At 35.7% G+C, this 71,250-nt stretch overlaps 4 protein-coding genes and 1 long non-coding RNA gene across 7 annotated transcripts; 3 read left to right on the forward strand and 2 right to left on the reverse strand.

The window, feature by feature from the left end:
• The first annotated feature begins 688 nt into the window (after positions 1–688).
• On the forward strand, positions 689–4,026 carry LOC146572112 (uncharacterized). Of its 3 annotated transcripts, XR_014892902.1 has the most exons (4): positions 689–857; positions 2,303–2,450; positions 2,535–3,689; positions 3,920–4,026. XR_014892902.1 is itself a non-coding variant. In XM_085278595.1 (2 exons), exons 1-2 carry the CDS (start codon positions 806–808, stop codon positions 3,415–3,417), a joined length of 1,167 nt encoding a protein of 388 aa, XP_085134721.1. In that variant the 5' UTR covers positions 689–805; the 3' UTR covers positions 3,418–3,859. The 3 variants fall into 3 exon arrangements, 1 of the variants encoding a protein (XP_085134721.1); XR_014892901.1 differs by having other exon boundaries at positions 2,303–3,689; XM_085278595.1 differs by lacking the exon at positions 3,920–4,026 and having other exon boundaries at positions 2,303–3,859.
• Positions 4,027–10,988: 6,962 nt separating this feature from the next.
• On the reverse strand, positions 10,989–19,457 carry LOC146572113 (uncharacterized). Its single transcript, XM_085276109.1, has 11 exons — positions 19,428–19,457; positions 18,471–18,542; positions 18,201–18,302; positions 17,257–17,328; positions 16,987–17,088; positions 16,662–16,767; positions 14,902–14,972; positions 12,836–14,801; positions 12,379–12,537; positions 12,244–12,297; positions 10,989–11,819 (listed from the first exon to the last, which is right to left on the reverse strand). The coding sequence occupies exons 2-11, from the start codon at positions 18,525–18,527 to the stop codon at positions 11,572–11,574; spliced, it is 2,937 nt and encodes a 978-aa protein (XP_085132235.1). The 5' UTR covers positions 18,528–18,542; positions 19,428–19,457; the 3' UTR covers positions 10,989–11,571.
• LOC146572114 (histone-lysine N-methyltransferase set-1-like) lies at positions 19,401–22,761 on the reverse strand. Its single transcript, XM_085278464.1, has 5 exons — positions 22,224–22,761; positions 21,410–21,530; positions 21,164–21,326; positions 20,851–21,043; positions 19,401–19,529 (listed from the first exon to the last, which is right to left on the reverse strand). Exons 1-5 carry the CDS (start codon positions 22,260–22,262, stop codon positions 19,401–19,403), a joined length of 645 nt encoding a protein of 214 aa, XP_085134590.1. The 5' UTR covers positions 22,263–22,761.
• Positions 22,762–26,803: 4,042 nt separating this feature from the next.
• On the forward strand, positions 26,804–29,279 carry LOC146572115 (uncharacterized). Its single transcript, XR_014892658.1, has 3 exons — positions 26,804–27,491; positions 27,979–28,093; positions 28,287–29,279. It is a non-coding gene; the product is annotated as an uncharacterized LOC146572115 (long non-coding RNA).
• An 85-nt stretch (positions 29,280–29,364) lies between these two features.
• Positions 29,365–32,035, forward strand: LOC146572116 (ras-related C3 botulinum toxin substrate 2-like). Its single transcript, XM_085278466.1, has 5 exons — positions 29,365–29,370; positions 29,428–29,490; positions 29,889–30,048; positions 30,355–30,488; positions 31,685–32,035. The coding sequence occupies exons 1-4, from the start codon at positions 29,365–29,367 to the stop codon at positions 30,483–30,485; spliced, it is 360 nt and encodes a 119-aa protein (XP_085134592.1). The 3' UTR covers positions 30,486–30,488; positions 31,685–32,035.
• The last annotated feature ends 39,215 nt before the right edge of the window (positions 32,036–71,250 follow it).

Here is a 71,250-nt window from a genome sequence, read left to right on the forward strand (position 1 = left end):
ATTGTGGATGGATTATCTCAGCATCCTGCCATGCGATTACATTTGTTCCTGATCACCGAGAACACTCACATTAACGTTTATGGAGTGGAAAAAAGTTAGCTTGTTTATATTATGCTAACATAGCTGTGTCGCTAGCGGTCACGTAGCACATCATTATATACCAGCTAGCCAAACTTCAGTAACCCTACAAACGTCACTGCTGTTTAGTTTTCTGTCTTCATTTATGCTGGAAGTGATAGCAGAGCTGTACGTTTGAATTTGTTTCCAAAACCCTGCAGTCAGGACATGGTATATTGTATTTAGATAGAAGCTAGCGAGCTAACGCCCTGCTAACTTCTAACTCTGTTAAATGTCATAAATTCCGTTTTCATGGATGCCTGGATGTTAAACTCAATTGTTACACCTGGTAGAGCAGAACGCTGATCATTTTATTAAAAATGAAAGACTTTAGACAGTTTTTCAACTCTCAGTAATGCCATAGTGATCGTTTGATATATGGACCTGCAGCGGAGTTTAGACCCAGACACAGCTAGTGAGGTCAGACTGAACAACTGGATAGTTCTATCACGTGCACGTGTACACGTTGACAACCGTAACCATGGCCGCCGAGGGTATATAAATGCTTCACAAGGTTCCAAACGTCTGTTTACACTTGCTCGTGGACTTGTTTCGACCTGCTCCAACCTCAGCCTGTGGAAAGCTAAGTTTTGCAAAACATTTTACTGGAAGCTGATATAACTTGAACGCATAACAAGTACTTCATCTGTGGATCGTTTGTACTTGTTTTTGTTTTTCAAGTTTGAAGATGGCTCGCCGTGGACCCGGACTCCCCGACTGTCACCTGGACTTCGCTGCAGGTACGTTTGAAAATTTCTTTAAATGTAAATTACTGTAATAATTTAACAAGTTCCAGTGTGAATATCAAGTTTTAACGTGATCAAATATGTGTATTCAAGATTGTTTCCCGTAAATTGTTTGTATGTTTTAAATTTTCCGGGAGAGGTGTAGAAATTATTAACGACTGGTGTATGAATATGAAAAAAGGTGTTACTTTGACTTGAAGGCTTCAAATTTGACACTTTTCTTTAAAATGAAATGGTTAAAAATAGCTTAATGGACTAAAATTTGTAAAATGCCCAAAAATCAGTTTCTGTGGTAACGGCATCTTCAAGATGTCATGGCCTCAGAACACGCAGGCGTAAACACACAGATCCAGGTCCCCTCCTGACATCCTTTTCTTCTCCGGATCAAAGGCTTTATTGACATAAACTATATTTTTTCTCTGCTGCAAAACACAAAGATAAAAAAATACAAATAAAATAATATCAAAAGAATATGAAAACAGTAGTAATAATGGCATTAAGACCCATCTTCTGTTACGGTAATGCTTTTAACCTTATTAGATAGCAGAGAGAGATATTGTACACGGGGATATTTACACAGGGATAGCATGTTTACCACAGATTAGATGTATCTGTCCTTATGGCAGATACAGTCCTTGTGCACATTTCTAAAAATGTGGATTCTGAGTTAAGAGTTTCTGTTTGTTTGTTTGTTTGTTTGTTTGCTTGTTTGTTTGTTTGTTTTTCACTTGACCATCATTTTCAGACATACCTGCAGAGCTTTGTGTGTGCAATTCTTGCCAACTCTTGCCAAGAAGGTTGTGTTTTTATTTTAAAAAAATAAAATAAATATATATATATATATATATATATATATATATATATATATATATATATATACATATATATATATATACATATATATATTTAGGACATGCAATTGGTACATGTGGTCTAAATGTTACATTATGGTTTGCATCCACATATTTAACCTATGAGCTTTTTTCAAAATGTGTGACATCGTGAATTGTAACTAAAACAGGAGAATGAGCTGCATGGTTAGTTATAAATGTACTGTAGTATATTTATATAATAAGTTACTCATGTCCGGCTATTTACAAATCAATACCTATTATCCATTACCTATTCCAACATAGTGTTTGCATAAAGGCTTACAAGGAACAAATAAAACAAATTGAATGTACACAAAATACAGTGTCATATATAGTGTCAATATAGTGTCACCTTAAAAGTACACAGAGTGAGCTGCCTTGGTGGAGGTTTGGTGGTCTTCTATTAAAAAACTTCACTTAAAGATTGAACAAGTAGAAGTGTCATTCAGTCTGACATAAAATGCTTTTCTCTCATCCTCTGCTCAAACTAACAGATGTAGGTCTGTTGCTTTAACACTGGGTGTCTATTACATTCCTAATGTTATTTTAAAAATTGTTTCCTCACAGGGCGTCTTGACTATGTGGTTGAACGCCCTGCAGAAGAAGGCCTTCCTGAAGTCATCAGGATCCTGGATGACAGTCTCCAGAGCACCACCTCTTCTGGTGAAGCTCAGGACACTGATACCCAGCGTATCAGCGAAGGTGAGTATGGTGAGTATTTTATCCCTCTCTCACCCTCACCCTCTTCTGATGAAGCACCAGATGCTGATGACGGTGAACAGCAAGGTGAGTATGGTAGGTATTTTATCCCTCTCTCACCCTCACCCTCTTCTGATGAAGCACCAGATGCTGATGTCGGTGAACAGCAAGGTGAGTATGGTGAGTACCCCCCCTACCTACCTATAGACGATGAAGAGGTGAGTGAACAGACTGACAATTCATCTGACTGGAACGACTCAGAAGAGTGGGGGGATTGGCTTAGCGATGACTCTGGGTATGACACCATGGATGAGAGAGATGATTCCCCTCTCATCCGGGAGCACCCTCCAGAGCCGTTTTGGCACGATTGGCAACGTCCTATTGCTCCAGGTGCTGCCCCCATCGCCATGCCGCCTTTCGGCCAGGCCAATGCCCCACTCTTCCCTCGAGTTGTTGCCCCAGTTGGTGATCCGCCAGCTGCTCCTCCCCCAGCTGCTCCTCCCCCAGCTGCTCCCTCTGCTGCTCCTTCCTCTTCTGCTCCCTCTGCTGCTTCTTCCTCAGCTGCTCCTTCCTCAGTTGCTCTCTCTGCTGCTCCTTCCTCAGCTTCTCCCTCTGCTGCTCCTTCTTCAGCTGCTCCCTCTGCTGCTCCTTCCTCAGCTGCTCCCTCTGCTGCTCCTTCTTCAGCTGCTCCCTCTGCTGCTTCTTCCTCAGCTGCTCCCTCTGCTGCTTCTTCCTCAGCTGCTCTCTCTGCTGCTTCTTCCTCAGCTGCTCCCTCTGCTGCTTCTTCCTCAGCTGATCTCTCTGCTGCTCCTTCCTCAGAAAAGAGAAGCAGAGAAGACATCTGCACCGAAGAGGTAAGTGCAAAGAGGTGCAAGGTGAGTGACCAGTTTGATGCCCCTTCAACATCCTCAGGTAGTTTTGGAGTCAGACGTTTCTGGGAGAGGCCTTTTAACCTTTCCATGGATGACAGTGACTCTGATTAGTTTATGTTAGAATGTGTTTTTAAACTTTGTTTTTACAGATATAAGAACATGTGACTCGCACATGTGAAATGTATTGCTTTTTTTGTTGATATGTGACATTAATATTAATATTACATTGTGAATTAAAGGTAGTTTTTTAGTTGTTATTACTTCCAGTTACGTCCAAGATGGAGCAAACACCCCACCCAGAAGACAGCCTTACCCCAACCAACCCGATGAGAAGGATGGATGACCAAGTGAAAAACGGGAGAGTGGTGCTGTGTTCCAACTATGTAAGTTATCACCTCACATTGACAACAAACTGTATTGAAGACAAAATTCTTCCAATAGTTGGTATAAATCATCATCCTATGTCAGCAGCACTGTAGGTTTAGCTTTATTTATATTTTTCATGTGTATACGTTGGGTTTAAAATTGCTTTTTAACAACATACTGCAGCTACCAACAATGAAAATGCTGTTTTGTGTTAAAATGACGTCTTTCTTGTGTTATTGCTTTGCAGGGCAGCTGAGAGTGGACAGAGCTGCACAGAGGACCAAAGATCCACTCTCAGCACTTCATACCTGACTGGCCACAGCACCAACCCTCCTCACCCTAGGTGAGGAGGGTCCTGACCCCGCCTGCACAGAGGGAGTTGTGAACATGCACTTCTGTGTTGGTGGGTTTAGGATCCTCCTCACACTCACACTGATGAAGACTGTCACTGGAAGATGTCTCCATTGCATCAGCAGGACGTAAGCATTTGTAAAATATTACAGTTTGTGATGTTTTGTACATATTTTTATTGCATCATTTAAAACTATGAGATATAAAATAAACCAATTTTCATAACATTTTCTGTGTATTTAGTTGTTTTCTTAATAGGTTATTTGGAACATCATTGCAACCTGTCAGCTTTTTATTGAGGATTTAGAAAGTTGCTGGTGGCCCGAGTGTGTAGAGTGGGGTGTTGTTTTTGTCACATGGTGAAAGTGACCTCATGGGGAGCAAAGAGAACAACTGAACAATTTGGGGATTCACAGACTTTCGTAATCGCTAAAAACAATTTAATAAAAATTGTTCTGTGTGAACTAAAAGCTCAAATATAAACCATCCTGACACACTGACACAAATGATCTGCTGTTTATAAGCAGGACAGTGTTTTCATGAGCCTGGATGAAGCTAATTTGCATGAGTTTAACCTGCTGGTCAAAAACTTGCATGACTCTGATATCACTCTAACTTTCTTCTGTTTATTTATTCATTTTTGCTAATTGTAGTAGATTAATATGTTCACCAACTGATTGTTGGCCTGAATGTTTGAATGTTTGCAGTTTCAGGTCCTACTGATCAGTTTTAAGTATTGTAGAAAGTGAGCAGCAATTGAATCAAGTCCTGGGATGAAATGGGACAAAAGGGTAATGTGACAGCCACATTAGTTCCCTTCCCTCGTTTAACAATGTGTAAGCAGACTGCTTTAACCTGCAATTTACTGCATGTTGTTAGGCTGCATGGTACAACCACAGTCTGCTAACCACCCGTGGTGATCGAAGGTTTTGAGGTCTTGCTTGAGCTACTGATGAAGTTTTATCAAAGCTTGTTAAGTTTCCCAACCACATTTTATCCTGATGGTCCAAGGCTTACATCTTTATGCTCACAGACGTACTTCTGTAATTAATCAGTGACCGATTTATTACTTTAAGTTACAGTGTGAGGGGCATTAATGAACATAAATCAGATTTAACTGGATTATGTGTTTAGGTCAAGAGACACAGACCTTCATCTTTAAGAGGCTCTTCTTGAATATCTAATCACGATGTTTGCCATGCAAGTACACTGGGCGGTTGTTTTTAACAGAATCATTTGATGATTCTGATGAAATGAAGTATTGTTTCAATGAGTTGTGGCACCATTCTTGCTTTAGCAGTGAAAGGAGTCAGGTAGGGCTCCATCAGGAAGAGGGCCCCAGAGGTCCTATCCCCCCGCCCACTTCCCTGGGGCTTGAACATCAGTGGATTTCCACTTAAGCAAAGCCTCATCAAGTTCCTGCAAACAGCACCATACACACACTATCATGTACAGAGTGTGGATGCTGTGTCTAAGACCACGATCAATGTGTTTCCACCATCTGGTGCAAGCTTCATCTGTCTCACTGTGTTCTCCTAAAGGCCAAGACAGCAGGACAGTGAAATCAATCTCACTTATAGGTGCCAGAAATCAGAGGATGTGAGATGGTGGTAATCAGGTTATGCATTTGTTGTCTTCTCAGCAGGTGGGAAACATCTCTCTTTATTTGTTTATGTACATGTGTATCAGAAATCTATTTTCCTGTACAGCTCAGGATTAAGGAACAATGTTGATCTAATCTAATGAAGATCAGTGCCTTTTTAGAGTCAGTGAAAATACTGACATTAGTGACGTTAACCCTTGACTAAGAGTTTCTTAGTCAATTGTTAATGGGAAACACATTTCCACACCACCATCTTCTAAGCTGTGATGCTACATGTGCAGCAGCAAACGTCCAATTAGTACCGATCAGAAGGTTGGAGGTTCGATCGCAGCCTGATCTGATCTGTATCTCAAAGTATCCTTGGACACGATACTGAACCCCAAACTGCTCTTTCACGTGTCCATCAGAGTATGAATGTTAGATAGAAAGAACTTAGGTACAGAAAAGTGCTTGTATGAATGGGTGAATGAGGTGTATAAAGTACTTTGAGTGCTTGAGTAGAAAAGTGCTATTTAAGAACAAGGATGTGCAAGAATTTGCTAGACACGCTCTTCTTTTTCCAAAACTAAAAATGTTATTTCAAATTTGGCAGCCTGTGTGTCAAAGAGACTGAAGAGTAACTAAAGGGCAAAGTCCAGGAATACAGCCAAACTCAGGAGACCAGTTAGGAGCACAACTGAGCAAAGGTGATTCAAAAAAATGGAGAGAAACTCTGCCATGCAGTGCCATGCTGAGCAGACTGGTTTACAGCCACAAGAGAGAATCAGCGTTCACAGATCATAAAATCTTCAGGGAGCAAAGCTCTCAGAGAAGCTATAATGCAATCCACAGATAGAATACAGTCAATAAGCTCCAAGTGAAATGTTAAACAGTGCATGGATAGCTTTTTGTTCAGCTTTTTCTTCGTATCCTTTTTCCCCCTTTCTAAAGTCTCTTCAGAGGCTTTGCAATTTGTCAAACAGCAGCTGGTAAAAAGGCTTTTGCAGTGAGGCAGGGAGCCTGTTCAAACCAGATTATGCTTGATTTGATGACTGCAGAGAACTTGGGGCTGACAGCTCAGATTAGGATCGGTTCTCCCTTGAAAAGGCATTAGTGTGTTCTGTCATGGCAGGATTTCTGTTCAATGTGCAGGTAGATTGAAATCAAAGGGCACCAAAGACACCCAAACCTGAGGGATCATTACGTGACACCCAAAGCATCTGAGCAGTCTTATTCCTTCATCTGTACCAAATTACTCAGATTCACAGACGTCGTGCACAGCAGACCTGCAATACAACAATGAATAACAGGAGTTACGCCTGCGTTTGACAGGTCAAAATGTCACAGGGAGCAGTTCAGTTAAGTTTCATTCCCCTCCAGAAATCACTTCATGCATGATTATCAGGAACCTTTGAGTAATGACAGCACTTAAGTGAGTGTTTCCTTACCATATTCCACTTTGTCACCAAGTTTTAGGATGAGAATGTTTTTTTTCTACTTTATTTTTTTTTTTATATCGTTGTTATTATTTCTGTTGTAATTTGTGTTTGTTTTTTGTTTGTTTGTTCAGTTTTTCAGCCTTGTTGCATTTTTTTCTATTTCCGTTGTGTTTTATTCAACTTCTGTTACATTTTGCAGGATTTTGCAGCTTTTTCTATTGACGGGTGTTTTCTTCAGGGACACCATATTATCATTATCTTTAAAACTGCATTTGAAACTTAATGCTGAGTTTTTACTTTCTGCAGTTGAAGTTATCTAAAGAAACTGTGTGTGGGTGCAGCTGAAAAAACGTCTTTTGGCAAATAACACAGAAATTCTGAAATCCTCTACTGCTTATATCAAAGAGAATAAAAGAAACCAAAGCTAAACTCTAAAAGATTATTTATTTCAGCTTGTTTACAGTTATCCACACCTCACAGCTTTTTATGGGTTGATAGTTTTCCTGATCCAATCTGCATACTCAGGATCACAGAGGTCCATGAAGGCAGCCGCTGCTCTGCATACAAAGTCCGGATCTCCCACAAAAGAAGAGACCCCATAAATCCTGCCATTATGAACCACTCCTCCACCAGAGTCTCCCTGCAAGACAGAAATACAGTTTCCCAGTTTTATAAAATCTTTCTGTATTTTGAATGTTTAATAAATGCAGCTGTGAGCTGAGGGATCATGCAAACTCACTCGACATATATCTTTCCCAGGACTTTGTCCACAGAACCAGTGCTGATAGCTCTTGACTCGGTGGACCTCGGGGAATTATTTCTGTAAAATATCATTGAGCTCTGTACAGCTGACAACCTCAGTCTCTGCACAGTGAAGAGAGGGTGATTCACCAGGTTCTAGAAAAAAGGGACAATTAGTTCAGCTTAAAGCACTTTTTAAAAAATGATGCAGATTTGTATTTTATGCAGAAATGCAGCAGAAAGAAATAAAATGGTCTGAGCTCACAGGAAAAGCTTGTTTTTGCTTTGAACACATTAGAAATGAAGAAAAATACAATTTCAGTACAAATATCTGCAACATCTCTTTACTAATAAAGTAACAGTTTGGATGGTTTGTTTTCTTTTTTCTTAATACAACAAATTTGTTAAAAATCATCTTCCTTCTTTTCTCATTAGCTAGTCCAGTGGTGGCACCATAACCTGCGACCTCAACTCTGGAATGACACAAGAAGTGTTTGGACACTTTTCTCTCCTTTTTTTGTCAGTTACATACAAATACATATATTGATTGTTTTGCACGTTAACTTTGAAATGTTGCCCTGAGGCCTGTACTATGAAGCAGGATCTCATCTCTCCAGGTAACTTCAGAGTTCTATATGAAGGATTTTGACTTCTTACCAGAGAAAATTGTAAGAGTAACCCTGACCTGCTGTTATATTAGTTATGTCCTTTATAGAGTTTTAGTCACCACTTTATCATCACGCACCACACCTGGCTAGCATGCTTGCACTGTGCTTGCTCAGCGCATTGGGAAACCATTCAAGCTCACTGCAGCACATGCTACTTCCTGTTTTAAAGGGCCTTGTAGCAGCCCTTGTTACATGCGTGGGCACGGAGCGTGAAGCAGAAAGCACAGCTTAAAAGAGAAGTTGATATACCCGGCGGCGTGACACTGACTGGTGTTTTACGTTTTCTCAAGCCAGCTAACGCAAAGTAAGCCAAGCCTTGTTGAATTTTCTTTGTACTATATCCCTCTGGTTAAGTTCAAGTTTAGAGATCATTTGTCCAGAAAAGCAGCATCACCATTCCTGGAAGATCCCTTGAAACTTTCAACTTTAGACCCTCCTACTGTACTACATGGACAGTGGGAGGGGCTAAAATTCTTCAATAGCATTTTTTCGTAGACATTTTTCAGTTTGCAGCCTATGTTTAAATTCTGTTGTTATATTAAGTTTTATTTTCTCTTAAACTAATAAACAGCAGAAAGTTTGCAGCTGACAGAATAAAAGCTGAAACTGTCTTTCAAACATTAATTAAATGAAATACTTAATTATCCATCCATCAGATTCTCCTGTGTAATGATAGGTCGTGATGTCAGTCAGGATTTTTGCTGTCTTTTTTTTTTTTTTTTTTTTTTGCCTGTCCCATTTGGTTCTTTAGCCATCAGAATTGTTGTCTGAAGACCAACAAGGATACCCAATGGATTTACTTTGCCAAATGGATCATCGTGGCATTGCCGTATTGGTCCATTTGGTCGATCTTTGTTTTTATTATTTATTATATTTTATTTTCAGATGTTACAGACGGGACAGACATGAGTGAGGGATAGGAAAGGAAGAAAGAAAGAGGAAGGAAAGGAGAAACAGAAGGGGAGAGGGACAGTGAGAAAGGGGGGGGAGAAAAAAAATCTCCTGGATCACCTGTTGAGAGAAAAATAGAAAACAAGCAAAAAAAACAAAGCAACATACTAAACACAACACCATCGCATTAATCTAGCTAAGTGTAAACAGCAGTAAATACTAAATATTCAATGTTGTTGTGCAGCACGCAGGACAGATGTGCTTCGAAGTAGCGGCCAAGAAAGGTGTAATTTGGGTCTACGAGCAGTGAACACCCGTGTACATACCTGTGTGGATCAGCGCGCTTGTATTCCAAAGGTTTCTCCATGTAACGATCTGCTAGGGAGTGTGGGGGGGCCACAGCCCCGTCCTCCAGGGTGTGAAGCGGGTATGGAGGAGGTCAAAACTCCAGACATCCAGAGGGCCCCAGAACACAAGAGACCATGGAAGACCAACAGAGGGGCAGCCGCGCCACTGTCCCAGTAAGAGCTGAGGAGAGTCCCAGATGAGGGTTCACTCAGCAGCCGCGGAGCAGAAGCCAGGGGGAGTTGCAGTGACGCGCCCATGAGCTCCGCCGGCCCCCAGCTGCGCCTGAGTGACCGAGCCCCAGGCCGAGAGGCCGGGGGCACCCCACCTCCGAAGGGGCCCAAGCGAGCCCCAGGCTCCAGGCCCCGATAAGCGGCCACCAAGGAGTGAGCCGGTGTGTACCTGGACACCCACCCCCAGACACAAAGAACCACCAACGCACCGACACCTGAGGGAGTCCGCCACCGGCAGGGGAAGTGGTGGTGGGTGGAGATAGGCCTCCAAATCTTGGAGGACCTGAGGTGTCCCCAGAGAGGTGGCGTCTGATACCCAACCTGACATATAGACACAGACATACAGGCACACACAGACACAAACATCCATTCCCACCCTCATGCTCTCATGTGCACTTACTCCACACTCAACCAACGTGGAGACAGACATAAAGAGACGCTGTACACACGATCACACTCCCCAAGCGTACTCTACAAACCGGGTCTAGGTACCCTTGCCCCTGGAGGGGGGAATTGCACCCAGACCCAGGTGGTGTTACCCTTTTCCCTGCGGTGGGGAGAGGCAGACCTCCCCGACTCCGTAGCAGCAGGGAGGCCCCACACCCCAGACCGCAGTCGGACGGCCAACTTCTCCTAGCCCTCCCGCTCCAGCAGGCCGCAGAGAACGGGGGTGGGAGAAGACTCCAAACCTCCCTCCACCCGCTCATTGTAGTGTTGATGCATGTGTGTTCTAAGGTGCAATTAAAACCCAGGAGGGCATGGAGCTACCTGCCAAGGAGCAGCAGGTAAGCGCATAGTCCCTCCTGATAGTCTTATTGAACAAAGCATCTGAAGTTCTTGCACATTCATATAGTGCTTTTACTACTAAGCAATTTTCCACACACACACACACACACACACACACACACACACACACACACACACACGTCTATGTGGTATGGCGGGACTATACTACGTCAATCCGCCCGGTGGTGGTTTAAGTGGACTACCCTTTTGAAAGGACTTAGAGCCAAGGGAGCGAGGTTAAAGTGTTCGAAAAAATCTGAAAAAAATTTGGGTCACTTCAGACCTCATACACTCCCTATAGAAGTCTAGATACACTGATACACACCAACCAGACTCTATTGTGTTTTCTGGAGACATTGTCCACTTGACAACAATGTGTTTTATGAGGTCCAAAAAAAACAATATTGGGTCTTTAAAGGGACAATGATGTAATATGTAAATAGCTCATCATTACCATGAATACACATCTGACAGGACACAGGATTACTGGAACATCATTTTATTAGTGTTCTTGGATCTGAACATTAATTTTAACCATAAATAAAAAAAGAAATCTATGGACAAAAATGCCCACGCTTCCCACAGAAATATAAAAATATAGAAAACAGAAAAATTAAAAACATTTAAAATGAATTTTAATAGTTTAAAGGTAAATATTAAGGGGAGAAAATATGCATTTATAATTTTTTATTTTAAATATAACCCGTCAAAAAAAACCCTAAATAAATTAAATGTAAAAATTATGAAATACAAACTACTTCTGTATTTAACAAGAACTTTTTTTTCTTTAAACAGAACATCAGTGTTAACAACAATTGGCAATCTGACCAAGATGTAAAACCACAGCTCTCTAAACAGTTATTTTAGTTCATTTTTTTCTGCCTTTTTGCAGTTAATCCTCTGTTTCTTACAAAATCTCTTATGTTTTGAACTGTTCTTCCTGCCAACACCGGATCTTCTACCAATTTGCAATGACTGCATTCATTTTTGGTGGCTAGTTTCCCTTCGTTTATGTGGTCTTTAAAATGCCTCATCACTGCAGCAACCTCAGCCTTGGACCACATGTTTTTGGGAGCTCTTCGGGAATTGTGGGATTGAGCAGCATTTTTCTCTGGAAGATATATAAAGTAGTAGTAGTTAAACAAAAAACCAAACAAAAAAAACAAAAAACATTTGGTGGTTAAAAGAATGGATGCTACCCTGTACTAACTTCTGAAATGTGTTGCTACCATCAATATCAAAACGAGCTAAAATTCTCTTTGAAAATTTATCAAATTTCTAAAATGAGACATTTAGTGTTCCGCTGTGAATAAAAGACTGAATAAAAAGTTGAATAAAAGTCTCTTGATGCATGCTCAATCATCCAGGTAAGTAAATCCCAAAACGTTGATTCTGTTAATCTGGACGTAGCGTTTTCAGTGGGAGAAACATTTTGTCACTCATCCAAGTGACTTTTTGCCACCACTCTGCAGTTTGCCATATGTTGCAAAGTGATGAAACAATAATAAGCTTAGAGAACCAACTGCACCCCTTACCTTCAGAGGGAGCAGCAGTCTCACTTGCTGCAGGCATTGTGAGTGGTCCTTCATCTGCTGATTACACAATTTGATTAAGTTTTAATATTTGTAACAAACATTTTATCCACAGAAACCAAGCTAGTGGTAACTTACCACAATCTACAGTGTCTTGGAGCTGCGCTGTGTTTGTGGAATCAGCTACTGCATGTACAGGCTCACTGGTGCCACACGCCAACATTGTGAGTGCTGTGTCATCATCATCTGATTCACTCTCACTGTCCTTTGTTTCAGCATCACTTAATGCAATTTCATCTGAGAAATTGTGGGAAAACCCCCCCAAAAAACCAAACACAAACCCCCCAAAAACCTCACATTAACAACGAGATATGACAAAATACAGAACAAATACTGGAAATTATAGTACATAGTTTTACTATTTAAGGCCACCACTCTGCAGTTTGCCAAATGTTGCAAAGTGATGAAACAATAGACTTCAAGAACCTTAAATCATGGACATTTAACAGAATGGTCTGTGCTTTTAGGTTTTAATTCTGTTGATAAAGCATAATATTCAACTACTGCCCTAATATTTGCTCCTTTCAATACAAACCTTCTATTTTGATCTCATCCAGTGATTTCCCCTGGATCTGGGAAAGTTGTCCTTTTTCCAGTGTTAAAAGCAGTTTGGAAATCTTGGCCAGCTGTGTTGTGGGAACTGGTAATCTGTAGAATTCGCGGTGAACGCGGATATCATGACCCAGGAAATCTGCAACCTGATCAAGTTCGTTGTTTTTCAAATTAAGGACTTGTGAGAGTGTGGCAACATGTTTTCTGAGCTGTGTCGATCTTAGATACTCAGGCTGCTTTGCTCCACACTGGTGTGCATGAACACGCAAGGAGTCTATTCCTCTGTAATGACTCATTGATCGGGGTCTTGCAAAGAGGTAGATATTAGTGGCACAAATACCACAGTCAGGCCTCCTACTAACCAGTAGTGACAGAGCATCCAGCATGCTTGGTGTTAGCAGAACTGGAACATTTCTGTCCCTTTTTCCCATTATTTCTATTCTACAGAAATAGTTACAGAGTCTCTGTTCCATTTCTGAGAGCCCCATGGCAACATCTGTGTGGAGTGCTGTTTTGTCTCTTTCAAGAAAACTTTTGAGGCGCATCTTTGAAACCTCTCCAGAACGTCTTCGGTTGAACACAATGATTTGTGAGAGTGTAACTTGTGCAAGTTGGGCATAATTCTGAGCTGTGGCTTCGTTCTCCAAGCTGCAAAAGGCACTTTCTGCAGATTTTTGAAGGTAGTGATGGAGAATCCGAACATCTTCTGTAAAGGGCAATGTTGATGGCTTGTTAAACTTTGCCTCACTCAATGTGTTCAAGGCACGGTGAGACACCATCTCAGACCATTTGGAGACATACAACTTCTTGAACGCATCAGTGGACTTGATTAGGGCTTCATCCTCTGTCATGAGGGCACGACAATGGATAATGTCAGACATTTTATGCAGTGTATGTCCCAGTTTCAGCGCAAGGCTTGGAGTTTTGTATGACAGTGTCTCTTCATCAAAACCTGAAACTTTCTTTACTGCTTGCACAACTCTCTGGAAATTAGCAGGCTTAATAGCTTCTTCCATGTTATGCACTGAGAATTCTGTGCGCAGACACAACAACAAACGTCCCGCTTCACGAAGCTTCTGTCGTATATAATCATACTTTGTAGGGTCTTGTCCATGTTTATTGTAGAGGGACTGGGCAAACTGAATAACAGTAAAGTCATTTCGCACAGCTGAGGCAATCTCATCTTGTTTCATAACAGCAAGAACCTTCCAGACTCCACTTGACACCTGCGGATAACACTGAGACTCCAGAGTTAAAGCCAGGCCGAGTACTTTGGTTCTTCCAGGTTCTTTATCCGTGTCATCTTTTGGTTTGTTAGGACATCTGCGGACATGTCTCCAAAGATCCTTGCGAACATACATCCCTTGACAATAAAAGCAATGAGCAAACTTTCCCTCTACTGCTTTAATCTTGGGTCTTCTCTTCACTTTCAGTGGTCCCACTCCACCATGCAAAACTGCAGCATTATGCTTAAAATTTCCCTTATTTCTCAATTTCTCTAACAGACTTTTACGCTCGTTTGAGTCTCTAGGCAGGGAAAATGCATGCACAACATCAGGAGCCGTTTTGTGCGTTTTCAGGTGGCGGGAAATTTTAGCTTGTGGTTTGCCACAAAAATAGCAGTAATTTCTTTTACTTAAAGTCATTTTTTCTGATTCAGTTTCGCAAAGCTCACTTTTATCTTGTGGCTTGTCCTTTGTCAAGTTGTGGATTAAATTCGTTGAATCTGATTGTTCATGCGCTTTGGAGATGTCATCTTGGCATAGCAGACCTTTTGATGTGCTTGGCAATAATGAGATGTCTTCATCTGAATCTTCATCATATGACTCTGAATCTGGCACATATTCTTCTTCTGATATGCTGTGGTTGCCATCATCATCGCTTGATATTTGATCCAGAACTGAATGTGGCAATCCATCCTCCCCTGAATATTCAGAAATTTCTTCTTTCTGGAATGTAAGAACAAAAGTTTTTTTAATTGATCAATACTTTAGACAGGTAAAAAATAAACTGAAAAAAAGTCAAGCCAAATATGAATGGGATACACACCTGTGTTGACTGGTGGCAATTCTGATTTGCCAATTTTGCAAGGCAAGATTTGTGCCAGACCCCTAAACAAACTGAAACACATTTTGATAGACTTAATTTAGCTTTGCAGTTCTATTTAAGTGAAGTAGTTTTTTGTCAAAGCATTGCAGTAATGTCAAATGCTGAAAAAAAAACAAAAAACAAAACTGTTCACATTAAGGATATTTTAATGACTACACATACACTGCTAATCCCCCTCCCCCCCCCAAAAAAGGACATCCCAGATGTGAATGAAGGAATTATTCTTATTAAATACTTTGTTCTTTAGGTAGTTGAGTGGCATGAAAGTGTGTAGTTGAATGTGTGTGGCCTCCAGATGCCTGTACGACTTCCCTACAATGCCTGGGCATGCTCGGGATGAGGTGGCGGATGGTCTCCTGAAGGATCTCCTCCAAGACCTGGACTAAAGCATCTGCCAACCCCTGGACAGTTTGTGGTGGATGGAGTGAGACATGATGTCCCAGATGTGCTCAATTGGATTCAGGTCTGGGGAACAGGCGGGCCAGTCCATAGCATCAATGCCTTTGTCATGGAGGAACTGCTGACATACTCCAGCCACATGAGGCCCAGTGTCGTCTCGCATTAGGTGGACCCCAGGGCCAAATGCACCAGCATGTGGTCTCACAAAGGGTCCGAGGACCTCATCTTGTTACCCAATGACAGTCAGGCTCTCTGGCAGGCACAGAAATGCCACCCCTCACCATTACTGACCCACTGCCAATATGATCATGCTGGAGGATGTTGCAGGCAGCAGAACATTCCCCACGGCATCTCCAGACTGTCACGTGCTCAGTTTGAACCTCCTTTCAGCTGTGAGGAGCATAGGGTGCCCGTGCTGAAGTTGCCAAACTTTGTGTTTTCTGGCAAATGCCAAACATCCTGCATGGTGTTGGACTGCAAGCTCAATCCCCACCTGTGGATGCTGGACCCTCAAGCCACCCTCATGAAGTCAGTTTCTGACCATTTGAGCAGACAGATGCACATTTGTGGCCTGTTTGAGGTCATTTTGCAGGGCTCCTCTTGTTCCTCCTTGCACAAAGGTGGAGGTAGCGGTCCTGCTGCTGGGTTGTTGCCCTCCTATGGCCTACTCCACATCCAGGTAGCACCTCCATGCTCTGGACACTACACTAACAGACACAGCAAACCTTCTTGCCACAGCTCACATTGATGTGCTACGCTAGATGAGCTGCACTACCTGAGCCCCTTGTGTGGGTTGTAGACTGTCTCATGCTACCACTAAAATGAAATCACCGCCAGCATTCAAAAGTGACCATAACATCAGCCAGAAAGCATAGGTGCTGAGAAGTGGTCTGTGGTCACCACCTGCAGAACCAGTCCTTTATTATGGTGAATTGACTATAATTTCCACTTGTTGTCTACTCTATTTGCAAAACAGCATGTGAAACTGGTTGTCAGTGTTACTTCCTAAGTGAACAGTTTGATTTCACAGAAGTGTGACTGACTTGGAGTAACATCGCATTGTTTAAGTGTTCCCTTTATTATTTTGAGCAGTTTATGTTATGGAATGGGGAATTGAGGACAATCCCAAGTATACCATTTTTACAAGGTCCTGCACCAATGAGGTAATACTGCATTTCTTTAATTAGACGTGACCACCCATTAATTAAAAAGGGAGCAGTGTTCATTTCAGCACGTCTTAACTTGTTGAACTCTATTAATGCTTTTTACTATACACTGTACCTATTCACTAAATGTCTCACCTTTGCACTTAAAGCCAAGCCACTTGAGGGAGGAAACCGGTCCCACACACTGAATGCACTTGTCCAAAGATGATATTGTTGTGCACACCAGACGATGATTGTGACACTGTTAGCAAAATATTGCAACATTTATTTGTTTTGGACAGTTGGAAAGGTGTGTTTTCAATTCAGTTGCAGATATCAACTAATAAACTTCGTCCATGTAAATCACATCACACCCAGGTGACTGCCAAACACACACACACACACACACACACAGCATCCATAAAGAATGATGATAGATTAAATTATTAGTTCATTAAGTGGTACACTGGATTATATTTACCCTTTCAGGCTCTGGATGTTTCAGGTCCAGATCATTGTTTGGAAAGCTGTTTGGTTGCGGCTTTAGGCAGCTCACAGTCTTCTGAATCTGGCTGGTCTCAGTCTTCGTGTGTAACAGATAGAGAATGAAGACAAAAGAACAGTAATCTGACAGTTACTAAAAATGCATCACTCAAGAGGATGAATAGACCATTTCACTATTGGCAAATAGCGTAAGGTACACATCGTGCATGAGAAACATTCATTAAAATCTGTCCTAGGTCAATGTTACCTCTTCAAAATCTTGCACTGAAGAAGAATGCATGGCTTCTGAGCCTTGCTGAGGCATTTCTTCATCAAGATCCTGCAACAAAGAAAAGATGGCACAAAGATTAGACCAAGTGCTCTTCTTGCAACTGTACTGGGCAGTCCTGTGCTTCTGTCTTTAATTTGCATGTGTGTGTGTGTGTGTGTGGGGGGGGGGGGGGGGGGGGGCTTTCCACTCAAGAAATGTTTTCTTCTGAAAAAAATACTGGCTACAATAGTTAACAACTGATTCCTTTGCAATCATCCATCCTCTTCCACTTATCCTTATCAGGATTGTGGGGTAGCAGTTTTGGGGCCTATACCAGCTACCATAGGGCAGTACAACCTGGACAGATCACCAGTCTAACATGGAAGGACAAGCATTTGCATTCACACCAAAGGGCAGTTTTGAATCACCAGTTAACCTAACCCCATAAGCTACATCTTTGGACTGTGGGAAGAAGCCAGAGTACACAGCGAGAGAGCCCATGCACTACCAGCAGTAAAAAGTGCCTAAAACAAGTTAAGTTGTATAGTACTATCTATCTTAATGTTCAAGCCTGAGTTTCAAACCACATAGAAACAAAGCACATGTAGTCAGCTCTGCATGCTGTAGGTCAAACTGTCAAGAAATACGAGAAGACCCCTCCTAAAACCAGAGTGATGTTACCATGAAGCAAACTTTGACGGAGTCTCCCAATAACAGTGTGGTCCTCCTAAGTCACATTTGGGTGGTTAACACACACACACACACTCAGATGTTATCCAGACTTGCACTTTGAAACAATGAAAAGGACCTACAAGCCACAGTCCATGTAAATCACATCACACCCAGGTGACTGCCAAACACAAACACACACACAGCATCCATAAAGAATGATGATAGATTAAATTATTAGTTCATTAAGTGGTACACTGGATTATATTTACCCTTTCAGGCTCTGGATGTTTCAGGTCCAGATCATTGTTTGGAAAGCTGTTTGGTTGCGGCTTTAGGCAGCTCACAGTCTTCTGAATCTGGCTGGTCTCAGTCTTCGTGTGTAACAGATAGAGAATGAAGACAAAAGAACAGTAATCTGACAGTTACTAAAAATGCATCACTCAAGAGGATGAATAAACCATTTCACTATCGGCAAATAGCGTAAGGTACACATCGTGCATGAGAAACATTCATTAAAATCTGTCCTAGGTCAATGTTACCTCTTCAAAATCTTGCACTGAAGAAGAATGCATGGCTTCTGAGCCTTGCTGAGGCATTTCTTCATCAAGATCCTGCAACAAAGAAAAGATGGCACAAAGATTAGACCAAGTGCTCTTCTTGCAACTGTACTGGGCAGTCCTGTGCTTCTGTCTTTAATTTGCATGTGTGTGTGTGTGTGTGTGTGTGGGGGGGGGGGGGGGGGGGGGGGGCTTTCCACTCAAGAAATGTTTTCTTCTGAAAAAAATACTGGCTACAATAATTAACAACTGATTCCTTTGCAATCATCCATCCTCTTCCACTTATCCTTATCAGGATTGTGGGGTAGCAGTTTTGGGGCCTATACCAGCTACCATAGGGCAGTACAACCTGGACAGATCGCCAGTCTAACATGGAAGGACAAGCATTTGCATTCACACCAAAGGGCAGTTTTGAATCACCAGTTAACCTAACCCCATAAGCTACATCTTTGGACTGTGGGAAGAAGCCAGAGTACACAGCCAGAGAGAGCCCATGCATTACAGCAGTAAAAAGTGCCTAAAACAAGTTAAGAAGTTGTATAGTACTATCTATCTTAATGTTCAAGCCTGAGTTTCAAAAAATTTCAACATAGAAACAAAGCACATGCAGTCAGCTCTGCATGCTGTAGGTCAAACTGTCAAGACATACGAGAAGACCCCTCCTAAAACCAGAGTGATGTCACCATGAAGCAAACTTTGACGGAGTCCCCCAATAACAGTGTGGTCCTCCTAAGTCACATTTGGGTGGTTAACACACACACACACACTCAGATGTTATCCAGACTTGCACTTTGAAACAATGAAAAGGACCTACAAGCCACGGTCCATGTAAATCACATCACACCCAGGTGACTGCCAAACACACACACACAGCATCCATAAAGAATGATGATAGATTAAATTATTAGTTCATTAAGTGGTACACTGGATTATATTTACCCTTTCAGGCTCTGGATGTTTCAGGTCCAGATCATTGTTTGGAAAGCTGTTTGGTTGCGGCTTTAGGCAGCTCACAGTCTTCTGAATCTGGCTGGTCTCCGTCTTCGTGTGTAACAGATAGAAAATGAATATACAGTGCATTTTTGAAGAGGCTTTTGAAACATTAAATAAACTGTATGAGAAAGATAAGTTTCAAGCTATTGTCTTTAAAATATTCACTGTCATGTATAGAGAATTTAAGGCCCTATGATTAAGAGACAAATAGTCAGTGTGATTTCTTTATTTTTTAAGCCATTGCTAAAGGAGTAAAACAATCACCTGTAGCAGCAACGAACTGTCACTAGGGCCCATTTATCTTCAAGGGACAAAATTTAAAATGAATCTAACTAAAGAGGCTACACAGCAAAATCTCCAGTGTTAAATTAACACTAGAGAGTGTCTATATGGGTCCACACAACACTGTTGAGTGTTGAATTAACACTTTTGACAGTGTTATATGTTTAAAAGTAACCTAGTCAGTTTTGAAGATTAACAAAGACTAACACTGAGCAGTGCTGATTTTCTAACACTGGAATATTTCTAACATTTTGAGTTATTTTCCAGTGTTAGAAAATCAGCACTGCTCAGTGTTAGCCATTGTTAATCTTCAAAACTGACTAGGTTACTTTTAAACATATAACACTGTCAAAAGTGTTAATTTAACACTCAACAGTGTTGTATTTAACACTCAGAGGTGTGGACCCTTATAGACACTCTCCAGTGTTAATTTAACACTGGAGATTTTGCTGTGTAGAATCACATTAAACATCAATCACTGTTAAAATTTAGAAACCGAAAGCCATTTTTTATTTCTGCATACCTGCTGATATTTTTTTAGTGCTTTTAGAGGGCTTTGATGTGGCAGCCATCACAATTGCCTGTTTTCCATTAGTACCTACCCCTGTTTTTCCAGTAGGTTATAGTACCATGTAGTTTTTCAGTAACTACTGCACCAAGGTTCCAAGTGATCCAAAGTGATCAGAAAATTTGACATAGACTGAATGCCACCAGGTGGCTGGTCAATGGTGTCACTCGATAAGTTATGAGTGCGCCTCCTTCGTGAAAATCCAAGCCATCATTTTTGAAACTCTGAAATGTTTGAAATAGCGACTAAAATTAACAGCGTGATCCCTGAATTGAACACTAAAGTATAGACTGAGCAGCAGGCATTTTGTCACCTTGACGTCCATGCTTGCTGTGGCATTTATATCACTGGATGCTCGGCTGCATTGCTATAGTTACCCCAGGCACAGTAGGTGATACTCAATTTCAGTGAAAAACTAGATGCCCTAAGTCACGTTAAGCCAATTTGAGTAGGTACAAATGTAAAAATGGCTTAGGGTATGCAATTTATCAGTTCCAAAAAGTACAATTGTAGAAATACCTTGCATCTCCAGAGCCAATCCGAGTCACCATAATTATAGTCTATTTCTTCGCCTGGACTTATGTCTCTGCTTGCAAATAAGCATAGATGGGGCTTTCCATTGATATTTAATATTTTCATCTTAGCACTTGGACTGATGTGGTTGTCGTTGACAAGTCTGCCTAATGACCCATCTTCTTGAGATGCATCCACACTGTGGGGTTAGGCAAAAAAGTATTAGCTTAACTAGTTAGTTAGGAAGCTTTTTTTTTTTCATAAATCAAAAGCAATGTGTCATTTAATCTTAATCAAACTACACTGATATAATACGCACCACCAGAGTTTTCCATCAAACTTGAATTCAAACATGAACACCTTCAGGCTGTCATGATAAACTCTGTGTCTCCGCTCACATTCTTCTTTTGTTATGAGTTTACCTCTGTATTCCAAAAGAAAGTCTCCTTTTTGGAATGGAACAGTCGTGAAAATGCCCCGACCTGAATTGCAGAGGCATACCAAGTGAGTGACAAAAGACAAAGTGACAAACTCCAAATCTAATCCAAACTAAAGACCAACTTACCTTTGAAGGCATTTATGTAGTGGATATCAAGTCCCAGTTTGTCCCTTCCAGCAGAAACATGACAGACTGCATCCTCCCGTGGAGGAATGCGTCTCCTTCGCATGTTCTCCTGTACGATTGGCTGTATTACCAAAGCATATAAAGTATTACGATTATCGTCATCATTGTCATCATCATCAGTAGTAGCAGAACTAGCAGTAGTGTAGTTTACAGCATAAACACAGCTGACTTATTCATAGTGCTAATTTATGCCTTCTTTTAAAATGTTAAAGGCCTAGTACTCAAAATGGCGACATGTGACATTTCTGTAATGGCGACTGCAGAGAGTGATACAAGTACTGAGAAAGCTTAGGCATCAAAACTGTAAGAAGTTTTTTCTTCAGGCATATAAATAAATACACGACTAAATACACTTATACCCTTGCTTTTATTTTAGGGCTGTCAGCAGAATGACAGACATTGGACAAACTGCCCGAAATTAGCTAACAGCGACATCAGGGATTTTGACTCAGACTGCGCTGGTTTAATTGTTAATCGCGTTAGTCGCGATGTCGGCATTAACACGTTTAAGCCACAATAATGCTTTAACACCGAGTAAATCCTAACACGGGTTAGCCCGCTTTATCGCGTTGACGCGGTTAGTCGTCAGCCCTATTTTATTTACTCAATGACAAACGCTGGGGCCGTTTTACTTCTTCAAAGACTCACTAACAGTCCATAAAGCATAAATTAAACCAGTTTAATATAGGCCTGTGCACCTATAATTTCATATAGTATTAAAGTCATGGTGCATTTTACATTAAAAAAGGCTTACCTTTGTGTTTTTAATCCGTCTTCGTATTGCCGTCGACATACACTTGTTAAAGGGCACGCGCGCGAAAGTTGTGGCGCCGTTTCCTGTAGGTACCGCCTATATATATAGCCTACCAATCACAATGACTTCCGGCCGTGTGTATTGAAAATGTGTATTAAATTGCAGTACCTACACACATCCACTCTAACTCGAAACGTCGCTGTGCAATACACTGGAATACACAAAAATCAGGTGAGGGGTATAGGTGGACTTTTAAGAAAATCAGAAAATCTTTTAATTATAGTTTAATAAATGAATTTACACTACAGTTTAAGCAAATACAGGTCAAAAGATAAATAATGACCTCATAAGAAGTAGAAAAAATTATTATTTAGACACTTAAAAATGCATTTACAAGTCATGTTTTAGGGGGACACATGAATACACAGCAAAAAGTCGAAATGTCCCCGGAGCCCAGGTACAGCGCAGGTCAAATGTCAATCCATACCACATAGACGCACTCACACACACACACACACACACACACACACACACACACACACACACACACACACACACACACAACACTGGTTTTTCTGCAGCAGCTGTTACTTTCAGTCTGTATTATGCATTTAAACCCTTCATATTTTTCTAATATTACAGTTTTATCTTCCTTTTTAAAACCTGCACTGCCAGTATAGTTTATCCACATCCATTAGGATTGAAAGCCCTGGTTAACTTGATAACCAGGGCTTTCAATTGATAAGCAGCTTCCTGTGAGTACTTATCCTGATTCCCACTGTTGGGATAAGATAAAGGAAATATATTCTACATATGCTGAACTCACTTCACAGCACAGAGCTCAGGTCAAGAAGAAACTTTAAGAAAAAAAACTTCAAAGCAAGAAACTTTGAGCCACAGGAACATAAATGTATCATTTGAATCTAAAACTGAAGTTAGCACGACGTATCAGTATCTGTCAGAACACATGAACCTGAAGCAGAAACATCCACAACTCACAGTCAGGTAGTTTTATAGGATGGACATCAGAGCTGCTAGTAGCTGCAGCAGCATGATGTCATGAACTCTGCCTGTGCTGGTGTCTTTGTCTGTATAGATCTCAGCTTCTGCTGTTATCTGCACTTCTTGTTCCGGACCCCCTTGATGCACACTTAGATTTGCAAACATGGTCCTGCATGTGCACAGCAAACATAAAACATGATTACTGATGGTCACCATATTTTATTTCTCATCTTGTCTGAATGTATTTTACTTTTTACTGAATAGCAAAAACATGGCTACTAGACATTCCTTGGGTTAACAAGTTTTAGTTGCTGCTCTGGTCTCCTCACCCTCCTGGCTTCAGACGGTGAGCTGCAGAATCCAGCGGTCGCTGATCAAAGAGCCTCCACACAAGCTGGAAGGTCCATGTGGATAAACTGCTCTGAGCTGTACATGATACTGTCGCTCACATTCATCACCTCCAATGACTCTCTTTTGCAGAGCGACCTCTGTGTTCGCCGTCACACCTGAAAGAGGAATCCCCCGCCCACCAGGTCACTGCCAGTTTTTCTTTGTACCTGTAAAATATCTGCTCTCAGAAGTAAGGCAGAAACACACAGTGAGGACCAGAGCCATTAAATATAGATACTGTAGCTGAGCACTCGCTGATACAGAGAAAAGAGAAAAGGGCACCACACATAGTGTTGCTGCCATTCACTCTCTAATGACTGCATTTCAGTTTGAATATTGGACACTGCATAGTCACATAGTGTCATTATGAAGCTTTATGAACTGCAAAGCTGCAAAGCTCCACACATTTATGCAAAGTTACTTATCGTCTCTTTTTGCTTTTGGCTTTCATAAAGTTACAGAAGGGAAATGAAGGTAAAATATTTCTATAGAGAAAGTGCTTCACAATAATAATCAATAAAAATAAATACAAACATTAAAAGACAATAATAATATCCACTACCTAAAATTAAGTGTGTACAAATAAGTAGAGCTGCTCTTTCAAATGTTCAGAAGGCAGAGATCAGATGTAATATTAGTGCATTCCATAGATTATCAGCCAACAGCCTTGAAGACACACTTAGTCTCTTTTAGTTTTCAGCCTAGAACGAGGAACCACCAGCAGGTTTCTGTCAGAAGACCTCAGTGACCTGCACCTTATAGATGGAAGCAAATGAAGTTTGATCTCAGCTTCATGCTCTTGTTCTGCTCGTGCTCTGATTTGAATTACATGTTCTACACACTTCACTGTATCTCACTGTCAGTTTGTCAATTTGTGACATTAATTCAGAGGAATGTGGTGTAAACCAATGATTTATAAACCTAAAACAGCTCATGATCACTAACCAATGCTAACTTTGAGAAGCAATGCAGAACATATTGTGCCCTCTGTGTGGCTAATGGAGCTCTTAAGAGTAGAAGAGCAAAACAAAAGAAAAAAAAAACCTCGCTCACGAGTCTGCGACTGCGTGCTGACAGAGAGCGAGTGGGTTACCTCTGTGTGACTTCAAGCAGCAGAGGGTAAGGCTCTGACTGTGGTCTGCATATATGTGCCGAGCAGCAATTCAGAATACCCACCGTGCACAGTTTCTGTGAGGTTTGGCATAACTCGATGCATTGAATCATTTTCATATTATACAGACAGAATTATGCAGTAAGAACCAGCAGTTAAATATAGAAACTGTTGTTGAATACTCACTGATACACAGAGGCAAGAGAAGAGGCAGCAGACACAGTGTTCCTGCCATTCACCCTCTAACAACTGCCTTTCTGTTGAGCAAACACTTTGGCGACAGTGGGAAGGAAAAACTCCCTTTTAACAGGAAGAAACCTCCAGCAGAACCAGGCTCAGGGAGGGGCGGGGCCATCTGCTGGGACCGGTTGGGGTGAGAGAAGGAAGACAGGATAAAGACATGCTGTGGAAGAGAGACAGATTAATAACAAGTATGATTCAGTGCAGAGAGGTCTATTAACACATAGTGAGTGAGAAAGGTGACTGAAGAAGAAATACTCAGTGCATCATGGGAATCCCCCAGCAGCCCACCGCATTGCAGCATAACTAAGGAAGGATTCAGGGTCACCTGGTCCAGCCCTAATTATATATTTTGGAAAGTTTTAAGCTTAATCTTAAAAGTAGAGATAGTGTCTGTCCAAACAGGAAGCTGGTTCCACAGAAGAGGGGCCTGAAAATTGAAGGCTGTCCCTCGTATTCTACTTCTAAATACTCTAGGAACAACAAGTAAGCCTGCAGTGTGAGAGTGACGTGCTCTAATAGGGTGATATGGTACTACAAGGCTTTTCAGGGAGTTTTTAGGACATCCTGATAATAATGAATTACAGTAGTCCAACCTGGAAGTAATAACTGCAGCTTCACTCTGAGACAGGATATTTCTAATTTTAGAGATGTTGCTCAAATCGAGGAAAGCAGTCTTACATAGTTGTTTAATATGTGCATTGAAGGACATGTCCTCGTCAAAATTCACTCCAAGGTTCCTCACAGTGTTACTGGAGGCCAAGGTAACGCCATCCAGAGTAAGAATCTGGTTAGATGCCATATTTCTAAGATTTTAAGGGCCGAGTACAATAACCTCAGTTTTATCTGAATTTAAAAGCAGAAATTAGAGGTCATCCAGGTCTTTATGGCTTTGAGACATTCATGTAGTTTAACTAATTGGTCTGTGTTATTTGGCTTAGCTAAGCTAAGGTAGCGAATTCCTAAAAATACAGGGAGTGAATACAAGAGAGTGTGCTTCGGATGAAGCAAGTGAAGATTAAACTATGAAATAAGAAGTTATCTATAAGTTTTTAGTTATTTCGGCTATCCAGATAAGCTACACAAAAACACAACCATGTGTTGGAACAGGAAGTGATAGGAGGTGAGAAAAATAACCTTAGGACAGGTGAGATTGGTCAATGGTAGAGCTATTTTTCTGAAATTACACACGTTAGTAACGTGTGTAATTTCAGAAAAATAAAATAAAAATAAAAATAAATAAAATAAAAATAAAAAATAAATAAAAATAGGAAGACACAGTGCTGGTTCAACAAGACAAAGTGGACAAGTTTACAACACCATTCAACGCAACACCACACAAAGTTGTAAGCAGAACTGGAAACCAAGTCATTATTGAATCACCAACAGGAGCTCGCTATCACCGGAATACCACACATGTGAAGAAATACGAGACAAATGAGACCAGAGAAGGACACTATGACACAATACCTGAAAGGGAGGAAGGTGAAACACCCACAAAGACTGACACCTTCACTCCAACACCACAAGAGGGCTCCCAGGGGCCAGAGAGACCAAGTAGATCACAGAGGGCTAAAAAGATACCCGAGAGGTTTCGTGATTTTGTGGTGAAATGAACTATAATATGTTAAGGTGAAGAGGTAACTTACATTTGGCAAGTTTCAAGTTCATATGTGTATTTCGACATGTATATATTGAAAAAAGAAAGGTACATGTGTGGTGAGACATTTAGATTATATAATTGTTAGAAAGTAAGACAAGAAGAATGTTCAATGTTGGGGGAAAAAAAGACATCAAAGTTATTACAACTAAAGTTTGAATCTAAGGAAAAGGGGGGTGTCATGTATTGATATGGCTATGTCTTAATGTGATGACCTTTGAACCGGATGTGGTTGTCCGAAGGAAGCCCCGTTAAGTGGCTAGTTGTAAGATGGACAGTGTTCAATAAAGCAACATAAAGACCGTGCTTTATGTCCTGATTCAATTCAGAGTGCTCTGCCTAATTTAGTAATAAGGTGGGCACACAACAAGTGGGCTTGACTTTTGCGCCTATTGGCTGATCGTTTACTATCGACTAGTTTTCCTGGATACCTGCTCCGCGGACGGCTGCCACAGGTAGCAAAAACGTGCTAGGTCAAAGGTCAGGGAGGATGGCGGACTGATGTGAACTTCAGTCAATTCTGCTCATTTTAGCAGATCAGATAGAGAGGGTAGATACATTTACCTGTAGATACTGTTTTGAGTCGTTTAGATGATGTTTCTGAAATGCTTGGGATGATAATTGCTCTTCAAGATGTTAGCATCGATGACAGCATTGTCGAAAGTTTAAGATCAATTCAGCACCGTGTTCGTTTGGAATACGCCGAGGAAGAACAGTCTTCAAATGTTGGTCGTCCACGTCTTGAAATCCCGGCTGCAGCACTCAGGACTTTAGTGCTGTCCTGGATAACCATCGGGGTAATTGCCGATATGTTTTCTGTGTCTCCGAGCACAATTAGGAGGAGAATGACGGAGGAAGGTCTAAGGTAAGTTTATGCTGTAATTTAACACCTGTGTGAGTCTGTACACAGCATTATTTAGATGTTGACCTTAATTATGACGTTTGATATTGAAATATTATCGCTTACTTTTTTATTGTGAATGTCTAAAATAAGCGGGGCAGCTACGGCTAGTATAATAACTATACTAACTATATTATATATGTCAAAAAATACACTCTGTTAATATCACTAATGGCACAGGAGGATGAGTGTACTTAAGTAGTATTTGCACAGACCTAATGGAAAAGCAGAGTGTGCCATGGTTAGCAGGTGTTTCTACATTTTGGGAGAAAAACAGCAATCAGACTGCGTGAATGTTGTTCTTCCAGCAATCTGAACTCTTAACTCTATAAATATGTTTAAACAACAAACAGAATCACACCACCAGCAGGATCTCAGATAGTGTTGACTGTTTGTCATAGTTGTTCTATGTTTGACAGTTAACGTTATTTCAGTGACTTTTCTATTTCAGGAAATCATCCATCTTTTTAACTACTGGGTCATTAAGGAGGCTGAAGCCCATCCCAGCTGTCATTAGGCAAAGGGCGGGGTAGACCTCGGACAGGCCATAAAACAGGATTAATCTGGTACACTAGTCTCTTTCTTTCTGTAAAAAAACATCTGTGTCTGCAAACATTTGTGTTATCAGTTTCATTTGAGCCTGAATACATTTTGGATGAAATTTCTCAAGTTTTTAAAAATGAGAAATTAAACTGTTATTCTACTATGAGACCACACGGGGGCAGCCCTGCCTTATTATGTATTATTCTCTCTTACTAGACATGGTTAGTCTCACTAAAAAAGCCCTTTGCATAGCGGCTGATCCCACACACCCAATGCAAAGCTTCTTCAAGCTGCTGCCGTCGGGGAGGAGACTGCGGAGTCTCCAGGCCAGGACCAGCAGGCTGAAGGACAGCTTCATCCATCAGGCTGTCAGGAAGCTTAACTCCCTCCCGATTCTGCCCCCTCTCCCCTCTCTCCTCCACGGTCTCACTGAACTCTGTCACACACACACAAACACACACACTCTCTGACTCACTCACTGGCCTGCACCAGTTACCAGTCACTTTGTGGAGCATTGGACTGCCATTACCTCATAAGACTTTGTTGTTACACTTTCTCTTACCATACATTACCAAATCTCCATTTGCACTATTTGCCTATTTGCACTACTCTGCCTGGTTTACACTCAATGTCACTTACCCATTATATTGTATATTATATAGCTTTCTTGTTATATGTAAAATTGTATTTATTTAAATTTTTACTTTTTAATTATTTTACTTGCATTTTTTAATCACTTTTATATTTAAATATATTTAAATGTTCATTTGCTATTTATCTAGGGAGTGAAGAGTAACGCAATTTCTATTCTCCGTATGTCCTGTACATGTGGCAGAATCGACAAATAAAGTTGACTTTGACTTTTGACTTTGACTTAGGATGGCTTTTGTGTCAAACTAACCAAAGTAATGTTGTTGGTTAATGTTTTTGTGAACAGTGGTATTTCAAGTATGGTCCTGTTTTTTTCTCCATTACAGGAGTTTCACTGGTTAAACAATCAGTGAATTGAAAGATTGTTGAATGAATGAATAACCAATGAAATGAAAGGTTGCCTATGACTTGTTGGCTGATCGCTGACCTTCTCTACTCTCCCCACAGATTCGACAAATATTCAGCTAATGTGATGGTGGACAGCAAGCCGGTCAACCTGGGCCTCTGGGATACAGCTGGACAGGAAGATTATGACAGGCTCCGCCCACTGTCCTAGCCACAGACGGTACAGAATCACACATACACACACAGGCACACACAGTAACTAATGGACATAAAGTTACACAGACAGAACTTGTATAACATGTCAGCTAATTAAAACTGCAGCAGCTATTCTAATTCTTTGTCTCCTTGTCTCTCCATCCAGGATGTTTTCCTAATCTGCTTCTCCCTGGTTAGCCCGGCATCCTATGAGAACGTCAGAGCTAAGGTGAGTTTTGGCTGTTTTTTATGAGGCCTGTCTCTCAGCTGCCGAGGAACAAAATGTAAAAAAGAACAAACAGAACAAAAGCAGGAATTTATTATAGAGAAAAAAAATAGGTACTTGGATTACAAAATGGAGAAAAAGCCTAAACAGGTCTAATAATTGATGTGGATGAATGATTGATGCTGTGGGTGAAAGTTGGATGATGTATTTCTCTCATCTTTAATAGCTACAGCATATCATTTGTTTTTCATGCCTTCATCCACCTTTCTGTAACACCTGGCATCAGAGCTTCATCTCCCTCCGCCTTTGATTCTGTTTTTTGCCTCTAACACGTTCCTTGATTTTGCGTGTTCCCCTTTCTTGCCTCTTATTTAGTTTTCCTTTACTCTGTATTCTGCCAGTGGTACCCTGAGGTCCGTCACCACTGCCCCTCCACGCCCATCATCCTGGTTGGCACTAAGCTGGATCTGAGGGATGAAAAGGATACCATTGAGAAACTGAAGGACAAGAAGCTGGCGCCTATCACCTATCCACAGGGCCTAGCTCTGGCTAAGGAGATAGGTCAGTCACTCTTACTTTATTTGCTTGAAAAGCACTTTAAGATTTGAAGCTCTCCTCACCAGTGAAGATATGAAACTAGCAGATGAAGATGCTAGAGAACTTTGTAGCCTGACTGCCTCTGCAAATTTTTGTTATTCCCCTCATTTCCTGGCATCACAGTAAAAGTATAGTAGCTGTAGTTGACTATAGTGTTCTTTGAAAGTTGAACTTATTCTTCTCCACTACCAGCAAACCTTTCTTCTCTTACTTTGTCTTTGTAGTTCTTTCTCTTCTTTTATTAACATATATGTGTCTTCGCATGTATAGATGCAGTCAAATACCTGGAGTGCTCAGCCTTGACCCAGCGTGGTCTGAAGACTGTGTTTGATGAGGCCATTCGTGCCGTCCTCTGCCCTCAGCCCGCCAAGGTCAAGAAGAAGCCCTGCTCGCTGCTGTAAACGGTACGACTGAATAAAACACAGAGGAAGAGGAGGAAGAGAGATTAGACGTTTGAGAGAAGAGAGAAACAAAGTTAACTCGCTCATTAAATCAACACATAAAGTAGAGTAGAGGTTTGAGGGCTTCTTTTCTTTTCTTTGAACATAAGTCTGAAGCTATTCAATCAAGCCTTTTATTTGTCACATGCAATGTTTACATCTGCAGTGAAATTGGACCCCCCGAACATACATACGTATCAGCTCCAGCCTTGAGACCACAGCTGACACCGATATGGTAGCTGCATGAAATGATGGTGGTTTTCCTTTAGTGCGAACAACTGCATGTCAATTTCACAGTTGGTCTAACAGTCCGTCACTGGTCTCTCAGTCTCCCGTTGGAGAGCTTCTCTGAGATGTTATCAATCTTGTGCTCAGAGAGCAGAGACTGCCGTGAGCTTCTCCAAGATCTTATCCGTGCTGCGTTCAATGAGCCCATTTTGAGAAGTCACGACCCGTCCCATCATTTCCATCACAGCGGGCAGCCTTGTGGGGTTTTGAAAAGCCAATTCTGCTATCTTTGATAAGCCAGGGCCAAGCCAACTCCGAACAACAAGAACCCTGTTATCGTGGTTCCGAAAAGGTAGATGTCTACAATGTTCTCGATTGACAGTCCCGCCAGGCACACGACCCTCCAGTTCCTCCACCTGTCCATTGTGTATCCGGCAGGAAAGGACACTCGGACTTACTCAAGCCCAGGCTTCTCGTTGAGAAGAGCGTGTCAATTGCATTCAGGGACCAGTTGTTCAAATCCATAATTCCTCTTTTAGGTTGTAACAGACCGTGAGAGTCATCCAGGGCAAAAGTAGAAAAGTAGACGAGACTAGACAAGGACATTGAGAAGCCAAGCAGGAAAGAGAAGGAAGAGGGAGAGGAGAAAAGTGCGACTGCCTTCGTCCAGAGCCAAACGAGAAAGGAAACTGTAGACACTTATCACTAAGAGGTGATTCAGAAGTTTGTTCTTGCACATATAATGGACAGAAACATTAAAGAGAAAAGAAAAGACATAAATGAACACAACACAAGACAGAAAAGTTTCACATGCTTTGTACTCAATTTCATTTTTTTGCAGAGGAAAAATAAATTTGTCCTGAATATTGTTGGAGTAATTTTGTCCCACAGGCATCAATTTAACCCCATGATTTATGTGACCTTTGTTTTAGATTCTCACAGGAGCACAGAAGAAGAGAAAAGGACTGCAGACCCTGAAGAATATATGCAAATCTGCCATGTCTCTAATGTATATCTACAACTTTAAACAAAACAAAAAACCAAACAATGTATGGTGTGCAGGTTTGCTATTGTTTTAGAAATGCCAACGAGCTCTTAAGTCCAAATCCAGACGCTGCCCAGACAGGATTTCTTTGTAAAATATATCAGTTTAGAGATTATAGACCCTTTGAGTTTAAGTGTAAGTCTGAGAGCAGCATGCTGCCTTCATCTAAAGTACTGCCAACAATATATATGTGTTTCATGAAACCTAAAATAAAAATAACTTTTGTAACTGAAATAAACACAGTGTTTCAGTATGATTTGTTCACTGTGCTGTTTTCAGGGTGATGAATGTAAGGAGCAGAAATGGTCGTTTGTGAGGAAGCAAGCAACAAGCAAACTTGTGTCTGAATAAGATTTATTAACAAATGTATTATTTGTTGTGCTATTAAAATAAAAATAAAACATTTGATTGCACAAAAGATTCACATTATTTCTCCACAACATGTGACCTTTTGGATTGAATGCCTATACTCAACTATGGGGGATATAAAATTCTCATTTTGATACAGCTGCTGATATCGCCTATACTCTATCCTTATTTACATATTGTGGAGAACAGCATCTTTTTCTGGTGGTGAGTTGAAAATGTTCAGACTCAAACAGCACTTTCAGTTTTGCAGTTTAATGTTTGACCAGCTTTTTTGCTAAAACACCTTCATGTTTCAATCATTTTAGTAATCCTGCGAACAGTTAATCATGTCACATGGTGCTCAAGTCTTCAGCTGTGATTTTATTTGTTATTTAATTAATACAGTTTAATGTCTTATAATATAGATAGCTACACAGGCATACAGAGAGATTGTTTACTTTATTAATCCCCAGTGCGACTGAAGATTAAACTGAATATAAAGCATTTAAAAGAAGCTCAATCTTAAACTCATAACAGAACAGTAATGTTAGTCCATATAAAACTGATGTGGAATATTTTCCTCTTGAATTATTAGGTTAACTTTGATATTTTGTGGTTAGTTTGCCAGGATGATGACTGTCACCTCTCTGCCTTTCTGCAAGAGGCTCCATATGCCGCTGTTCTAGTGGATACTGTAAAAATAAATAAGCAATGATATATGATAATACATTATCATTAAACTCTTAACTATACAGTAGTAGTAAAAAATATTTTACTACTTTCCAAATATCAATGAAAGTATAGGCATTCATGTAATAATAATAATAATAATAATAATGAACATGAATTATGTTTCATTCACAAAATATTTTCTCTTGCCAGTTAGTATTGTATTGTAGTGGTATTGTAATTTTCAGGAGACTGACAGTAACAGAAATTAATTCCATAGACAAGAAATCAACATGGACGTGGACCGCCACACTGCAAAACATTTGGTAATTTTTTCTGAATGGTTTATAGTTATGACCCTATTAAGGATACACAGAAGACAATGGACGAATGGACAAAATAAAGCATGTAGAGTACTTTTCAAATTCTTTTTGGTGTTTGCTCAAATATGGGACCTTAAATAATTTTTTTTTAATAATATAATTTAACTAGACCATACCTAGAATTTTTTTGTGGTACATTTCCCTGATGACAGATCCTGATTTAATTTCATGGTTGGAAGGACCAGGAAAAATTCTAAAAATTGTTTGAGTTGAGACAAAATGACCCTATTAGCAAATCACCATCGGTTTAAGAAAGGACACAACAAAAATTCAGTTAACATACAAAATCTGATATGAAAGAGGCAACACACAGTCTAACTCTTTTGTTTTTATGTTGCATAATACAGAGAAAAACTGTTTTTACGACACTAATGATGCCAGTAACAGTCGCTGTTGGGGAGGACAGTTTACACTGAGCATGTGCAGTTTAAAGATGCCTTTTATTTTTAAGGAGGAAACCATCCTGAGCTGCTAGCTGTCCAGTTTAAAATCTATAGTGAAGCACTTTCTGATGTCTTCTTATTCCTTTTCAGTATTGTGGATGTTTTGTTCAATATTTCCTTTTTGATGTTTGTTTACCAGCCGTATTGGTATCAATACTTCCTGTTATTTAGCCGTAAATAGCCATTGTAGTGTCTTTGATTGAGATATGACTTATCGATCGTATTGATAATTTACGGAGAGCTTAGAGATGGATATCTGTGTAAGTAATGGCACAGCTTTTTTCCCCTTTTTTGTTTTTAGAATTAAGATTTTAAGAAAAGAAAAACAATTAAACCGTAGCTGAATCTGATCAGAGGAAAAGAGGTATCCGTCAGCTGTGACGCTGCGTTCTCGTTGATCTCCTTGAGATCTGAATGACAGCAAACTTATTTTTGAAGTTTGCATTTACCCTGTTGTATTAAAAGAATACCTAAAGTTTCTTTTCCATTAGAGAATTTTTTGTTAACCTGTTTACTGGTCTTGATTATGCATCAAGTCAGAATCTGAAATTCATTTTTTTTAAAAAGGACGTAAAAACTCCCACGTTTTACAGCGTCGGCTATGCGGAGGCTGCCAGGCGTCGTATTTACACACCCATGGATGTTTAACTGTATTTATTGCGTACAAATAAATGTGAAATAAAGATAGCTTAAATGGAACAAGACTCTGTTTTAACACTTAATTCCTGCATCCACCTGTTTAAAATATATTATTTTAAAATAATGTGTTACATGACTACACAGAAGGATGTTTCAGCTCAGTATATAGCAAATAGAAAAAATATAAATAATTCTTAATTTTAAAATAAACATTAATCTGATTATTAAAAAAAATTATTGGACAAAAAGTACATGGAAAAAAGAACTCGGTGAAATGGAAAAAATAAAGTTCAATATCTTGAAAATCAAATAGAATACAAGCTTTGTTTTCTTCCTTGTTTTCTGTATTTATCTGTTTGTATAAGACAAACAGTTTATCATAAGTAACTGAAAGTCTTTCGGCTCTTCGAAGAAAAACTGATGGAATCCAACAAATAAACATAACTAAAAACTGCAGCCTCAAAAGTAAAACTCATTTGTTGCTGATAACGAACGCAAATCCAAAGTGTTGTTGTTCCCACCCCAGAGCAGCAGGTGGCAGCAGCACGATACAAAGGAACTGTACTGTACTGGGATTTCTGTTCGTTTTTGTTTTTATTTTCCAAAAGAAGAAGCTGTTTTTAACGTAAACTGTTGATTATAGAGTTTTTTGTTGCAGTTTGACCTTCAGCTGAACTTAATGTTGGGTTTCTATTGATTTTAGAGAAGCTATTCGCTGAGAGGTTGTCATAATTCATGCATGAAAGGGTTAAAACATATCCTTTGTTTCATTTTTTAGTGAAACTCTGGTAGAGTAGCTTTGAAACTGATAATTCAGCATATACTAAAAAATAAAGCCTTTTCTTACAGTATATTTGTGTGTATTTTATTTTGCAATATTTCTAATTACCACACTTAAAAGTGAACAGCCTATAATGCTATCATGACTCATCACTCAAACGCATCTTTTTCTCTCCGTTTTGGCCTTCCGTCCACACTGAGACAGCGTTTTCGGTCAAGGAAAGCGCAGCGTTTTGAAAACGCTCTCCAAAGCGTATACATTTGCCGTTTTCGCATAGCATTGTGGAAAGCGAACTGGAGCCTTTTTAAAAACAATGACACATTGTAGACTACGTCCACACATACACGGGTATTTCTGAAAACTGAGATTTTTCGTTTTTTTTTAAAATCCCATTCACACCTCAACACCAAAAACGAAGGAAAATGCTGCCAGGAGCATGCCAAAGCAACAGGTGGCGCTATATTCCTAACCGTGTAGAAATGTTGGCCAATCAGATGTCTAGACGCCTGGGCGGGAAAGAGTAAACAAAGATGGCGGCGCAAAGAAGCAGAACCAAGTACTATGTGTGGAGGGACCGTAACTGTCTGTGTATGTAAGCATTTAAACACTACAGAGAGTAAAATTAACAGTATTTTGTCTAAGTCCGCCATTGTAGAAATTAATTTCACCGAAACAATAACTTGGCGCACAGTGTGACGTCAAAAAAGGCGCACACCTTTGACCCTGCGTTTTCTCTGTTTTCCTTGTCCATAGTAAACGCAAAAACGGAGTTCTTGAAAATCTCCACCCAGGCAGGAATTTTTAAAACTCTCCGTTTTCAGTGGACGAAAGGTACAAACGCATAGATAAATCTACGTTTTCAAAAATACCCATACATGTGGACATAGCCTAGTCAAGTGATGCAATCATGTGATAAATTGTGACAGCCCCGTTAAAGATTAATATCAGTTTGTACATCCTCCAGATAGCTTTTCTTCAAATTCTTTAATTCTCAATCGCTTTTGTAACTTTGTACTTTTGTATTACTTGCAGCAACAACTCCACCTCATTGTTAGTCCATTTAAAAAACTAGTCGCTTTTCCTTTTCATTTTGCTGCATGTTTCAAAGAGCCGGAAAGTAAATAAACGGCAGACAGAAATGAGGCAGGTCGAGTCACCTTGCGTTTCACGCATGCGCAGTGCTGGAACAACTCTGTCAAAACGGTAGTTTGGACACGAGCATTTTCAGACAAAAACACCTTTTTCAAATTGATCCGGCCTAGTGTGACGTAAGATCACAGGCCGTTCCAATGACGTCACCAATCACCACACTTCAAAGCACAAAGCCTGCGTTGTCACAGTAACGCATTCTGCGATAGGAGGTCATATATAGGAGTGAACTTGACTCTCACACAGCCTTAACTGTCTGTCTGTCCTCATGTCTCCTGTCACCCTGCATGTTTCTAAGGTTAGTTTTCTCCATATTTATATTGTTCTTGTAGTTTTTGTCCTCTGGTTTTTGTCCTTGAGGTTTGAATATATGTGTGTGTGTGTGTGTGTGTGTGTGTTTGTGTTTGTGTGTGTAAATATATATATATATATATGTATATGTTTTTTGTCCACAGATGAGGTTTGAAGTGTCTGTGTGGTGCAGCTGGTCTGGTCTGTCTCTGTACAGTCGAGGCTGCACCCACCCATAAAACGGTGGAGGCTCACCAGGACATGCACACCTCACAAGTTCCCGGCTCTCTCGACTCGGTTGAAGACGGGTTTCTTGGAGAAGGGGAGGGCAGTGAGGCACAGTCCCCCGTCCCCACTTTCTTGCACTGAGGTCTGTTTGTTGCAAATATTTTTCACTTTGTTGAATTCTCCCAATTCTTTGAATCTTTGGGCTGAAGGAAGGACAATACTCGGTGTATCAATGCTCAATCAACAATCATTTATTTCCATACAATTCAACAATAAGAGCATTACAACGTCCGGACGGGAGAGATGCTACCAGAGGGTCAGGCACATGTCTCAGAATGGTGACGGGTTGCTCAGCTTTTTATAGTCTCTAGTGGCCCCCAGCTAGTCGTAAAAGCCAAAACATCACATTTTTTCTCTGTTACAGCGCCTAAGTTATGACCTCGGCAGTTGTTTCTCTGCTTTCTGTAAGGTGGGGGTGTGGAATGTGGTCTGTCTATCTCCCCTGTCTTTAGACACAGAGTCTCCTGCTTACAACCTTCTCTTCATGATTCAACAATTAAGCATGTCAAGAAAACAGTGTAACACATTCCCAGCAGATCAAGGATACAGAGTGATGCACATTTATCTAATGAACTAATATGTGAATATGTTCTGTTAACTCAAAAGTATAATGAGAACTACACTACATACAGCTCACACACTCTATATTAAAGGGTATAATGTGATCTACAGCAGTATTCTAATTCAACTACTTTGATTACATATATAAAGTAACATATAATAACAGAATAATCTAATAACTTGTTTTTATGTCTTATCATGTTTATATGTGTATTTATGTCTTGTATTGCTGGTAAGTAACTTTCTTGCACTGAGGTCTGTTTGTTGCAAATATCTTTGACTTGTTTTTATGTCTTATCATGTTTATATGTGTATTTATGTCTTGTAATGTTTATATGTGTACTTATGTCTTGTATTGCAGGTAAGTAACTTTCTTGCACTGAGTTTTTTTTGTTGCAAATATCTTTGATTTGTTTTTATGTCTTGTAATGTTTATATGTGTATTTATGTCTTGTATTGCTGGTAAGAAACTTTCTTGCACTAAGGTCTGTTTGTTGCAAATATCTTTGACTTGTTTTTATGTCTTGTAATGTTTATATGTGTATTTATGTCTTGTATTGCTGGTAAGAAACTTTCTTGCACTAAGGTCTGTTTGTTGCAAATATCTTTGACTTGTTTTTATGTCTTGTAATGTTTATGTGTGTATTTATGTCTTGTATTGCTGGTAAGTAACTTTCTTGCACTGAGGTCTGTTTGTTGCAAATATTTTTCACTTGTTTTTATGTCTTGTAATGTTTATATGTGTATTTATGTCTTGTATTGCTGGTAAGTAACTTTCTTGCACTGAGGTCTGTTTGTTGCAAATATCTTTGACTTGTTTTTATGTCTTGTAATGTTTATATGTGTATTTATGTCTTGTATTGCTGGTAAGTAACTTTATTGCACTGAGGTCTGTTTGTTGCAAATATCTTTGACTTGTTTTTATGTCTTATCATGTTTATATGTGTATTTATGTCTTGTATTGCTGGTAAGTAACTTTATTGCACTGAGTTTTGTTTGTTGCAAATATCTTTGATTTGTTTTTATGTCTTGTAATCTTTATGTGTGTATTTATGTCTTGTATTGCTGGTAAGTAACTTTATTGCACTGAGGTCTTTTTGTTGCAAATATCTTTGACTTGTTTTTATGTCTTATCATGTTTATATGTGTATTTATGTCTTGTATTGCTGGTAAGTAACTTTATTGCACTGAGTTTTGTTTGTTGCAAATATCTTTGACTTGTTTTTATGTCTTGTAATCTTTATGTGTGTATTTATGTCTTGTATTGCTGGTAAGTAACTTTCTTGCACTGAGCTTTTTTTGTTGCAAATATCTTTGATTTGTTTTTATATCTTATCATGTTTATATGTGTATTTATGTCTTGTATTGCTGGTAAGTAACTTTATTGCACTGAGTTTTGTTTGTTGCAAATATCTTTGACTTGTTTTTATGTCTTGTAATCTTTATGTGTGTATTTATGTCTTGTATTGCTGGTAAGTAACTTTCTTGCGCTGAGTTTTGTTTGTTGCAAATATCTTTGATTTGTTTTTATGTCTTGTAATCTTTATGTGTGTATTTATGTCTTGTATTGCTGGTAAGTAACTTTCTTGCGCTGAGTTTTGTTTGTTGCAAATATCTTTGATTTGTTTTTATGTCTTGTAATCTTTATGTGTGTATTTATGTTTTGTATTGCTGGTAAGTAACTTTCTTGCACTGAGGTCTGTTTGTTGCAAATATCTTTGACTTGTTTTTATGTCTTATCATGTTTATATGTGTATTTATGTCTTGTATTGCTGGTAAGTAACTTTATTGAACTGAGTTTTGTTTGTTGCAAATATCTTTGACTTGTTTTTATGTCTTATCATGTTTATATGTGTATTTATGTCTTGTATTGCTGGTAAGTAACTTTATTGCACTGAGGTCTGTTTGTTGCAAATATCTTTGACTTGTTTTTATGTCTTGTAATCTTTATGTGTGTATTTATGTCTTGTATTGCTGGTAAGTAACTTTCTTGCACTGAGGTCTGTTTGTTGCAAATATCTTTGACTTGTTTTTATGTCTTGTAATCTTTATGTGTGTATTTATGTCTTGTATTGCTGGTAAGTAACTTTCTTGCACTGAGTTTTGTTTGTTGCAAATATCTTTGACTTGTTTTTATGTCTTATCATGTTTATATGTGTATTTATGTCTTGTATTGCTGGTAAGTAACTTTCTTGCACTGAGGTCTGTTTGTTGCAAATATCTTTGACTTGTTTTTATGTCTTGTAATGTTTATGTGTGTATTTATGTCTTGTATTGCTGGTAAGTAACGTTCTTGCACTGAGGTCTGTTTGTTGCAAATATCTTTGACTTGTTTTTATGTCTTATCATGTTTATATGTGTATTTATGTCTTGTAATGTTTATATGTGTATTTATGTCTTGTATTGCAGGTAAGTAACTTTCTTGCACTGAGTTTTTTTTGTTGCAAATATCTTTGACTTGTTTTTATGTCTTATCATGTTTATATGTGTATTTATGTCTTGTAATGTTTATATGTGTATTTATGTCTTGTATTGCTGGTAAGTAACTTTCTTGCACTGAGGTCTGTTTATTGCAAATATCTTTGACCTGTTTTTATGTCTTATAATGTTTATGTGTGTATTTATGTCTGGTATTGCTGTTAAATGTGTATTTATGTCTTGTATTGCTGCTAAGTAACTTTCTTGCACTGAGGTCTGTTTATTGCAAATATCTTTGACCTGTTTTTATGTCTTGTAATGTTTATGTGTGTATTTTTGTCTTCAATTGCTGTTAAGTAACTTTCTTGCACTGAGGTCTGTTTGTTGCAAATATCTTTGACTTGTTTTTATGTCTTCTAATGTTTATGTGTGTATTTATGTCTTGTAATGATTATGTGTGTATGTATGTCTTGCATTGCTGGTAAGTAACTTTCTTGCACTGAGGTCTGTTTATTGCAAATATCTTTTACCTGTTTTTATGTCTTGTAATGTTTATGTGTGTATTTATGTCTTGTATTGCTGGTAAGTAACTTTCTTGCACTGAGGTCTGTTTGTTGCAAATATCTTTGACTTGCTTTTATGTTTTATAATGTTTATGTGTGTATTTATGTCTTGTATTGCTGGTAAGTAACTTTCTTGCACTGAGGTCTGTTTGTTGCAAATATCTTTGACTTGTTTTTATGTCTTATAATGTTTATGTGTGTATTTATGTCTTGTATTACTGGTAAGTAACTTTATTGCACTGAGGTCTTTTTGTTGCAAATATCTTTGACTTGTTTTTATGTTTTATCATGTTTATATGTGTATTTATGTCTTGTATTGCTGGTAAGTAACTTTCTTGCACTGAGGTCTGTTTGTTGCAAATATCTTTGACTTGTTTTTATGTCTTGTAATGTTTATATGTGTATTTATGTCTTGTATTGCTGGTAAGTAAATTTCTTGCACTGAGTTTTTTTTGTTGCAAATATCTTTGATTTGTTTTTATGTCTTATCATGTTTATATGTGTATTTATGTCTTGTATTGCTGGTAAGTAACTTTCTTGCACTGAGGTCTGTTTGTTGCAAATATCTTTGACTTGTTTTTATGTCTTGTAATCTTTATGTGTGTATTTATGTCTTGTATTGCTGGTAAGTAACTTTCTTGCGCTGAGTTTTGTTTGTTGCAAATATCTTTGATTTGTTTTTATGTCTTGTAATCTTTATATGTGTATTTATGTCTTGTATTGCTGGTAAGTAACTTTCTTGCGCTGAGTTTTGTTTGTTGCAAATATCTTTGATTTGTTTTTATGTCTTGTAATCTTTATGTGTGTATTTATGTCTTGTATTGCTGGTAAGTAACTTTCTTGCGCTGAGTTTTGTTTGTTGCAAATATCTTTGATTTGTTTTTATGTCTTGTAATCTTTATGTGTGTATTTATGTCTTGTATTGCTGGTAAGTAACTTTCTTGCGCTGAGTTTTGTTTGTTGCAAATATCTTTGATTTGTTTTTATGTCTTGTAATCTTTATGTGTGTATTTATGTCTTGTATTGCTGGTAAGTAACTTTCTTGCGCTGAGTTTTGTTTGTTGCAAATATCTTTGATTTGTTTTTATGTCTTGTAATCTTTATGTGTGTATTTATGTCTTGTATTGCTGGTAAGTAACTTTCTTGCACTGAGGTCTGTTTGTTGCAAATATCTTTGACTTGTTTTTATGTCTTGTAATCTTTATGTGTGTATTTATGTCTTGTATTGCTGGTAAGTAACTTTATTGCACTGAGGTCTGTTTGTTGCAAATATCTTTGACTTGTTTTTATGTCTTGTAATGTTTATATGTGTATTTATGTCTTGTATTGCTGTTAAGTAACTTTCTTGCACTGAGGTCTGTTTGTTGCAAATATCTTTGACTTGTTTTTATGTCTTATCATGTTTATATGTGTATTTATGTCTTGTATTGCTGGTAAGTAACTTTCTTGCACTGAGGTCTGTTTATTGCAAATATCTTTGACTTGTTTTTATGTCTTTTAATGTTTATGTGTGTATGTATGTCTTCAGTTGCTCTTAAGTAAATTTCTTGCACTGAGGTCTGTTTATTGCAAATATCTTTGACCTGTTTTTATGTCTTATAATGTTTATATTTGTACTTATGTCTTGTATTGCTGGTAAGTAACTTTCTTGCACTGAGGTCTGTTTGTTGCAAATATCTTTGACTTGTTTTTATGTCTTATAATGTTTATATTTGTACTTATGTCTTGTATTGCTGGTAAGTAACTTTCTTGCACTGAGGTCTGTTTGTTGCAAATATCTTTGACCTGTTTTTATGTCTTATAATGTTTATATTTGTACTTATGTCTTGTATTGCTGGTAAGTAAATTTCTTGCACTGAGGTCTGTTTGTTGCAAATATCTTTGACTTGTTTTTATGTCTTATAATGTTTATATTTGTACTTATGTCTTGTATTGCTGGTAAGTAACTTTCTTGCACTGAGGTCTGTTTGTTGCAAATATCTTTGACCTGTTTTTATGTCTTATAATGTTTATATTTGTACTTATGTCTTCAATTGCTGTTAAGTAACTTTCTTGCACTGAGGTCTGTTTGTTTCAAATATCTTTGACTTGTTTTTATGTCTTATCATGTTTATATGTGTATTTATGTCTTGTATTGCTGGTAAGTAACTTTATTGCACTGAGGTCTGTTTGTTGCAAATATCTTTGACTTGTTTTTATGTCTTATCATGTTTATATGTGTATTTATGTCTTGTATTGCTGGTAAGTAACTTTATTGCACTGAGTTTTGTTTGTTGCAAATATCTTTGACTTGTTTTTATGTCTTGTAATCTTTATGTGTGTATTTATGTCTTGTATTGCTGGTAAGTAACTTTATTGCACTGAGGTCTGTTTGTTGCAAATATCTTTGACTTGTTTTTATGTCTTGTAATCTTTATGTGTGTATTTATGTCTTGTATTGCTGGTAAGTAACTTTCTTGCGCTGAGTTTTGTTTGTTGCAAATATCTTTGATTTGTTTTTATGTCTTGTAATCTTTATGTGTGTATTTATGTCTTGTATTGCTGGTAAGTAACTTTCTTGCACTGAGTTTTTTTTGTTGCAAATATCTTTGATTTGTTTTTATGTCTTATCATGTTTATATGTGTATTTATGTCTTGTAATGTTTATATGTGCATTTATGTCTTGTATTGCAGGTAAGTAACTTTCTTGCACTGAGTTTTTTTTGTTGCAAATATCTTTGATTTGTTTTTATGTCTTATCATGTTTATATGTGTATTTATGTCTTGTAATGTTTATGTGTGTATTTATGTCTTGTATTGCTGGTAAGAAACTTTCTTGCACTGAGCTCTATTTGTTGCAAATATCTTTGACCTGTTTTTATATCTTATAATGTTTATGTGTGTATTTATGTCTGGTATTGCTGCTAAGTAACTTTCTTGCACTGAGGTCTGTTTATTGCAAATATCTTTGACCTGTTTTTATGTCTTTTAATGTTTATGTGTGTATGTATGTCTTCAATTGCTGTTAAGTAACTTTCTTGCACTGAGGTCTGTTTGTTGCAAATATCTTTAACCTGTTTTTATGTCTTATAATGTTTATATTTGTACTTATGTGTTGCATTGCTGGTAAGTAACTTTCTTGCACTGAGTTCTCTTTGTTGCAAATATCTTTGACTTGTTTTTATGTCTTCTAATGTTTATGTGTGTATTTATGTCTTGTAATGATTATGTGTGTATGTATGTCTTGCATTGCTGGTAAGTAACTTTCTTGCACTGAGGTCTGTTTATTGCAAATATCTTTGACCTGTTTTTATGTCTTGTAATGTTTATGTGTGTATTTATGTCTTCAATTGCTCTTAAGTAAATTTCTTGCACTGAGGTCTGTTTATTGCAAATATCTTTGACCTGTTTTTATGTCTTATAATGTTTATATTTGTACTTATGTCTTGTATTGCTGGTAAGTAACTTTCTTGCACTGAGGTCTGTTTGTTGCAAATATCTTTGACTTGTTTTTATGTCTTATAATGTTTATGTCTGTATGTATGTCTTCAATTGCTGTTAAGTAACTTTCTTGCACTGAGGTCTGTTTGTTGCAAATATCTTTGATTTGTTTTTATGTCTTGTAATCTTTCTGTGTGCATTTATGTCTTGTATTGCTGGTAAGTAACTTTATTGCACTGAGGTCTTTTTGTTGCAAATATCTTTGACTTGTTTTTATGTCTTATCATGTTTATATGTGTATTTATGTCTTGTATTGCTGGTAAGTAACTTTATTGCACTGAGGTCTGTTTGTTGCAAATATCTTTGACTTGTTTTTATGTCTTGTAATCTTTATGTGTGTATTTATGTCTTGTATTGCTGGTAAGTAACTTTCTTGCACTGAGGTCTGTTTGTTGCAAATATCTTTGACTTGTTTTTATGTCTTATCATGTTTATATGTGTATTTATGTCTTGTATTGCTGGTAAGTAACTTTCTTGCACTGAGGTCTGTTTATTGCAAATATCTTTGACTTGTTTTTATGTCTTTTAATGTTGATGTGTGTATGTATGTCTTCAATTGCTCTTAAGTAAATTTCTTGCACTGAGGTCTGTTTATTGCAAATATCTTTGACCTGTTTTTATGTCTTATCATGTTTATATGTGTATTTATGTCTTGTATTGCTGGTAAGTAACTTTCTTGCACTGAGGTCTGTTTGTTGCAAATATCTTTGACTTGTTTTTATGTCTTGTAATGTTTATATGTGTATTTATGTCTTGTATTGCTGGTAAGTAAATTTCTTGCACTGAGTTTTTTTTGTTGCAAATATCTTTGATTTGTTTTTATGTCTTATCATGTTTATATGTGTATTTATGTCTTGTATTGCTGGTAAGTAACTTTCTTGCACTGAGGTCTGTTTATTGCAAATATCTTTGACCTGTTTTTATGTCTTATCATGTTTATATGTGTATTTATGTCTTGTATTGCTGGTAAGTAAATTTCTTGCACTGAGTTTTTTTTGTTGCAAATATCTTTGATTTGTTTTTATGTCTTATCATGTTTATATGTGTATTTATGTCTTGTATTGCTGGTAAGTAACTTTCTTGCACTGAGGTCTGTTTGTTGCAAATATCTTTGACCTGTTTTTATGTCTTATAATGTTTATATTTGTACTTATGTCTTGTATTGCTGGTAAGTAAATTTCTTGCACTGAGGTCTGTTTGTTGCAAATATCTTTGACCTGTTTTTATGTCTTATAATGTTTATATTTGTACTTATGTCTTCAATTGCTGTTAAGTAACTTTCTTGCACTGAGGTCTGTTTGTTGCAAATATCTTTGACTTGTTTTTATGTCTTATCATGTTTATATGTGTATTTATGTCTTGTATTGCTGGTAAGTAACTTTATTGCACTGAGGTCTGTTTGTTGCAAATATCTTTGACTTGTTTTTATGTCTTATCATGTTTATATGTGTATTTATGTCTTGTATTGCTGGTAAGTAACTTTATTGCACTGAGTTTTGTTTGTTGCAAATATCTTTGACTTGTTTTTATGTCTTGTAATCTTTATGTGTGTATTTATGTCTTGTATTGCTGGTAAGTAACTTTATTGCACTGAGGTCTGTTTGTTGCAAATATCTTTGACTTGTTTTTATGTCTTGTAATGTTTATATGTGTATTTATGTCTTGTATTGCTGGTAAGTAACTTTATTGCACTGAGTTTTGTTTGTTGCAAATATCTTTGACTTGTTTTTATGTCTTGTAATCTTTATGTGTGTATTTATGTCTTGTATTGCTGGTAAGTAACTTTCTTGCGCTGAGTTTTGTTTGTTGCAAATATCTTTGATTTGTTTTTATGTCTTGTAATCTTTATATGTGTATTTATGTCTTGTATTGCTGGTAAGTAACTTTCTTGCACTGAGTTTTTTTTGTTGCAAATATCTTTGATTTGTTTTTATGTCTTATCATGTTTATATGTGTATTTATGTCTTGTAATGTTTATATGTGCATTTATGTCTTGTATTGCAGGTAAGTAACTTTCTTGCACTGAGTTTTTTTTGTTGCAAATATCTTTGATTTGTTCTTATGTCTTGTAATGTTTATATGTGTATTTATGTCTTGTATTGCTGGTAAGAAACTTTCTTGCACTGAGCTCTATTTGTTGCAAATATCTTTGACTTGTTTTTATGTCTTGTAATGTTTATGTGTGTATTTATGTCTTGTATTGGTGGTAAGAAACTTTCTTGCACTGAGCTCTATTTGTTGCAAATATCTTTGACCTGTTTTTATATCTTATAATGTTTATGTGTGTATTTATGTCTGGTATTGCTGTTAAATGTGTATTTAAGTCTTGTATTGCTGCTAAGTAACTTTCTTGCACTGAGGTCTGTTTATTGCAAATATCTTTGACCTGTTTTTATGTCTTTTAATGATTATGTGTGTATGTATGTCTTCAATTGCTGTTAAGTAACTTTCTTGCACTGAGGACTATTTATTGCAAATATCTTTGACCTGTTTTTATGTCTTTTAATGATTATGTGTGTATTTATGTCTTGTAATGATTATGTGTGTATGTATGTCTTGCATTGCTGGTAAGTAACTTTCTTGCACTGAGGTCTGTTTATTGCAAATATCTTTGACCTGTTTTTATGTCTTGTAATGTTTATGTGTGTTATTTCTGTCTTCAATTGCTCTTAAGTAAATTTCTTGCACTGAGGTCTGTTTATTGCAAATATGTTTGACCTGTTTTTATGTCTTCTAATGTTTATATTTGTACTTATGTGTTGCATTGCTGGTAAGTAACTTTCTTGCACTGAGGTCTGTTTGTTGCAAATATCTTTGACTTGTTTTTATGTCTTATAATGTTTATGTGTGTATTTATGTCTTGTAATGTTTATATTTGTACTTATGTCTTGTATTGCTGGTAAGTAACTTTCTTGCACTGAGGTCTGTTTATTGGAAATATCTTTGACCTGTTTTTATGTCTCATAATGTTTATATTTGTAGTCATGTCTTGTATTGCTGGTAAGTAACTTTCTTGCACTGAGGTCTGTTTGTTGCAAATATCTTTGACTTGTTTTTATGTCTTATAATGTTTATGTTTGTATTTATGTCTTGTATTGCTGGTAAGTAACTTTCTTGCACTGAGGTCTGTTTGTTGCAAATATCTTTGACCTGTTTTTATGTCTTATAATGTTTATATTTGTAGTCATGTCTTGTATTGCTGGTAAGTAACTTTCTTGCACTGAGGTCTGTTTGTTGCAAATATCTTTGACTTGTTTTTATGTCTTATAATGTTTATGTTTGTATTTATGTCTTCAATTGCTGTTAAGTAACTTTCTTGCACTGAGGTCTGTTTTTTGCAAACATCTTTGACCTGTTTTTATGTCTTATAATGTGTATATTTGTACTTATGTCTTGTATTGCTGGTAAGTAACTTTCTTGCACTTAGGTCTGTTTATTGCAAATATCTTTGACCTGTTTTTATTTCTTATAATGTTTATATTTGTACTTATGTCTTGTATTGCTGGTAAGTAACTTTCTTGCACTGAGGTCTGTTTATTGCAAATATCTTTGACCTGTTTTTATGTCTTATAATGTTTATATTTGTACTTATGTCTTGTATTGCTGGTGTTAAGACTCAAAAATTGAGAAAGGGTACAAGAGGTGATCGAAAAATAACCACACTGGTCCGGCCGGGTGAAATCAAACGAAGATTTTAATTCACACGTGGGAAGATCACTGGAAACAGCAATTGATCTTCGACTTACTAAGGCACAAACAATTATTTTATAACATCAGGGTTTGTTTACTGACGCCCCTTCATGCGTCACCGGTACATTTTATACATAGATCAGATCAACATCACCATGACTTTTCACCTAGAAGATCATCTTCTATTTTCATGGCTTGGTACTTTCCGTTCTTATCTTAAAATGAATTGTTCCTCTTTCTTGTCGAGACATAACTAATCTCTCCTCTAAATAAGTCTAACTAATATGTGTGTATGTGTTGACCTCACATGCTCTTTGTGTCACCTCTTCACCTCCTACTGTCTGTGTCTCGTCCTCAAAAGCTCTTTCTCAATTCACCTGTTGCACTTCTGACCTCTCACTAGACCAGAAGCTCACTGAGACTATGTGTATGTCTTCTACTAAATAAATGTTTTAACCAAGAACCTCTACTAAAACCTTAATATAAAATGACCTGATATAAGTGTTTTGTAAGCATGTATTGCAATTCCTTCTATGTTCTAGTTTTCCCTCAGCATGTATCACCTAGACACTCTCACTAGATGAAGCTCAAAACCATTAATGAACCTGAACATCAACTCAAATAAGCACAGATATGCAATATGTATAAAATAATTATAACTGCACCTGAAATACAAAGTTAACATCATCATAAACATCTTAAGGCCATCTTAAAGCTATCTGTTACATTGTTAAAACAATGATTATACTGCAGATTATATTATGCTGGTAAAATACTTTTCTATTCATCCCCACACTGGTAAGTAACTTTCTTGCACTGAGGTCTGTTTGTTGCAAATATCTTTGACTTGCTTTTATGTCTTATAATGTTTATATGTGTATTTATGTCTTCAATTGCTGTTAAGTAACTTTCTTGCACTGAGGTCTGTTTGTTGCAAATATCTTTGACTTGCTTTTATGTTTTATAATGTTTATATTTGTATGTATGTCTTCAATTGCTGGTAAGTAACTTTCTTGCACTGAGGTCTGTTTATTGCGAATATCTTTGACTTGTTTTTATGTCTTGTAATGTTTATGTGTGTATTTATGTCTTGTATTGCTGGTAAGTAACTTTCTTGCACTGAGGTCTGTTTATTGCGAATATCTTTGACTTGTTTTTATGTCTTGTAATGTTTATGTGTGTATTTATGTCTTGTATTGCTGGTAAGTAACTTTCTTGCACTTAGGTCTGTTTGTTGCAAATATCTTTGACCTGTTTTTATGTCTTGTAATTTTTTATCTGTGTATTTATGTCTTGTATTGCTGGTAAGTAACTTTCTTGCACTGAGGTCTGTTTGTTGCAAATATCTTTGACTTGTTTTTATGTCTTTTAATGTTTATGTGTGTATGTATGTCTTCAATTGCTGTTAAGTAACTTTCTTGCACTGAGGTCTGTTTGTTGCAAATATCTTTGACTTGTTTTTATGTCTTTTAATGTTTATGTGTGTATGTATGTCTTCAATTGCTGGTAAGTAACTTTCTTGCACTGAGGTCTGTTTGTTGCAAATATCTTTGACCTGTTTTTATGTCTTATAATGTTTATATTTGTACTTATGTCTTGTATTGCTGGTAAGTAACTTTCTTGCACTTAGGTCTGTTTATTGCAAATATCTTTGACCTGTTTTTATATCTTATAATGTTTATGTGTGTATTTATGTCTGGTATTGCTGTTAAATGTGTATTTATGTCTTGTATTGCTGTTAAGTAACTTTCTTGCACTGAGGTCTGTTTATTGCAAATATCTTTGACCTGTTTTTATGTCTTATAATGTTTATGTCTGTATGTATGTCTTCAATTGCTCTTAAGTAACTTTCTTGCACTGAGGTCTGTTTGTTGCAAATATCTTTGACCTGTTTTTATGTCTTATAATGTTTATGTCTGTATGTATGTCTTCAATTGCTGTTAAGTAACTTTCTTGCACTGAGGTCTGTTTGTTGCAAATATCTTTGACCTGTTTTTATGTCTTGTAATTTTTTATCTGTGTATTTATGTCTTGTATTGCTGGTAAGTAACTTTCTTGCACTGAGGTCTGTTTGTTGCAAATATCTTTGACCTGTTTTTATGTCTTATAATGTTTATGTCTGTATTTATGTCTGGTATTGCTGTTAAATGTGTATTTATGTCTTGTATTGCTGTTAAGTAACTTTCTTGCACTGAGGTCTGTTTATTGCAAATATCTTTGACTTGTTTTTATGTCTTATAATGTTTATGTCTGTATGTATGTCTTCAATTGCTGTTAAGTAACTTTCTTGCACTGAGGTCTGTTTGTTGCAAATATCTTTGACCTGTTTTTATGTCTTATAATGTTTATATTTGTACTTATGTCTTGTATTGCTGGTAAGTAACTTTCTTGCACTTAGGTCTGTTTATTGGAAATATCTTTGACCTGTTTTTATGTCTTATAATGTTTATATTTGTACTTATGTCTTGTATTGCTGGTAAGTAACTTTCTTGCACTGAGGTCTGTTTGTTGCAAATATCTTTGACCTGTTTTTATGTCTTATAATGTTTATGTGTGTATTTATGTCTTGTATTGCTGGTAAGTAACTTTCTTGCACTGAGGTCTGTTTGTTGCAAATATCTTTGACCTGTTTTTATGTCTTGTAATGTTTATCTGTGTATTTATGTCTTGTATTGCTGGTAAGTAACTTTCTTGCACTGAGGTCTGTTTGTTGCAAATATCTTTGACTTGTTTTTATGTCTTATAATGTTTATGTCTGTATGTATGTCTTCAATTGCTGGTAAGTAACTTTCTTGCACTGAGGTCTGTTTGTTGCAAATATCTTTGACTTGTTTTTATGTCTTATAATGTTTATGTCTGTATGTATGTCTTCAATTGCTCTTAAGTAACTTTCTTGCACTGAGGTCTGTTTGTTGCAAATATCTTTGACCTGTTTTTATGTCTTATAATGTTTATATTTGTACTTATGTCTTGTATTGCTGGTAAGTAACTTTCTTGCACTGAGGTCTGTTTGTTGCAAATATCTTTGACTTGTTTTTATGTCTTATAATGTTTATATTTGTACTTATGTCTTATATTGCTGGTAAGTAACTTTCTTGCACTGAGGTCTGTTTGTTGCAAATATCTTTGACTTGTTTTTATGTCTTATAATGTTTATGTGTGTATTTATGTAGTGTATTGCTGGTAAGTAACTTTCTTGCACTGAGGTCTGTTTGTTGCAAATATCTTTGACTTGTTTTTATGTCTTATCATGTTTATATGTGTATTTATGTCTTGTATTGCTGGTAAGTAACTTTCTTGCACTGAGGTCTGTTTGTTGCAAATATCTTTGACCTGTTTTTATGTCTTTTAATGTTTATGTCTGTATGTATGTCTTCAATTGCTGTTAAGTAACTTTCTTGCACTGAGGTCTGTTTGTTGCAAATATCTTTGACCTGTTTTTATGTCTTGTAATTTTTTATCTGTGTATTTATGTCTTGTATTGCTGGTAAGTAACTTTCTTGCACTGAGGTCTGTTTGTTGCAAATATCTTTGACCTGTTTTTATGTCTTATAATGTTTATATTTGTACTTATGTCTTGTATTGCTGGTAAGTAACTTTCTTGCACTTAGGTCTGTTTATTGCAAATATCTTTGACTTGTTTTTATGTCTTATAATGTTTATGTCTGTATTTATGTCTGGTATTGCTGTTAAATGTGTATTTATGTCTTGTATTGCTGTTAAGTAACTTTCTTGCACTGAGGTCTGTTTATTGCAAATATCTTTGACTTGTTTTTATGTCTTATAATGTTTATGTCTGTATGTATGTCTTCAATTGCTGTTAAGTAACTTTCTTGCACTGAGGTCTGTTTGTTGCAAATATCTTTGACTTGTTTTTATGTCTTATAATGTTTATGTCTGTATGTATGTCTTCAATTGCTCTTAAGTAACTTTCTTGCACTGAGGTCTGTTTGTTGCAAATATCTTTGACCTGTTTTTATGTCTTATAATGTTTATATTTGTACTTATGTCTTGTATTGCTGGTAAGTAACTTTCTTGCACTTAGGTCTGTTTATTGGAAATATCTTTGACCTGTTTTTATGTCTTATAATGTTTATATTTGTACTTATGTCTTGTATTGCTGGTAAGTAACTTTCTTGCACTGAGGTCTGTTTGTTGCAAATATCTTTGACCTGTTTTTATGTCTTATAATGTTTATATTTGTATTTATGTCTTGTATTGCTGGTAAGTAACTTTCTTGCACTTAGGTCTGTTTATTGCAAATATCTTTGACTTGTTTTTATGTCTTATAATGTTTATGTCTGTATTTATGTCTGGTATTGCTGTTAAATGTGTATTTATGTCTTGTATTGCTGTTAAGTAACTTTCTTGCACTGAGGTCTGTTTATTGCAAATATCTTTGACTTGTTTTTATGTCTTATAATGTTTATGTCTGTATGTATGTCTTCAATTGCTGTTAAGTAACTTTCTTGCACTGAGGTCTGTTTGTTGCAAATATCTTTGACTTGTTTTTATGTCTTATAATGTTTATGTCTGTATGTATGTCTTCAATTGCTCTTAAGTAACTTTCTTGCACTGAGGTCTGTTTGTTGCAAATATCTTTGACCTGTTTTTATGTCTTATAATGTTTATATTTGTACTTATGTCTTGTATTGCTGGTAAGTAACTTTCTTGCACTTAGGTCTGTTTATTGGAAATATCTTTGACCTGTTTTTATGTCTTATAATGTTTATATTTGTACTTATGTCTTGTATTGCTGGTAAGTAACTTTCTTGCACTGAGGTCTGTTTGTTGCAAATATCTTTGACTTGTTTTTATGTCTTATAATGTTTATGTGTGTATTTATGTCTTGTATTGCTGGAAAGTAACTTTCTTGCACTGAGGTCTGTTTGTTGCAAATATCTTTGACCTGTTTTTATGTCTTGTAATGTTTATATTTGTACTTATGTCTTGTATTGCTCGTAAGTAACTTTCTTGCACTGAGGTCTGTTTATTGGAAATATCTTTGACCTGTTTTTATGTCTTATAATGTTTATATTTGTACTTATGTCTTGTATTGCTGGTAAGTAACTTTCTTGCACTTAGGTCTGTTTATTGGAAATATCTTTGACCTGTTTTTATGTCTTATAATGTTTATATTTGTACTTATGTCTTGTATTGCTGGTAAGTAACTTTCTTGCACTGAGGTCTGTTTATTGGAAATATCTTTGACCTGTTTTTATGTCTTATAATGTTTATATTTGTACTTATGTCTTGTATTGCTGGTAAGTAACTTTCTTGCACTGAGGTCTGTTTGTTGCAAATATCTTTGACTTGTTTTTATGTCTTATAATGTTTATGTGTGTATTTATGTCTTGTATTGCTGGTAAGTAACTTTCTTGCACTGAGGTCTGTTTGTTGCAAATATCTTTGACTTGTTTTTATGTCTTGTAATGTTTATGTGTGTATTTATGTCTTGTATTGCTGGTAAGTAACTTTCTTGCACTGAGGTCTGTTTGTTGCAAATATCTTTGACCTGTTTTTATGTCTTATAATGTTTATATTTGTACTTATGTCTTGTATTGCTGGTAAGTAACTTTCTTGCACTGAGGTCTGTTTGTTGCAAATATCTTTGACCTGTTTTTATGTCTTATAATGTTTATATTTGTACTTATGTCTTGTATTGCTGGTAAGTAACTTTCTTGCACTGAGGTCTCTTTGTTGCAAATATCTTTGACTTGTTTTTATGTCTTCTAATGTTTATGTGTGTATTTATGTCTTGTAATGATTATGTGTGTATGTATGTCTTGCATTGCTGGTAAGTAACTTTCTTGCACTGAGGTCTGTTTATTGCAAATATCTTTGACCTGTTTTTATGTCTTGTAATGTTTATGTGTGTATTTATGTCTTCAATTGCTCTTAAGTAAATTTCTTGCACTGAGGTCTGTTTATTGCAAATATCTTTGACCTGTTTTTATGTCTTATAATGTTTATATTTGTACTTATGTCTTGTATTGCTGGTAAGTAACTTTCTTGCACTGAGGTCTGTTTGTTGCAAATATCTTTGACTTGTTTTTATGTCTTATAATGTTTATGTCTGTATGTATGTCTTCAATTGCTGTTAAGTAACTTTCTTGCACTGAGGTCTGTTTGTTGCAAATATCTTTGATTTGTTTTTATGTCTTGTAATCTTTCTGTGTGCATTTATGTCTTGTATTGCTGGTAAGTAACTTTATTGCACTGAGGTCTTTTTGTTGCAAATATCTTTGACTTGTTTTTATGTCTTATCATGTTTATATGTGTATTTATGTCTTGTATTGCTGGTAAGTAACTTTCTTGCACTGAGGTCTGTTTATTGCAAATATCTTTGACTTGTTTTTATGTCTTTTCATGTTGATGTGTGTATGTATGTCTTCAATTGCTCTTAAGTAAATTTCTTGCACTGAGGTCTGTTTATTGCAAATATCTTTGACCTGTTTTTATGTCTTATAATGTTTATATTTGTACTTATGTCTTGTATTGCTGGTAAGTAACTTTCTTGCACTGAGGTCTGTTTGTTGCAAATATCTTTGACTTGTTTTTATGTCTTGTAATGTTTATATGTGTATTTATGTCTTGTATTGCTGGTAAGTAAATTTCTTGCACTGAGTTTTTTTTGTTGCAAATATCTTTGATTTGTTTTTATGTCTTATCATGTTTATATGTGTATTTATGTCTTGTATTGCTGGTAAGTAACTTTCTTGCACTGAGGTCTGTTTGTTGCAAATATCTTTGACCTGTTTTTATGTCTTATAATGTTTATATTTGTACTTATGTCTTGTATTGCTGGTAAGTAAATTTCTTGCACTGAGGTCTGTTTGTTGCAAATATCTTTGACCTGTTTTTATGTCTTATAATGTTTATATTTGTACTTATGTCTTCAATTGCTGTTAAGTAACTTTCTTGCACTGAGGTCTGTTTGTTGCAAATATCTTTGACTTGTTTTTATGTCTTATCATGTTTATATGTGTATTTATGTCTTGTATTGCTGGTAAGTAACTTTATTGCACTGAGTTTTGTTTGTTGCAAATATCTTTGACTTGTTTTTATGTCTTGTAATCTTTATGTGTGTATTTATGTCTTGTATTGCTGGTAAGTAACTTTATTGCACTGAGGTCTGTTTGTTGCAAATATCTTTGACTTGTTTTTATGTCTTGTAATGTTTATATGTGTATTTATGTCTTGTATTGCTGGTAAGTAACTTTCTTGCGCTGAGTTTTGTTTGTTGCAAATATCTTTGATTTGTTTTTATGTCTTGTAATCTTTATATGTGTATTTATGTCTTGTATTGCTGGTAAGTAACTTTCTTGCACTGAGTTTTTTTTGTTGCAAATATCTTTGATTTGTTTTTATGTCTTGTAATGTTTATATGTGTATTTATGTCTTGTAATGTTTATATGTGCATTTATGTCTTGTATTGCAGGTAAGTAACTTTCTTGCACTGAGTTTTTTTTGTTGCAAATATCTTTGATTTGTTCTTATGTCTTGTAATGTTTATATGTGTATTTATGTCTTGTATTGCTGGTAAGAAACTTTCTTGCACTGAGCTCTATTTGTTGCAAATATCTTTGACTTGTTTTTATGTCTTGTAATGTTTATGTGTGTATTTATGTCTTGTATTGCTGGTAAGAAACTTTCTTGCACTGAGCTCTATTTGTTGCAAATATCTTTGACCTGTTTTTATATCTTATAATGTTTATGTGTGTATTTATGTCTGGTATTGCTGTTAAATGTGTATTTAAGTCTTGTATTGCTGCTAAGTAACTTTCTTGCACTGAGGTCTGTTTATTGCAAATATCTTTGACCTGTTTTTATGTCTTTTAATGATTATGTCTGTATGTATGTCTTCAATTGCTGTTAAGTAACTTTCTTGCACTGAGGTCTGTTTATTGCAAATATCTTTGACTTGTTTTTATGTCTTCTAATGTTTATGTGTGTATGTATGTCTTCAATTGCTGTTAAGTAACTTTCTTGCACTGAGGACTATTTATTGCAAATATCTTTGACCTGTTTTTATGTCTTTTAATGTTTATGTCTGTATGTATGTCTTCAATTGCTGTTAAGTAACTTTCTTGCACTGAGGTCTGTTTATTGCAAATATCTTTGACTTGTTTTTATGTCTTCTAATGTTTATGTGTGTATTTATGTCTTGTAATGATTATGTGTGTATGTATGTCTTGCATTGCTGGTAAGTAACTTTCTTGCACTGAGGTCTGTTTATTGCAAATATCTTTGACCTGTTTTTATGTCTTGTAATGTTTATGTGTGTTATTTATGTCTTCAATTGCTCTTAAGTAAATTTCTTGCACTGAGGTCTGTTTATTGCAAATATGTTTGACCTGTTTTTATGTCTTCTAATGTTTATATTTGTACTTATGTGTTGCATTGCTGGTAAGTAACTTTCTTGCACTGAGGTCTGTTTGTTGCAAATATCTTTGACTTGTTTTTATGTCTTATAATGTTTATGTGTGTATTTATGTCTTGTAATGTTTATATTTGTACTTATGTCTTGTATTGCTGGTAAGTAACTTTCTTGCACTGAGGTCTGTTTATTGGAAATATCTTTGACCTGTTTTTATGTCTCATAATGTTTATATTTGTAGTCATGTCTTGTATTGCTGGTAAGTAACTTTCTTGCACTGAGGTCTGTTTGTTGCAAATATCTTTGACCTGTTTTTATGTCTCATAATGTTTATATTTGTAGTCATGTCTTGTATTGCTGGTAAGTAACTTTCTTGCACTGAGGTCTGTTTGTTGCAAATATCTTTGACCTGTTTTTATGTCTTATAATGTTTATATTTGTAGTCATGTCTTGTATTGCTGGTAAGTAACTTTCTTGCACTGAGGTCTGTTTGTTGCAAATATCTTTGACTTGTTTTTATGTCTTGTAATGTTTATGTTTGTATTTATGTCTTCAATTGCTGTTAAGTAACTTTCTTGCACTGAGGTCTGTTTTTTGCAAACATCTTTGACCTGTTTTTATGTCTTATAATGTGTATATTTGTACTTATGTCTTGTATTGCTGGTAAGTAACTTTCTTGCACTTAGGTCTGTTTATTGCAAATATCTTTGACCTGTTTTTATTTCTTATAATGTTTATATTTGTACTTATGTCTTGTATTGCTGGTAAGTAACTTTCTTGCACTGAGGTCTGTTTATTGCAAATATCTTTGACCTGTTTTTATGTCTTATAATGTTTATATTTGTACTTATGTCTTGTATTGCTGGTGTTAAGACTCAAAAATTGAGAAAGGGTACAAGAGGTGATCGAAAAATAACCACACTGGTCCGGCCGGGTGAAATCAAACGAAGATTTTAATTCACACGTGGGAAGATCACTGGAAACAGCAATTGATCTTCGACTTACTAAGGCACAAACAATTATTTTATAACATCAGGGTTTGTTTACTGACGCCCCTTCATGCGTCACCGGTACATTTTATACATAGATCAGATCAACATCACCATGACTTTTCACCTAGAAGATCATCTTCTATTTTCATGGCTTGGTACTTTCCGTTCTTATCTTAAAATGAATTGTTCCTCTTTCTTGTCGAGACATAACTAATCTCTCCTCTAAATAAGTCTAACTAATATGTGTGTATGTGTTGACCTCACATGCTCTTTGTGTCACCTCTTCACCTCCTACTGTCTGTGTCTCGTCCTCAAAAGCTCTTTCTCAATTCACCTGTTGCACTTCTGACCTCTCACTAGACCAGAAGCTCACTGAGACTATGTGTATGTCTTCTACTAAATAAATGTTTTAACCAAGAACCTCTACTAAAACCTTAATATAAAATGACCTGATATAAGTGTTTTGTAAGCATGTATTGCAATTCCTTCTATGTTCTAGTTTTCCCTCAGCATGTATCACCTAGACACTCTCACTAGATGAAGCTCAAAACCATTAATGAACCTGAACATCAACTCAAATAAGCACAGATATGCAATATGTATAAAATAATTATAACTGCACCTGAAATACAAAGTTAACATCATCATAAACATCTTAAGGCCATCTTAAAGCTATCTGTTACATTGTTAAAACAATGATTATACTGCAGATTATATTATGCTGGTAAAATACTTTTCTATTCATCCCCACACTGGTAAGTAACTTTCTTGCACTGAGGTCTGTTTGTTGCAAATATCTTTGACTTGCTTTTATGTCTTATAATGTTTATATGTGTATTTATGTCTTCAATTGCTGTTAAGTAACTTTCTTGCACTGAGGTCTGTTTGTTGCAAATATCTTTGACTTGCTTTTATGTTTTATAATGTTTATATTTGTATGTATGTCTTCAATTGCTGTTAAGTAACTTTCTTGCACTGAGGTCTGTTTATTGCGAATATCTTTGACTTGTTTTTATGTCTTGTAATGTTTATGTGTGTATTTATGTCTTGTATTGCTGGTAAGTAACTTTCTTGCACTGAGGTCTGTTTATTGCGAATATCTTTGACTTGTTTTTATGTCTTGTAATGTTTATGTGTGTATTTATGTCTTGTATTGCTGGTAAGTAACTTTCTTGCACTTAGGTCTGTTTGTTGCAAATATCTTTGACCTGTTTTTATGTCTTGTAATTTTTTATCTGTGTATTTATGTCTTGTATTGCTGGTAAGTAACTTTCTTGCACTGAGGTCTGTTTGTTGCAAATATCTTTGACTTGTTTTTATGTCTTTTAATGTTTATGTGTGTATGTATGTCTTCAATTGCTGGTAAGTAACTTTCTTGCACTGAGGTCTGTTTGTTGCAAATATCTTTGACCTGTTTTTATGTCTTATAATGTTTATATTTGTACTTATGTCTTGTATTGCTGGTAAGTAACTTTCTTGCACTTAGGTCTGTTTATTGCAAATATCTTTGACCTGTTTTTATATCTTATAATGTTTATGTGTGTATTTATGTCTGGTATTGCTGTTAAATGTGTATTTATGTCTTGTATTGCTGTTAAGTAACTTTCTTGCACTGAGGTCTGTTTATTGCAAATATCTTTGACCTGTTTTTATGTCTTATAATGTTTATGTGTGTATGTATGTCTTCAATTGCTCTTAAGTAACTTTCTTGCACTGAGGTCTGTTTGTTGCAAATATCTTTGACTTGTTTTTATGTCTTATAATGTTTATGTCTGTATGTATGTCTTCAATTGCTCTTAAGTAACTTTCTTGCACTGAGGTCTGTTTGTTGCAAATATCTTTGACTTGTTTTTATGTCTTATAATGTTTATGTGTGTATGTATGTCTTCAATTGCTGTTAAGTAACTTTCTTGCACTGAGGTCTGTTTGTTGCAAATATCTTTGACCTGTTTTTATGTCTTGTAATTTTTTATCTGTGTATTTATGTCTTGTATTGCTGGTAAGTAACTTTCTTGCACTGAGGTCTGTTTGTTGCAAATATCTTTGACCTGTTTTTATGTCTTATAATGTTTATGTCTGTATTTATGTCTGGTATTGCTGTTAAATGTGTATTTATGTCTTGTATTGCTGTTAAGTAACTTTCTTGCACTGAGGTCTGTTTATTGCAAATATCTTTGACTTGTTTTTATGTCTTATAATGTTTATGTCTGTATGTATGTCTTCAATTGCTGTTAAGTAACTTTCTTGCACTGAGGTCTGTTTGTTGCAAATATCTTTGACCTGTTTTTATGTCTTATAATGTTTATATTTGTACTTATGTCTTGTATTGCTGGTAAGTAACTTTCTTGCACTTAGGTCTGTTTATTGGAAATATCTTTGACCTGTTTTTATGTCTTATAATGTTTATATTTGTACTTATGTCTTGTATTGCTGGTAAGTAACTTTCTTGCACTGAGGTCTGTTTGTTGCAAATATCTTTGACCTGTTTTTATGTCTTATAATGTTTATGTGTGTATTTATGTCTTGTATTGCTGGTAAGTAACTTTCTTGCACTGAGGTCTGTTTGTTGCAAATATCTTTGACCTGTTTTTATGTCTTGTAATGTTTATCTGTGTATTTATGTCTTGTATTGCTGGTAAGTAACTTTCTTGCACTGAGGTCTGTTTGTTGCAAATATCTTTGACTTGTTTTTATGTCTTATAATGTTTATGTCTGTATGTATGTCTTCAATTGCTGGTAAGTAACTTTCTTGCACTGAGGTCTGTTTGTTGCAAATATCTTTGACTTGTTTTTATGTCTTATAATGTTTATGTCTGTATGTATGTCTTCAATTGCTCTTAAGTAACTTTCTTGCACTGAGGTCTGTTTGTTGCAAATATCTTTGACCTGTTTTTATGTCTTATAATGTTTATATTTGTACTTATGTCTTGTATTGCTGGTAAGTAACTTTCTTGCACTGAGGTCTGTTTGTTGCAAATATCTTTGACTTGTTTTTATGTCTTATAATGTTTATGTGTGTATTTATGTCTTGTATTGCTGGTAAGTAACTTTCTTGCACTTAGGTCTGTTTATTGGAAATATCTTTGACCTGTTTTTATGTCTTATAATGTTTATATTTGTACTTATGTCTTATATTGCTGGTAAGTAACTTTCTTGCACTGAGGTCTGTTTGTTGCAAATATCTTTGACTTGTTTTTATGTCTTATAATGTTTATGTGTGTATTTATGTAGTGTATTGCTGGTAAGTAACTTTCTTGCACTGAGGTCTGTTTGTTGCAAATATCTTTGACTTGTTTTTATGTCTTATCATGTTTATATGTGTATTTATGTCTTGTATTGCTGGTAAGTAACTTTCTTGCACTGAGGTCTGTTTGTTGCAAATATCTTTGACCTGTTTTTATGTCTTTTAATGTTTATGTCTGTATGTATGTCTTCAATTGCTGTTAAGTAACTTTCTTGCACTGAGGTCTGTTTGTTGCAAATATCTTTGACCGGTTTTTATGTCTTGTAATTTTTTATCTGTGTATTTATGTCTTGTATTGCTGGTAAGTAACTTTCTTGCACTGAGGTCTGTTTGTTGCAAATATCTTTGACCTGTTTTTATGTCTTATAATGTTTATATTTGTACTTATGTCTTGTATTGCTGGTAAGTAACTTTCTTGCACTTAGGTCTGTTTATTGCAAATATCTTTGACTTGTTTTTATGTCTTATAATGTTTATGTCTGTATTTATGTCTGGTATTGCTGTTAAATGTGTATTTATGTCTTGTATTGCTGTTAAGTAACTTTCTTGCACTGAGGTCTGTTTATTGCAAATATCTTTGACTTGTTTTTATGTCTTATAATGTTTATGTCTGTATGTATGTCTTCAATTGCTGTTAAGTAACTTTCTTGCACTGAGGTCTGTTTGTTGCAAATATCTTTGACTTGTTTTTATGTCTTATAATGTTTATGTCTGTATGTATGTCTTCAATTGCTCTTAAGTAACTTTCTTGCACTGAGGTCTGTTTGTTGCAAATATCTTTGACCTGTTTTTATGTCTTATAATGTTTATATTTGTACTTATGTCTTGTATTGCTGGTAAGTAACTTTCTTGCACTTAGGTCTGTTTATTGGAAATATCTTTGACCTGTTTTTATGTCTTATAATGTTTATATTTGTACTTATGTCTTGTATTGCTGGTAAGTAACTTTCTTGCACTGAGGTCTGTTTGTTGCAAATATCTTTGACCTGTTTTTATGTCTTATAATGTTTATATTTGTATTTATGTCTTGTATTGCTGGTAAGTAACTTTCTTGCACTTAGGTCTGTTTATTGCAAATATCTTTGACTTGTTTTTATGTCTTATAATGTTTATGTCTGTATTTATGTCTGGTATTGCTGTTAAATGTGTATTTATGTCTTGTATTGCTGTTAAGTAACTTTCTTGCACTGAGGTCTGTTTATTGCAAATATCTTTGACTTGTTTTTATGTCTTATAATGTTTATGTCTGTATGTATGTCTTCAATTGCTGTTAAGTAACTTTCTTGCACTGAGGTCTGTTTGTTGCAAATATCTTTGACTTGTTTTTATGTCTTATAATGTTTATGTCTGTATGTATGTCTTCAATTGCTCTTAAGTAACTTTCTTGCACTGAGGTCTGTTTGTTGCAAATATCTTTGACCTGTTTTTATGTCTTATAATGTTTATATTTGTACTTATGTCTTGTATTGCTGGTAAGTAACTTTCTTGCACTTAGGTCTGTTTATTGGAAATATCTTTGACCTGTTTTTATGTCTTATAATGTTTATATTTGTACTTATGTCTTGTATTGCTGGTAAGTAACTTTCTTGCACTGAGGTCTGTTTGTTGCAAATATCTTTGACTTGTTTTTATGTCTTATAATGTTTATGTGTGTATTTATGTCTTGTATTGCTGGAAAGTAACTTTCTTGCACTGAGGTCTGTTTGTTGCAAATATCTTTGACCTGTTTTTATGTCTTATAATGTTTATATTTGTACTTATGTCTTGTATTGCTGGTAAGTAACTTTCTTGCACTGAGGTCTGTTTGTTGCAAATATCTTTGACCTGTTTTTATGTCTTGTAATGTTTATATTTGTACTTATGTCTTGTATTGCTCGTAAGTAACTTTCTTGCACTGAGGTCTGTTTATTGGAAATATCTTTGACCTGTTTTTATGTCTTATAATGTTTATATTTGTACTTATGTCTTGTATTGCTGGTAAGTAACTTTCTTGCACTTAGGTCTGTTTATTGGAAATATCTTTGACCTGTTTTTATGTCTTATAATGTTTATATTTGTACTTGTGTCTTGTATTGCTGGTAAGTAACTTTCTTGCACTGAGGTCTGTTTATTGGAAATATCTTTGACCTGTTTTTATGTCTTATAATGTTTATATTTGTACTTATGTCTTGTATTGCTGGTAAGTAACTTTCTTGCACTGAGGTCTGTTTGTTGCAAATATCTTTGACTTGTTTTTATGTCTTATAATGTTTATGTGTGTATTTATGTCTTGTATTGCTGGTAAGTAACTTTCTTGCACTGAGGTCTGTTTGTTGCAAATATCTTTGACCTGTTTTTATGTCTTATAATGTTTATATTTGTACTTATGTCTTGTATTGCTGGTAAGTAACTTTCTTGCACTGAGGTCTGTTTGTTGCAAATATCTTTGACCTGTTTTTATGTCTTGTAATGTTTATATTTGTACTTATGTCTTGTATTGCTGGTAAGTAACTTTCTTGCACTTAGGTCTGTTTATTGGAAATATCTTTGACCTTTTTTTATGTCTTATAATGTTTATATTTGTACTTATGTCTTGTATTGCTGGTAAGTAACTTTCTTGCACTGAGGTCTGTTTGTTGCAAATATCTTTGACTTGTTTTTATGTCTTATAATGTTTATGTGTGTATTTATGTCTTGTATTGCTGGTAAGTAACTTTCTTGCACTGAGGTCTGTTTGTTGCAAATATCTTTGACTTGTTTTTATGTCTTGTAATGTTTATGTGTGTATTTATGTCTTGTATTGCTGGTAAGTAACTTTCTTGCACTGAGGTCTGTTTGTTGCAAATATCTTTGACCTGTTTTTATGTCTTATAATGTTTATATTTGTACTTATGTCTTGTATTGCTGGTAAGTAACTTTCTTGCACTGAGGTCTGTTTGTTGCAAATATCTTTGACCTGTTTTTATGTCTTTTAATGTTTATGTCTGTATGTATGTCTTCAATTGCTGTTAAGTAACTTTCTTGCACTGAGGTCTGTTTGTTGCAAATATCTTTGACCTGTTTTTATGTCTTGTAATTTTTTATCTGTGTACTTATGTCTTGTATTGCTGGTAAGTAACTTTCTTGCACTGAGGTCTGTTTGTTGCAAATATCTTTGACCTGTTTTTATGTCTTTTAATGTTTATGTCTGTATGTATGTCTTCAATTGCTGGTAAGTAACTTTCTTGCACTGAGGTCTGTTTATTGCAAATATCTTTGACTTGTTTTTATGTCTTATAATGTTTATGTCTGTATTTATGTCTGGTATTGCTGTTAAGTAACTTTCTTGCACTGAGGTCTGTTTATTGCAAATATCTTTGACTTGTTTTTATGTCTTATAATTTTTATGTCTGTATGTATGTCTTCAATTGCTGTTAAGTAACTTTCTTGCACTGAGGTCTGTTTGTTGCAAATATCTTTGACTTGTTTTTATGTCTTATAATGTTTATGTCTGTATGTATGTCTTCAATTGCTCTTAAGTAACTTTCTTGCACTGAGGTCTGTTTGTTGCAAATATCTTTGACCTGTTTTTATGTCTTATAATGTTTATATTTGTACTTATGTCTTGTATTGCTGGTAAGTAACTTTCTTGCACTGAGGTCTGTTTGTTGCAAATATCTTTGACCTGTTTTTATGTCTTATAATGTTTATATTTGTACTTATGTCTTGTATTGCTGGTAAGTAACTTTCTTGCACTGAGGTCTGTTTGTTGCAAATATCTTTGACTTGTTTTTATGTCTTCTAATGTTTATGTGTGTATGTATGTCTGCAATTGCTGGTAAGTAACTTTCTTGCACTGAGGTCTGTTTATTGCAAATATCTTTGACTTGTTTTTATGTTTTATAATGTTTATATTTGTATGTATGTCTGCAATTGCTGGTAAGTAACTTTCTTGCACTGAGGTCTGTTTGTTGCAAATATCTTTGACTTGTTTTTATGTCTTCTAATGTATATGTGTGTATTTATGTCTTGTATTGCTGGTAAGTAACTTTCTTGCACTGAGGTCTGTTTATTGCAAATATCTTTGACTTGTTTTTATGTCTTTTAATGTTTATGTCTGTATGTATGTCTTCAATTGCTGTTAAGTAACTTTCTTGCACTGAGGTCTGTTTGTTGCAAATATTTTTGACCTGTTTTTATGTCTTATAATGTTTATATTTGTACTTATGTCTTGTATTGCTGGTAAGTAACTTTCTTGCACTTAGGTCTGTTTGTTGCAAATATCTTTGACCTGTTTTTATGTCTTTTAATGTTTATGTCTGTATGTATGTCTTCAATTGCTGTTAAGTAACTTTCTTGCACTGAGGTCTGTTTGTTGCAAATATCTTTGACCTGTTTTTATGTCTTGTAATTTTTTATCTGTGTATTTATGTCTTGTATTGCTGGTAAGTAACTTTCTTGCACTGAGGTCTGTTTGTTGCAAATATCTTTGACCTGTTTTTATGTCTTATAATGTTTATGTCTGTATGTATGTCTTCAATTGCTGTTAAGTAACTTTCTTGCACTGAGGTCTGTTTGTTGCAAATATCTTTGACCTGTTTTTATGTCTTATAATGTTTATATTTGTACTTATGTCTTGTATTGCTGGTAAGTAACTTTCTTGCACTGAGGTCTGTTTATTGCAAATATCTTTGACTTGTTTTTATGTCTTATAATGTTTATGTCTGTATGTATGTCTTCAATTGCTGTTAAGTAACTTTCTTGCACTGAGGTCTGTTTGTTGCAAATATCTTTGACCTGTTTTTATGTCTTATAATGTTTATGTGTGTATTTATGTCTTGTATTGCTGGTAAGTAACTTTCTTGCACTGAGGTCTGTTTGTTGCAAATATCTTTGACCTGTTTTTATGTCTTATAATGTTTATATTTGTACTTATGTCTTGTATTGCTGGTAAGTAACTTTCTTGCACTGAGGTCTGTTTATTGCAAATATCTTTGACCTGTTTTTATGTCTTATAATGTTTATATTTGTATTTATGTCTTGTATTGCTGGTAAGTAACTTTCTTGCACTGAGGTCTGTTTGTTGCAAATATCTTTGACCTGTTTTTATGTCTTGTAATGTTTATCTGTGTATTTATGTCTTGTATTGCTGGTAAGTAACTTTCTTGCACTGAGGTCTGTTTATTGCAAATATCTTTGACCTGTTTTTATGTCTTGTAATGTTTATCTGTGTATTTATGTCTTGTATTGCTGGTAAGTAACTTTCTTGCACTGAGGTCTGTTTATTGCAAATATCTTTGACCTGTTTTTATGTCTTATAATGTTTATCTGTGTATTTATGTCTTGTATTGCTGGTAAGTAACTTTCTTGCACTGAGGTCTGTTTGTTGCAAATATCTTTGACTTGTTTTTATGTCTTATAATGTTTATGTCTGTATGTATGTCTTCAATTGCTCTTAAGTAACTTTCTTGCACTGAGGTCTGTTTGTTGCAAATATCTTTGACTTGTTTTTATGTCTTATAATGTTTATGTCTGTATGTATGTCTTCAATTGCTCTTAAGTAACTTTCTTGCACTGAGGTCTGTTTGTTGCAAATATCTTTGACTTGTTTTTATGTCTTTTAATGTTTATGTCTGTATGTATGTCTTCAATTGCTGTTAAGTAACTTTCTTGCACTGAGGTCTGTTTGTTGCAAATATTTTTGACCTGTTTTTATGTCTTATAATGTTTATATTTGTACTTATGTCTTGTATTGCTGGTAAGTAACTTTCTTGCACTTAGGTCTGTTTGTTGCAAATATCTTTGACTTGTTTTTATGTCTTATCATGTTTATATGTGTATTTATGTCTTGTATTGCTGGTAAGTAACTTTCTTGCACTGAGGTCTGTTTGTTGCAAATATCTTTGACCTGTTTTTATGTCTTTTAATGTTTATGTCTGTATGTATGTCTTCAATTGCTGTTAAGTAACTTTCTTGCACTGAGGTCTGTTTGTTGCAAATATCTTTGACCGGTTTTTATGTCTTGTAATTTTTTATCTGTGTATTTATGTCTTGTATTGCTGGTAAGTAACTTTCTTGCACTGAGGTCTGTTTGTTGCAAATATCTTTGACCTGTTTTTATGTCTTATAATGTTTATATTTGTACTTATGTCTTGTATTGCTGGTAAGTAACTTTCTTGCACTGAGGTCTGTTTGTTGCAAATATCTTTGACCTGTTTTTATGTCTTTTAATGTTTATGTCTGTATGTATGTCTTCAATTGCTGGTAAGTAACTTTCTTGCACTGAGGTCTGTTTATTGCAAATATCTTTGACTTGTTTTTATGTCTTATAATGTTTATGTCTGTATTTATGTCTGGTATTGCTGTTAAATGTGTATTTATGTCTTGTATTGCTGTTAAGTAACTTTCTTGCACTGAGGTCTGTTTATTGCAAATATCTTTGACTTGTTTTTATGTCTTATAATTTTTATGTCTGTATGTATGTCTTCAATTGCTGTTAAGTAACTTTCTTGCACTGAGGTCTGTTTGTTGCAAATATCTTTGACTTGTTTTTATGTCTTATAATGTTTATGTCTGTATGTATGTCTTCAATTGCTCTTAAGTAACTTTCTTGCACTGAGGTCTGTTTGTTGCAAATATCTTTGACCTGTTTTTATGTCTTATAATGTTTATATTTGTACTTATGTCTTGTATTGCTGGTAAGTAACTTTCTTGCACTGAGGTCTGTTTGTTGCAAATATCTTTGACCTGTTTTTATGTCTTATAATGTTTATATTTGTACTTATGTCTTGTATTGCTGGTAAGTAACTTTCTTGCACTGAGGTCTGTTTGTTGCAAATATCTTTGACTTGTTTTTATGTCTTCTAATGTTTATGTGTGTATGTATGTCTGCAATTGCTGGTAAGTAACTTTCTTGCACTGAGGTCTGTTTATTGCAAATATCTTTGACTTGTTTTTATGTTTTATAATGTTTATATTTGTATGTATGTCTGCAATTGCTGGTAAGTAACTTTCTTGCACTGAGGTCTGTTTGTTGCAAATATCTTTGACTTGTTTTTATGTCTTCTAATGTATATGTGTGTATTTATGTCTTGTATTGCTGGTAAGTAACTTTCTTGCACTGAGGTCTGTTTATTGCAAATATCTTTGACTTGTTTTTATGTCTTTTAATGTTTATGTCTGTATGTATGTCTTCAATTGCTGTTAAGTAACTTTCTTGCACTGAGGTCTGTTTGTTGCAAATATTTTTGACCTGTTTTTATGTCTTATAATGTTTATATTTGTACTTATGTCTTGTATTGCTGGTAAGTAACTTTCTTGCACTTAGGTCTGTTTGTTGCAAATATCTTTGACCTGTTTTTATGTCTTTTAATGTTTATGTCTGTATGTATGTCTTCAATTGCTGTTAAGTAACTTTCTTGCACTGAGGTCTGTTTGTTGCAAATATCTTTGACCTGTTTTTATGTCTTGTAATTTTTTATCTGTGTATTTATGTCTTGTATTGCTGGTAAGTAACTTTCTTGCACTGAGGTCTGTTTGTTGCAAATATCTTTGACCTGTTTTTATGTCTTATAATGTTTATGTCTGTATGTATGTCTTCAATTGCTGTTAAGTAACTTTCTTGCACTGAGGTCTGTTTGTTGCAAATATCTTTGACCTGTTTTTATGTCTTATAATGTTTATATTTGTACTTATGTCTTGTATTGCTGGTAAGTAACTTTCTTGCACTGAGGTCTGTTTATTGCAAATATCTTTGACTTGTTTTTATGTCTTATAATGTTTATGTCTGTATGTATGTCTTCAATTGCTGTTAAGTAACTTTCTTGCACTGAGGTCTGTTTGTTGCAAATATCTTTGACCTGTTTTTATGTCTTATAATGTTTATGTGTGTATTTATGTCTTGTATTGCTGGTAAGTAACTTTCTTGCACTGAGGTCTGTTTGTTGCAAATATCTTTGACCTGTTTTTATGTCTTATAATGTTTATATTTGTACTTATGTCTTGTATTGCTGGTAAGTAACTTTCTTGCACTGAGGTCTGTTTATTGCAAATATCTTTGACCTGTTTTTATGTCTTATAATGTTTATATTTGTATTTATGTCTTGTATTGCTGGTAAGTAACTTTCTTGCACTGAGGTCTGTTTGTTGCAAATATCTTTGACCTGTTTTTATGTCTTGTAATGTTTATCTGTGTATTTATGTCTTGTATTGCTGGTAAGTAACTTTCTTGCACTGAGGTCTGTTTATTGCAAATATCTTTGACCTGTTTTTATGTCTTGTAATGTTTATCTGTGTATTTATGTCTTGTATTGCTGGTAAGTAACTTTCTTGCACTGAGGTCTGTTTATTGCAAATATCTTTGACCTGTTTTTATGTCTTATAATGTTTATCTGTGTATTTATGTCTTGTATTGCTGGTAAGTAACTTTCTTGCACTGAGGTCTGTTTGTTGCAAATATCTTTGACTTGTTTTTATGTCTTATAATGTTTATGTCTGTATGTATGTCTTCAATTGCTCTTAAGTAACTTTCTTGCACTGAGGTCTGTTTGTTGCAAATATCTTTGACTTGTTTTTATGTCTTATAATGTTTATGTCTGTATGTATGTCTTCAATTGCTCTTAAGTAACTTTCTTGCACTTAGGTCTGTTTGTTGCAAATATCTTTGACTTGTTTTTATGTCTTATCATGTTTATATTTGTACTTATGTCTTGGATTGCTGGTAAGTAACTTTATTGCACTGAGGTCTGTTTGTTGCAAATATCTTTGACTTGTTTTTATGTCTTATCATGTTTATATTTGTACTTATGTCTTGGATTGCTGGTAAGTAACTTTATTGCACTGAGGTCTGTTTGTTGCAAATATCTTTGACTTGTTTTTATGTCTTCTAATGTTTATGTGTGTATGTATGTCTTGGATTGCTGGTAAGTAACTTTCTTGCACTGAGGTCTGTTTGTTGCAAATATCTTTGACTTGCTTTTATGTCTTATAATGTTTATATTTGTATGTATGTCTTCAATTGCTGGTAAGTAACTTTATTGCACTGAGGTCTGTTTGTTGCAAATATCTTTGACTTGTTTTTATGTCTTCTAATGTTTATGTGTGTATGTATGTCTTGGATTGCTGGTAAGTAACTTTCTTGCACTGAGGTCTGTTTGTTGCAAATATCTTTGACTTGTTTTTATGTCTTCTAATGTTTATGTGTGTATGTATGTCTTGGATTGCTGGTAAGTAACTTTCTTGCACTGAGGTCTGTTTGTTGCAAATATCTTTGACTTGTTTTTATGTCTTTTAATGTTTATGTGTGTATGTATGTCTTCAGTTGCTCTTAAGTAAATTTCTTGCACTGAGGTCTGTTTGTTGCAAATATCTTTGACCTGTTTTTATGTCTTCTAATGTTTATATTTGTACTTATGTCTTGTATTGCTGGTAAGTAACTTTCTTGCACTTAGGTCTGTTTGTTGCAAATATCTTTGACTTGCTTTTATGTCTTATAATGTTTATATTTGTACTTATGTCTTGTATTGCTGGTAAGTAACTTTCTTGCACTTAGGTCTGTTTGTTGCAAATATCTTTGACTTGTTTTTATGTCTTATCATGTTTATATGTGTATTTATGTCTTCAATTGCTGTTAAGTAACTTTCTTGCACTGAGGTCTGTTTGTTGCAAATATCTTTGACCTGTTTTTATGTCTTCTAATGTTTATATTTGTACTTATGTCTTGTATTGCTGGTAAGTAACTTTCTTGCACTTAGGTCTGTTTGTTGCAAATATCTTTGACTTGTTTTTATGTCTTATAATGTTTATGTCTGTATGTATGTCTTGTATTGCTGGTAAGTAACTTTCTTGCACTTAGGTCTGTTTATTGGAAATATCTTTGACCTGTTTTTATGTCTTATAATGTTTATGTGTGTATTTATGTCTTGTATTGCTGTTAAGTAACTTTCTTGCACTGAGGTCTGTTTGTTGCAAATATCTTTGACTTGTTTTTATGTCTTATAATGTTTATGTCTGTATGTATGTCTTCAATTGCTCTTAAGTAACTTTCTTGCACTGAGGTCTGTTTGTTGCAAATATCTTTGACCTGTTTTTATGTCTTATAATGTTTATATTTGTACTTATGTCTTGTATTGCTGGTAAGTAACTTTCTTGCACTGAGGTCTGTTTGTTGCAAATATCTTTGACCTGTTTTTATGTCTTATAATGTTTATATTTGTACTTATGTCTTGTATTGCTGGTAAGTAACTTTCTTGCACTGAGGTCTGTTTGTTGCAAATATCTTTGACCTGTTTTTATGTCTTATAATGTTTATGTGTGTATTTATGTCTTGTATTGCTGGTAAGTAACTTTCTTGCACTGAGGTCTGTTTGTTGCAAATATCTTTGACCTGTTTTTATGTCTTGTAATGTTTATGTGTGTATTTATGTCTTGTATTGCTGGTAAGTAACTTTCTTGCACTGAGGTCTGTTTGTTGCAAATATCTTTGACCTGTTTTTATGTCTTATAATGTTTATATTTGTACTTATGTCTTGTATTGCTGGTAAGTAACTTTCTTGCACTGAGGTCTGTTTGTTGCAAATATCTTTGACTTGTTTTTATGTCTTATAATGTTTATGTGTGTATTTATGTCTTGTAATGATTATGTGTGTATGTATGTCTTGGATTGCTGGTAAGTAACTTTCTTGCACTGAGGTCTGTTTGTTGCAAATATCTTTGACCTGTTTTTATGTCTTATAATGTTTATATTTGTACTTATGTCTTGGATTGCTGGTAAGTAACTTTCTTGCACTGAGGTCTGTTTATTGCAAATATCTTTGACCTGTTTTTATGTCTTATAATGTTTATATTTCTACTTATGTCTTCAATTGCTGGTAAGTAACTTTCTTGCACTGAGGTCTGTTTGTTGCAAATATCTTTGACTTGCTTTTATGTCTTATAATGTTTATATTTGTACTTATGTCTTCAATTGCTGGTAAGTAACTTTCTTGCACTGAGGTCTGTTTGTTGCAAATATCTTTGACTTGTTTTTATGTCTTATCATGTTTATTTGTGTATGTATGTCTTGGATTGCTGGTAAGTAACTTTCTTGCACTGAGGTCTGTTTGTTGCAAATATCTTTGACTTGTTTTTATGTCTTATCATGTTTATATGTGTATTTATGTCTTGTATTGCTGTTAAG

This window comes from Mchenga conophoros, linkage group LG6 (assembly GCF_057382185.1).
Source record: "Mchenga conophoros isolate Kocher_MC1m ecotype Shallow Benthic linkage group LG6, M_conophoros_male_GT1.1, whole genome shotgun sequence".
NCBI lineage: Eukaryota > Metazoa > Chordata > Actinopteri > Cichliformes > Cichlidae > Mchenga > Mchenga conophoros.

What these genes read in the sequence shown, in the direction of transcription:
- LOC146572113 (XM_085276109.1), bottom strand. Translation starts at nt 18,527, where the DNA reads ATGCCTCAGCAAGGCTCAGAAGCCATGCATTCTTCTTCAGTGCAAGAT. An exon ending in ATTGCCACCAGTCAACACAG is followed by an intron (nt 14,802 to 14,901) that starts GTGTGTATCCCA and finishes CTTACATTCCAG; the next exon opens with AAAGAAGAAATTTCTGAATA. An exon ending in CCAAGACACTGTAGATTGTG is followed by an intron (nt 12,298 to 12,378) that starts GTAAGTTACCAC and finishes TGTAATCAGCAG; the next exon opens with ATGAAGGACCACTCACAATG.
- LOC146572112 (XM_085278595.1), top strand. Translation starts at nt 806, where the DNA reads ATGGCTCGCCGTGGACCCGGACTCCCCGACTGTCACCTGGACTTCGCT. An exon ending in TCACCTGGACTTCGCTGCAG is followed by an intron (nt 858 to 2,302) that starts GTACGTTTGAAA and finishes GTTTCCTCACAG; the next exon opens with GGCGTCTTGACTATGTGGTT.
- LOC146572114 (XM_085278464.1), bottom strand. Translation starts at nt 22,262, where the DNA reads ATGTCGACGGCAATACGAAGACGGATTAAAAACACAAAG. An exon ending in CTACATAAATGCCTTCAAAG is followed by an intron (nt 21,327 to 21,409) that starts GTAAGTTGGTCT and finishes TCTGCAATTCAG; the next exon opens with GTCGGGGCATTTTCACGACT. An exon ending in TTTGATGGAAAACTCTGGTG is followed by an intron (nt 21,044 to 21,163) that starts GTGCGTATTATA and finishes CTAACCCCACAG; the next exon opens with TGTGGATGCATCTCAAGAAG.
- LOC146572116 (XM_085278466.1), top strand. An exon ending in ATGAGAACGTCAGAGCTAAG is followed by an intron (nt 29,491 to 29,888) that starts GTGAGTTTTGGC and finishes GTATTCTGCCAG; the next exon opens with TGGTACCCTGAGGTCCGTCA. An exon ending in AGCTCTGGCTAAGGAGATAG is followed by an intron (nt 30,049 to 30,354) that starts GTCAGTCACTCT and finishes TCGCATGTATAG; the next exon opens with ATGCAGTCAAATACCTGGAG.